We start from the raw sequence: 67,123 nt of genomic DNA, 5'->3' as shown, positions 1-67,123 counted from the left end.
AGGGAAAGTACATGCTAAAACTATCCCTCAGCTAATTCTCACACTTTGCTGTTGTAGTTGGACTTTGCTCTCTGCTGGTAACAGAAGTAACAGAAATACATTTTCCAATGTTCCAGGTTTTCCTGTTCGTTTTGTTTCTGACCAAAACCACTGCATACATAACACAAATGTTCATAACACAAATGTACATAACACAAATGTACATAACACAAATCAGAATGTACATAACACAAATCAGTGCATACATAACACAAATGTACATAACACAAATGTACATAACACAAATCAGAATGTACATAACACAAATCAGTGCATACATAACACAAATGTACATAACACAAATGTACATAACACAAATCACTGCGTACTCACGAGCGACAGTCTGAGTACAGACTACAGGCCGAGGTGAAAACAGTAGCATCCACCTTCAAATGAAGTCTGAATTCGGCCCATGTTCTAGATAACAGTGACAGAACCCACATGATGAAGTCTATCAGACGTGGTGTGAGGAGAGTGTGCAGTCTGTTAAAATAGACGTTTATTAGCATCTGGGGCTCCTTTTGTGGCCTGTAAAGAGCAACACTGTGAAAGCACAGATATCCTGGCATCATAAATACGGTCAGTATCTCTGATGTGTTTCCATTAGTGGATCATTTTTGCGTGCTTGATGAAAGAACACTTGTGCTGATGATTCTTCAACATTTGATGGATTGGTGGATTTCTTTATACAAAAGAATGCTGATGCTAATGCTAATGCTAATGCTAACTGGTCCCCATCAGTGCTGGTTCATTGTTAAGGACAGTGAGGTTGTCTGGGTGCGCCGTGGCGCTGCGGGCCGAGGGCCTTTGTTTTCCTTCATTCATCACTGTAACTTCAGTGACTGGAGCAACAGCAGGACTGAGGGCTGCCGTCCAATCACACTGGACCTTCTTACTTCCAACAGGCCATCAGTACAGGGGATTTGAATTGAGTGAATCTGATTGGTGCTTTGCTCTTGATAAGCTTGACTGGCAGTAGTAAACCCCACCTCCTGCAGCGCTTGTGTGTTTTTAATCTGTGACCACTAGATGGCGACAGCGATCCACAGTGCTGTAACAGTTAAACGGCTGCAGCTAGGCCTCAGACCAAATCTCAAAGGGAGACTCCCTGCTCCCTATGTAGTGCACGAGGTTTAAGTAGGAAAACGTCCAAATGGCCAAGTCCCTCAAAACTCACCTCAAGACTAAAAAAAACCCAAATTACATTAATTAATAAAAAAAAAAACTTAAGGAACTCTGCCAAGCTGTCTCTTTTAGGGTCACTTTGCCGATCCCAAGCCCGGATAAAGGAGGAGGGGTTGAGCGTGGGGTAGCAGTTTGATCAAATATGATATGCTAACATTTAGCTAACAACACAGCACAAAAATTATTGATGTAATGTGGGTCTAGACAAAGCTCCCTTTACCTTCTCCGAGTAAATGATCGCCCCCTCATCCAGCCCGACCTGCAGGAAGCTGCCACCTGCCAGTCCGACGACCAGTGACGGCCTATTTCCAAGGCAAAAAAAGAGGAATAAACAGACAAGGTTTGTTCCTTTGTAGTTCTAACATATTTATATAATTATGCACATTAGGAGATGACATCATTTAGCGACTTCTAGAGACTTTCAGGACAGCCAATAGCTACTTGCCTGACTGAGGAGTTGGCAACACTGGCAAGAACTACCCAGCAGCCTTGAGGCCTAAAACGGGCCACCCTGAGAGCACCCTCCAGTGCAGACACAGCAGGATTCTGTGGAACGGAGCAGATGGAGCAATTACTTCCCATTCCTACATAAGGAACAGCACATGGTCAGATGACTCCATGGAACAGTTCATCTCATGGAGCAGTGCCTGTGCAGAAGGGCCTGAACTGAAGCAGTGTGGTTGACCAGCTAAGACATGCTTGGGAAGCTGAGGACAGAAACACAACCATCCATTCATCTTCACACCTCACTGTGCTGTCAGCCTTCTGGCCTCGTGGTGAACCTTCTCGTCTCGTATTTCACTCAGGAACCGCGGGGGAAGAGTTTCTGGTTTAACGGATAATCCTGAAGCAGGTCTATTTGGGGGAACTCGGGTCTTTTCTCGTTGTCTCTTCTGGGAATTTGGCCTGGCGAGGTCGGGGTGTTAGCCGTGACTAACGGAACAGTGGAGATACACTGTAATGTGTATATGTAAGACATTACATGTCATTTCAACAGGATATGGACAAAAGTATTGGAACACCTGCTCATTCATTCATTTATGAAACATAAAAAACACTGAACTCTTCTATTATTATTTTTATTCAATGGATTCATATGAAAATGTATTTGCCTCTGTCTGAAACAAAAGCAGCTCCAAAAGAGTAAAGGAAAAACACTGGAGCGTTTTCTTTGAGTAAATCTGAACCATATCTGAAGAGTTGTTTTGTCCTGAGATCACAACACAGGGTATAAAAGTACGGCTTTGACACATGGTGGAGGTAGTTTCACCCACTGTTACTGACACCCCAAAGTGAACAGCGAGACACTCTCCTTCTCTTTGGGAGTCATTGGTCAAAAATAAAATGCAAACTCACACACTGTGATTTTGATTATATGACTTTTTGCATCCACACTGTTTTTGCATGACTTATATATAAAATGTATTAAATTATTGACATATTTATTTTTTTAATATTTTAGTCTTCAGAGTGGATGTTTATACTGGTTTTTGTACCATGTAGAACCGTGGTTCCGCAGGAATTAGATTTTGTTCCTCAACACCTGGCTGGAGAGAACAATGACAACAGGGCTTCTGTTGAGTTTAGTCATTAATACTTCACTGAGCAGGTGACCAAAGCATTGCAACAGTGCAATAATAATAATAATAATACTAATAATAATAATAATAAGTAATAGTAATTATAATGTCAACAACAACAACAACAATAATAATAGTAACTAGTAAAGTGATTTTTCTGAGGGAAACACAGAACAGCTAAAGTTGATTCCATTTCCAGGCAGTTACTATGTTGCTGTTGCTATGTGCTTGTTATTGTATTCCAGGTGGTTTCCATGGTGTTCCTAGCTGGTTGCTATGGTGTTGCCAAGTGGTTGCTATGATATCCCAGGTGGTTGCTATGGTGTTGCTAGGTGATTGAAAAAGTTCTGTTATGGTTTTGCTAGGTGGTTGCTATTGTATTGCTATAGTGTTTGCAATGGAATCCAAGTTGGTTGCTGTGGTGTTCCTAATCGGTTGCTATGGTGTTTCTAATTGGTCGCTATGGTATCCTGGGTGGGTGCAATGGTGGACACTAGATGGGTGCCACATTGTGGCACGGTGATTACCATGGTGTTTCAAGCGGTTGCCATGATGTTGCTTAATGGTTGCTAGGGTGTCCCAAATATTTGTGGTGGTATCCAATGCTGATATCTGGCTGTTTTGCATCCCATTAATTCCAATAAGAAATGAAATGTTGCCTCTGCATTTCACCCGTCTACACACACACACACACACACACACACACACACACACACACACACACACAGCAGTGGAGCTGCACTCAGCTGTGAATGTCAGGGAAGGAGAAGGAGCTGTTCCTTCACCCCCTCACTTCCGGTTGGTCTGGGGGATCAAACTAGCTGCCTCCTCTAACCTTTCAGCCACGGCATATAAATATATATTTAAATATGTTTATTTTTGTGACATCACAGAAATAATTTGGCCTGTTTTTGCTGTTTGGGCTCTTTAATGCACGTCCAGTTAAAACTATAAACACAACTGACTGAACTGGTTGAGTTGAGTTCTCTGTGAACAGGTGTGTGTGAGTGAGTGTGTGTGTGTGAGTGAGTGTGTGTGTGTGTGTGTGTGTGTGTGTGTGTGTGTGTGAGAGTGTCAGTGGGGGTGGGGTGTGTGTGTACAGGACAGCAGATGGCCCCAGTATCACAGTAACACTCGTGTCATGAGTGAAGAGACCCAGCTCATTCAAACCAGCTCGAAGCGAAGACTGAGTCTGAATCTGGCCGGCTGGCCGGCTGCTGACCTGCGGGCATGGAGGCCGACGATGTGTCCTCTGAAGTGGGAGCGCTGTGCACAGATCAGGTGTGTGTGTATGTGAGAGTGTTAGTGCTGGACAGTCAGCGGGCTGTACTGATCCATATCTGTCGGGACAGCAGGCATGTGTGAAAATGTGACTGCCTAATTCAGGCCTGTCCCAAATAGTGGCCTGTGCTCTAGAGCCCTGAAGGGTGAAAGGTTGAATAGTGTGTAAGTGGGACAGACTCATGCTTGTGTTATTATTCAAGCATAAGATCAAAAACAAATATATATATATATATAATAAAGAATATTATTAACTACTGCATATCTGCAGTTGCTGTACATTGCTTACACATGTTGATTCTAAATATAATAAATATACTTGCTAAAAACACGTAAGATCACACAGAGACGCTAATGGAAATTCGCATTATTGTTATGGTGAAGACAATTGCTTATATATATATTGTTTTTTTACATTCTAATTTCAAAAGTTAAGAATATTTTTGTTACAAGTTTACGCTAACACTAACACTTAGCTTGATGCTAAAAACACTTAAAATCACACCTAGATGCTAATAAAAATTAGCATTATTATTATGGTGGAGATTTCGTGAAGAAAAAAGTATTTTATATATAATATATATTTTAAATATATTAATAATCTGGCACAAATTATACGCTTCTTTTTTAAATAATAATTTCAAAAGTTAGAAAGAATATTTTACTTTTACTATTATTTTACTAACACTGTTAGCTTGATGCTAAAAACACTTAAAATCACACCTAGACGCTAATAGAAATGAGCATTATTGTTATGGTGGAGATTTTGTGAAAGAAACATCTGGCAAAATGTTGTGCTTCTTTTTTTAAAATGATAATTAAGAATAACTTAATTATTATTATTATTATTATTATTATTATTATTCATTACTTAAAGACTTATGTCTTTTTGGTTAGATGTGAGTTAGCAGGTTAGAAAAGTTTGTGATTTTACATCGTAATAGTGAAATATAAATATATATATATATATGGAATTGAACACACGGTTGAATCGTAAAAGACCTTAAGAAAAATGCACAACACTGGTAGCTTGATGCTAAAAACACCTAATGAAAATTAGCATTATTGTTATGGTGGAGATTTTGTGAGAGAAAACAGTTTATAATGTGAGGATATGTTTATGTGTGTGGTACTCTGCTGCTGTGTAATTATCTGACATAATTAAACTCGCTTTTGTGTTTTTACTGGTCCCAGCGGCACCATTAGCTGTCCTGCTAATTGCTAGCTAATTTTACTGAGTGATATTTGAGGAAACTTGTTTTATAGTTATTTACTTTGTGTTTTTATGGTTGGCAAGTTAACGAACACGTTATTAGCGTAGAGGTGGGAAATTCAGGTCTAGCGAGTGAAAGTCCGCTCCGGGGTTTTGCTCCGCTCCGGGGTTTTGCTCCGCTCCGGGGTTTTGCTCCGCTCCGGGGTTTCGCTCCAACTGCCTGGGCAGGTGAGCTGCAGCAGAGCGGCCCGCGCAGTTGGAGCGAAACCCCGGAGCGGATTTTCCTCTATGGAGGAGTTCTTGGTCACCAGGCTTCCAGTCCATTCTGCGTTAAATGTGTTCCCATTATATAATGTTAAAATGTCAAACAAACATGTTTATCATCAGAAATATTTAATATGTTTAATTAATTTAAAAAGAAAAATATATTTATTTAAATTAATCATTATTAAGTTCCCTGTAGTTAATATGGTGGGCAGGTTCTGCTTGCTGTCTGCTTCCTCAGTCCAAAGAGAACAAAACAAACTTTTTAAAGTCTAGAAAAAACAACAACAATATTTATTTAATTTTATTGTATAAAAATAAGATATGCTGGGAAAATGTGGCGGTACAGAGATAGAAATTTAGAGGCATACATTTTCTGAATTTAATAAATCATTATTTATATTAAACTGAGGGGACAATTTATTAACTTGAGGGAGCAAAATTAAAAATAGAGGGAATAGATTATTGAATTAAGAGAGTGCATGTTTTATTAAAATGAGGATTTTATTATTATTTATTAGAATTGGAATTTTTTTTATCGAGTGAATGATTTATTAAAATGAGGAAATATATATTTTTAATCGAGTGAACTTTTTTTTTAATGAGGATTTTTTTTATCGAGTGAATGATTTATTATAATTAGGGATTATTTGAGTGAACGATTCATTTGAATTAGGGAATATATATATTTTTTATCGAGTGCAGGGTTTTTATTTATTTATTTATTTTTAACCGAGTGAACGATTTATTATTATGTCCAAATATTATCATATTATATTATTAAAAATAGTAATTATTCTCACGGAGCTCGGTGAAACAGTGATAAGTATAATATGCAGCGTATGATTTGTGAATAATTATATATTTTAATAAAGGGGCGGGGCGCTGCCACTCAAACCTGGCGGGGGTGAGGGGCGGGGCTTCTGGTTTCATTCAAAGAGCGGAAAGCCGCTGAGCCGCGCGGTGCTAACGGTCCCGTCTGATGCTACAGTCAGCCCGCGGCTAAACCCCCCCTCCCACCCCCCTCACACACACACACACACACACACACACACACACACACACACACACACACACACACACACCGCCGCCGCAGCAGCATGGCGAGAGGAGAGGGAGCCGAGCAGCTTCCCCCCACTCTCCTACCCTCGGTCAAACACCTCACCCAGGACCAACTCAGAGCCGCCAAGGTAGGAGCGAGCGTGGAGTTTAGGGATAGGGGGGCTGATGGAGGGGCTGATGGAGGGGCTGGTGGTGGGGTTGGGGCTGACAGGGGGGCTGATAGGGGGGCTGGTGGTGGGCTGATGCCCCTCTGCCCTCTCTGTAGGTGCGGGACCTTGAGGAGGAAGCGAGTTTAGGGGGTTGGAGGTTTTTGGGGATAGTCCAGTCACCTCTGACGCGTTTTGTTGTTTGATGAAGGACAGTGGGCTTGAATAGCTCTGAAGTCTGGGAGTTTGGGTTATTTTGGGAGGCTTGTGTGAAGCCAACGTGGACGCTGTGCATGTGGCATCCGGCATTTAGCTCCGTGTGTGTGTGTGTGTGTGTGTGTGTGTGTGTGTGTGTGTGTGTGTGTGTGCGCGCGCGCGTGCGTGTGTTCAACCCCATTGTTAGTAAGTTTCTGGTTCTTCCAGGCTGCACCGTAGAGCTGAAATCTCTCCTAGTCTTTACTTTCTGTGGTTGTAGCCGGGCTGGTGGTGCTCATGGTGGTGGTGGTGGTGGTGGTGCTGCTGGTGGTGATGGGGGTCCCTCAGCCTGTGTTTAGGTAGGTTGCAGGCTGGTTCATCACAGCGGTGTGTCTGCTGGGGGGCTTCATGCAGGAGCTACAGAAGGTTCCCCAGGTTTAGATGACTCACAGGTGGTGTCGTGACTGCAGACTACAGGCTTCACTCAGGCACAGGCAGATCCAGCAGTGAAAGGAGCCACATCCTCAAAGTACTTCATATAGCACTAATGGCATGCCTTATAATTGTGTGTGTGTGTGTGTGTGTGTGTGTGTGTGTGTGTGGTCACTTTCTGACTGTTGGGGTCTTCTTTACCCCTCTTGAAGCTCCTCACAGAAAGTTCTTCACCTAATGGTGATGAAGACGCTGCCTGATGCCTGAGACACGGTTCTACCAGAGTTCTGAGAAGAGTTCAGCTCTAGAACCTGCTTTTAAAATCAGATCATTAAAATGGTGGAGGGATACATGCTGCAGGGTGTAGTGCGGCTACAGAAAGTAGTCCCTAAAGAGAACTGCATTAGTTCAGATTCTCCACTATTTTACCTTCATCATCATCATCATCATCATCATCATTCCATATAAAACTCAGAAGACTCGTGTAGCTGCACTGGTGGGTTTGGATAGGAGATAAATTATGGGCTGTATCTGTGTTGTAGTCATGGCGACATGGAGAATTTTGAGAAACTGGTGGATTTCCCCTTTAAAGTGTATCTTTGATCTGGTGCGTAATGAGGTGTGTGTGTGTTGGTCACACTGGCTTATGCTTTATTAAAGTAGTGGATTTGGTTGGGGTGGAGCTCTATGACCTCTAAGTGAAGTGTGTGGCTGCAGTATGATGGTTAGGGGGGTGTAGTTGGGCTGGTGTGTGATCAGTACGGGCTGGACTGTAATTAAGTCAGTCATGTTTAGCTGTAAAGTCCAGAGGAAGGTCACTTATTTCATTATTCATGATAAAGGCTCGGTTTCAGAGTCTGGCGAGCCGGTCAGAGCTCCTGCCCTTCGACGCACTCTCGGCGTATTTCGTCTGATTAGCTGGTCTTAATCGTTACAGGATTTGAGCTCTTACAGCTGCACAGTTGGAAAGAGTGAAGGAAGTGTGTCCAGGTGAAGTCTCCAGTAAGAGCCTTCTCTGCCGTCCGTCAGAATGAGTGCGTGGATCATATGATCATTATAGAGCATTATAGAGCGCCCCCTACGCTTCCTGTAGTGTATTACAGTCTGTCATAATGAGCGTGTGGACCATATGAACATTATAGAGCGCCCCCTACGCTTCCTGTAGTGTATTACAGTCTGTCATAATGAGCGTGTGGACCATATGAACATTATAGAGCGCCCCCTACGCTTCCTGTAGTGTATTACAGTCTGTCAGAATGAGCGTGTGGATCATATGATCATTATAGAGCATTATAGAGCGCCCCCTACGCTTCCTGTAGTGTATTACAGTCTGTCAGAATGAGTGTGTGGATCATATGAACATTATAGAGCACTATAGAGCGCCCCCTACGCTTCCTGTAGTGTATTACAGTCTGTCAGAATGAGCGTGTGGATCATATGAACATTATAGAGCATTATAGAGCGCCCCCTACGCTTCCTGTAGTGTATTACAGTCTGTCAGAATGAGCGTGTGGATCATATGATCATTATAGAGCATTATAGAGCGCCCCCTACGCTTCCTGTAGTGTATTACAGTCTGTCAGAATGAGCGTGTGGATCATATGATCATTATAGAGCATTATAGAGCGCCCCCTACGCTTCCTGTAGTGTATTACAGTCTGTCAGAATGAGTGTGTAGATCATATGAACATTATAGAGCATTATAGAGCGCCCCCTACGCTTCCTGTAGTGTATTACAGTCTGTCAGAATGAGTGTGTGGATCATATGAACATTATAGAGCACTATAGAGCGCCCCCCTACGCTTCCTGTAGTGTATTACAGTCTGTCAGAATGAGCGTGTGGATCATATGATCATTATAGAGCATTATAGAGCGCCCCCTACGCTTCCTGTAGTGTATTACAGTCTGTCAGAATGAGTGTGTAGATCATATGAACATAATAGAGCATTATAGAGCGCCCCCTACGCTTCCTGTAGTGTATTACAGTCTGTCAGAATGAGTGTGTGGATCATATGAACATTATAGAGCACTATAGAGCGCCCCCCTACTCTTCCTGTAGTGTATTACAGTCTGTCAGAGTGAGCGTGTGGATCATATGAACATTATAGAGCATTATAGAGCGCCCCCTACGCTTTCTGTAGTGTATTAGTCTGTCAGAGTGAGCGTGTGGATCATATGAACATTATAGAGCATTATAGAGCGCCTCCTGGTTACCCATTTCCTTAATTGATGATAATTGCAGCCTTTGTGTTTGGGCCTCTACCTTGTGATTTTGGTGTGGCTGCAGTATGATGGTTAGGGGGGTGTAGTTGGGCTGGTGTGTGATCAGTACGGGCTGGACTGTAATTAAGTCCATCACGTTTAGCTGTAAAGTCCAGAGGAAGGTCACTTACTTCATTATTCATGATAAAGGCTCGGTTTCAGAGTCAGAGGTCAGGGTGTCTCTTGAGCACGTCCAGCTGTTCTGCTCTGGTACAGGAGTCCAGCGCGGTCCAGGACTGGGTGGTGTGTTGAATAGGCGCTGCCTGCGGCCCTGTTTGGAAACGTCTACATTCTTCACCAGCTTTCAGACCTGAGAACAGTCCTGCCCTTAAGAGGCTTTGCCCGGCTCGCTGTCGCTGCTCTCGCGCTGGCGAGAGCCTGCCTGTGATTGGTGCGTGGGGAGGGTAAGTGTGTGCTCTGGATGGTGAAACGAAGCCTCTCCTCGCCTCACTGTGACTCGACACACCACAGCAAATCAGATGGAGATCAGCGGCCAATCAGAGCGGCCGTTGAGTCATGGTGCCACTGCATGAATGAACTGCAGTGACCTGGGATGGGGTCTCGCTCCATTGAGCGTGGGCTTCATGGCTGAGACGATTGTTTTACTTCCATCCAGCTGGAATTTAACACATTTAGCCACTGCACCTGTTGCTTGTCCCTGTAGAGAAGAAGTACTGCCAATAAAATAGGACTCTCTGGAGCAGATCATCATCATGACCCTATTGGCTCCATGCTGCCTAATGCCAGGCGTGGACTAGAGGGGTATAAAGCCCCCCAGCATTGAGGAGCTGTGGAGCAGTGGAAGAACTGTGTTCTGTGGAATGATGGTGGAGGAGCTCCATCCAGTACTTTTGGGATGAGTTGAGGATGATGAGGTGGGATGGTGATCATCATCCAAGATCCTGACCTCACTAACGCTCTTGTTGCTGAATGCAATCAAATCCTCACAGCAATGTATCTCCTCCAGAATCTAGTAGAAAGTCTTCTTCTCTGGACAGTAGAGACAGTTACTCCAACGGAAGCCAAGTGTGAAGGTCAAGGCCCGTAGTTTTAGTCTGGGTTTCCCGTTGGTTCTTCTTCAGTAGATGGAAGGAGGCCCACGGCTTTCGTTTCCATTACCCCAGATTTCGTAAATCAGTTGGCTGACCTTTTAGCCGAGAGACTCATGTCGCTGACGAACCCGGGAAGTCTACAGTCCCCTAAACCTTCTCAGAAAATGCACGCTCCGTCACGTCCCTCAACTCTCTGAAAACCGCACCCAGGTCTTCGTGAAGGTCCCGCAGGCCTGAGGATGTGGTGAGGAACGCAGTGTGACCGACCGAGAGCTTTAAAAGGAACACGACTGCTCAGCCTTTTTTAGACCTCGGTTTTGTTCGTTTGGTTCTAGCTCACGATCTTTCTGTCTTTCTGGGAACCCTCGACCACATCGACGCGCCTGTGCGACCTCACTGGAGACCTGGCCACGGTTCATACGTTTTCTGCTGAACTGTACCTTTAATCCGAGTCACAGGGGAGCTGGCTTTGAAGTAGAGCTGGGCAATAAGATGATATTTTATCGTATTGTGATGATGATGATAATAATAATAATAATCATCAATAGTCACTGTATCTGTATCGGCGCCAATACTGGCACTTACACATGGCATCGATATTGGCAATAGAGAGCACAGATACCATAAAGCTTACTGACGCCCTACTTTTATTTATTTATTTATTTATGTATGTAGTAAGACATAGAAAACTTTGGTTTGCAGTCTCCTACTGTGATGTTGGTCAGCACAGGCGTAGAAATGAATAAATTAATGAATAATTATTTTAATAGTTGCAGGGCTGAATTATTTGCCAGATGTTGAATGTTCTTTATTGTACTCCTATGCAAAACTCATTGGGACCCCTGAAATGACCCGTTTTGCCTGTGGCTCTGCTGCGCTGCCGTCTTCAGGAGTCGTCTGCAGGAGTTTTGGGCTGTTGGAGATGTGGCATCCTGGGTGGAGTGCACTCAGATTTCTATCTTAATCAAGCTCGTAAAGACGTCCAGCAGCTCAGAGAAGACTCTCCTGAATCCTGATACTGTAGACTGATCTTACATAAGCGTGACCTCCAGATGGAAAGGAGCGCTGCTCAGTTTGATCTGAACTGGGTGACTCTTCTTCTTTCAGCCTTTATTCTCGTCTTTTCAAGTTCACAGGTTTCTCATCCTCCTCGTGTTTCTGTCTGTTCCCCCCTCAGAAGCCGAAGGAGGAGAAGAAGAAGAAGCGCCTGTCCATCTGCAGCAAGTTATGTTATGCAATCGGAGGAGCGCCGTATCAGATAACTGGGAGCGCTCTTGGCTTCTTCTTGCAGATCTACTTGCTGGACGTGGCTCAGGTAAGATCACTCTCAGTTAAAAAGTGTACTACAGTCTGTCAGAATGAGCGTGTGGATCATATGAACATTATAGAGCATTATAGAGAGCCCCCTACGCTTCCTGTAGTGTATTACAGTCTGTCAGAATGAGCGTGTGGATCATATGAACATTATAGAGCATTATAGAGAGCCCCCTACGCTTCCTGTAGTGTATTACAGTCTGTCAGAATGAGCGTGTGGATCATATGAACATTATAGAGCATTATAGAGCGCCCTCTACGCTTCCTGTAGTGTATTACAGTCTGTCAGAATGAGCGTGTGGATCATATGAACATTATAGAGCATTATAGAGCGCCCTCTACGCTTCCTGTAGTGTATTACAGTCTGTCAGAATGAGCGTGTGGATCATATGAACATTATAGAGCATTATAGAGCGCCCCCTACGCTTCCTGTAGTGTATTACAGTCTGTCAGAATGAGCGTGTGGATCATATGAACATTATAGAGCATTATAGAGCGCCCCCTACGTTTCCTGTAGTGTATTACAGTCTGTCAGAATGAGCGTGTGGATCATATGAACATTATAGAGCATTATAGAGTGCCCCCTACGCTTCCTGTAGTGTATTACAGTCTGTTAGAATGAGCGTGTGGATCATATGAACATTATAGAGCGCCCTCTACACTTCCTGTAGTGTATTACAGGCAGGCAGAATGTAGTAGATTACCTGCGTTTTGCTTTTTTTCTCTCCCATAGTTGGTCATGATGAACTGGCTCCATTATCTTTACCTCTGCGGTGTGAAAGCAGCCTCGTTGTGCCTCCAGCACTTGCCAAATTCCATAACTTAGTGTTAGGTCCTCATTTGCATATGAGCTGCATCTCCAGTTTACATACGGATGATAAACTCCTCCCTCAGTGGAAGCTTCTCGTCTCTTTTTTTTGGGTCAGAACTGTTGGCTCTGCATTACAATATGAAAATCTCAGTTTCGAACCTCTGCTGACTGACTCGCGCACACCGACGCACAACCCACACACACACACACACTTGCACACAGCAGAAGCCTGGGAGAACAAGAACAATGGATAAAGATTCAACTGAGGTTTGGTAACCGTGTGTTGCTGTTACTGTACCAGCCTTCAGCCCTAATAACGCAGTCGCCCGTCCTCCGTCCGCCTCCCGCTGATCCACATTGTTGGGTAATTACAGCTCCGCTGTGCAGCGGGGTCAGTCCGGCCCAGCTGTAAATGATCAGGAAAGGGTCAATTGCGTGAAACACCCTAGTAAACCCCCCCCCCCCCCCACACACACACACACTCTCGCAGTGTGGGCTTATTTAAACCTATAATTATTTCTGTTCTTTACTTTCTGGTGTATTTATTAACAGCCAGTTTTACAGCCTGTTCCTCTGAAGCTGCAGGTGTTTCTCTGGATGTTTCAGTGGTCCTTTACCTGCTTAAAGGATCTAGGGATCTAAGGATCAAGGTTCCAGGTTACTGGTCACGGACTGGTCATGTACCAGTGATTGGTACGTTTTCAGACTTTAGACTTAGAGGTTTGATGTTTGATATTTTCTTGTTTTTCAGTTGAACCCGTTCTGCGCCTCTATAATCCTGTTCGTTGGGCGGATTTGGGACGCTATAACTGACCCCACTGTTGGATTCCTGGTCAGCAGGAGCCCATGGACGCGATGCGGACGCATGATGCCTTGGTAAGTACCACTTTAGTTAACCCATCCATCCATATATACACCCATCCATTTCCATCCATGTGTATCCATCCCTCCTCCTCCCTCCATAACATTTCCTGATGAATGGAACAATACAGATGATCCACAATTACAGTGTGTTCATTCTCCCTCTGAGAGATCATCAGAGTTGGGGATTTTACGTTCGCCTGCCTGACAATAGCATTTTAACATTTGTTTTTACGTTGTTTGTCTCCACCTTTACATCCTTGGTTCTCCAGTTTATTTTAGCACAGATACCTGGGTGTGGTATGGCGCACTTGGCAGTGGCACCACAAGCAACTTTAGGACTCTGCATTCACAGTCCAGCGGGGGGTAGCCTGCCCCACCTGTAGCTTCTCCCACTTTCAGAATGCATCAAAATGCTTGCGCTGTGTGGTGTGTGGTGGTTCCCCTTTAACATTGCGCAGTGTTCATCGGTGCAGAACCGGGGGCTGGGGAGGGGGGGGAGTTGATCATCAGGTCTGATGCAGTATTATTCCTCTTGGTCCCCTGTTTCCATCGTGACTTAGTCCCGTGGCCCTCCGCCCACATTCCTGTGGTCCGATGGGCTTCGCTCTGATTGCAGATAGAGGGAGAGGAAGTGGCTGGAAGGGAGTGGAATGATGGATGGAGGGAGGGAGGTATGGAGGGAGGTATGGAGGGAGGTAGGGAAGGGCGGGAAAGGGAGAAATTCCCATATGTGGTATTTGAATCTGAGATGCGAGAGGTAACCATGGAAACTGTGCGATAGCACTGAGTTGTGCTGCGTGCGCTGTACGAACAATAGCATCACTGGGCGTGGCACGAGATTTGCGATGTGGTTGGATACGAGTCTGAGTTAGAGAATATTAGCACACACACACACTGGCACAGATGTGTACACACACTCTTGCATTCAAATGGGCACACACCCAGTTTACTAAACAGCTACTTCCCTTTTTTGCACTGTTTGGGTTAGCCCTGCTGTTGGTTGTCAGCATGTCGTTAGCATGTAGGGGTCAGCCCTGCTGTTAGGAGAGATCTAAGACTGACTGGTCAGAAAATGCTTAAAGTCAGATATTTAGCAGGAAAAGATTGGACCTGGTCTGATTTTAACATGTAGCCTAACATTAGCCTGACTACACTGTAGCTAGCTGAGTATCACACATTTCCAACAGGACCAACAAGAGCATTAGTAAGGTCAGGATGTTGGATGATGATCACCCCACCTCATCATCCAACTTATCCCAACAGTACTGGATGGAGCTCCACCACCATCATTCCAGAGAACACAGCTCCTCCACTGCTCCACAGCTCCTCAATGCTGGGGGGCTTTATACCCCTCTAGCTCACACCTGGCATTAGGCAGCATGGAGCCAATAGGGTCATGATGTTGATCTGCTCCAGAGAGTCCTATTCTATTGGCAGCACTTCTTCTCTACAGGTTTTACTTGAGTAGAATGTGAAGAGGTCAGAAACCTCTACAGGTTTTTATTGGCTTATTCAGCATTCACACACACACACACACACACACACACACACACACACACACACAGCTCTGTGTTTTTTTTTTTATTAATATAACAGCTGCTGATCTCTAGCTCGCCTTGAGTGAGCGAGCAAGCGAGGGAGGGTAAGTGAGCGAGCGAGAGAGGAAGATATGAGATGTGGAAGCTACTATTAGTCACTGAGCTGTGTGTGGGGAGGGGGAGGGGTTGGTGCAGATCGAGCCTCTCGTTCTGATTGGTCCAGCCGACCACACCACCACACTCAGCCAATCAGAGGGAGCACGTGTGCACGAGTGACTGTTTGAAAAGAGCGCTCGCTTGGCAGAATCTGATGGGTTACTACAGGTCAGGTGTGTGTGTGTGTGTGTGTGTGTGTGTGTGTGTGTGTGTGTGTGTGTGTGTGTGTGTGTGTGTGTGTGTGTGTGTGTGGTGGTTTGCAGGTTGAGTGACTATGCTAAACATGGAGAGGGTTTTTACTGCGAGTAAGTTTGACCTCTAAAAGTTCCCCATCAGCCCGGTAGAGTCTGACCCCAACACTGCCCCTTAACCCCCCCCCCACCCACCTGCCTTAACTCTTTAATAAATAAATAATAAAGTGCATTTGTGTTTATTTATTTTTTTTATTGATTTTATTTATTTAAATGTCATTAATGAATTGTATTTATTAAATGTTATTTTTAAGTTGTTTTTCAGTTTGTTACTTAATGCTGTTATAATTTATTTATTTATATATGAGAAAGAGAGAGAATCTCACACACTGCGTTCTGTATATAAACCCTCGCGGTGCAGCAGTGGTGTGGACCATGTGGTATGTAGAGCAGTTGGAGACAATACACACACACTCTCACTCTCTCTCTCACACACTCTCTCTCTCTCTCTCTCTCTCTCTCTCTCTCTCTCTCCCGGTGGGAGTGTATTATTATAAATGCCGTATATGGAGTCCTCTCACCGCTCTTCCCTCTTCTCCTCTGAAGCAGGAAGAAAGCAGAACTGAGGCCTCGTTTATTCCCTCATGAACACGTGCTGTGAACCCCTGCTGCACTCATTAAACACACACACACACACACACACACACACACACACTGCCTCATAGCAACGTCATGGTGCTTTTCAGCTCCTCAGGTGTGTTCAGTCTGTGGGTTGACTGTGTTCGTGAGTTCAGAAGGAGATCACAAAATAATGAAGCTAGCAGCCCTTAGTTTGTCAAACTTCTACCCACACACCCACCTTCACACCCCCACCCACCCCCACCTTCCTTTACGTTACATCAAATGCAAATGTAGTTGATTGGAAAACACTTGTTTGCTGCTGGAGCTAAGAGGCTAATGTGGCTAGAGAGTGGAAGCCTATGTGCAGTAATCAGCACACGCTCCTCAAACCGTGTGGAGGTCATTTAAAATTAACTGTGTGTGTCTGTGTGTGTCTGTGTACAGGACTATACTATCGACTCCGTTAGCTGTGATCAGCTATTTTCTGATCTGGGTGGTCCCACCTGTGGAGAACGGGAAAGTGGTCTGGTACCTGATCTTCTACTGCCTCTTCCAGTCCCTGCAGACGGTCAGTCAAGCACACACACACGCTTCACCTGTCCCCCTGCTGCTGTGTCTGTTTGTATTATCTGACAGTGTGGGCAGATCTGCAGTACTGCTGGTGTGTTAGTAAGGTGTGTGTGTGTGTGTGTGTGTGTGTGAATCCTCTTGTTTGCAGTGTTTTCATGTGCCTTACTCCGCAATGACCATGTTCATCAGCTCTGAGCAGAAAGAGAGAGACTCTGCTACAGCGTATCGTAAGTTTATTACTTACTAACTTCCTTAATCATTAATGAATACTAAAGATACTTAAATTATTAAATACTTTATAAATCTAAATAAAATAAATAAATATGCAATTTGACCAAGGGTGTCCAAACTTTTGCATACGACAGTACTATTAATATATGCCCTCTCTCTCAGGTATGACTATAGAGGTTTTGGGAACGGTTATTGGAACGGCCATTCAGGGTCAGATAGTAGGCGGAGCTAATGCTCCATGTGTAAACTACACCTACTCTCTGAACGGCAGCATTATACAGATGAGCCCTAAAGTCAACGCCTCTCATATCTCACTGGACGATACGGTAAGAGTGGGCGGAACCTAAAGCTTACACACACACACACACACACACACACACACACACACACACACACACACACACACACTAGATGACCGTATGAACTGTCTTCATCTCTCGTCCACAGAAACAGGCCTATATGGTGGCCTCTGGTGTGATTAGCGCCATCTACGTGGTGTGTGCCATTGTGCTGTTCCTGGGTGTCCGAGAGCAGAAAGGTGAGTCTGTCTCTCTCTCCCCATTAGCATTATTTATCATCTTCATCTGCCGTACAGACACGCCCACTCTACCGGTAAGTAGAACCGGTGAGCTGTGGAATGGTGTTCTCTGGAAGGATGTGTCTCTCGCTGGGAGATGAATCTGGGCTCTTCGTGTCTTTCTAGATTTGACGTGTCTGAAAGGAGAGAGGCTGACGTTCTTGGAGGGTCTGCAGCTGCTGCAGAGGCACGGACCGTACGTTAAACTGGTCATGGGGTTCCTTTTCACCTCACTGGCCTTTATGGTGAGGAACACAGCAGCTCTCATCCTATCTAGTATGAAGCTCTAATAACATTAATATCCAGAATGAAGTTCTAATAGCATTAATATCCAGAATGAAGCTCTAATAGCATTAATATCCAGTATGAAGTTCTAATAACATTAATATCCAGAATGAAGTTCTAATAGCATTAATATCCAGAATGAAGCTCTAATAGCATTAATATCCAGAATGAAGCTCTAATACCATTAATATCCAGTATGAAGTTCTAATGGCATTAATATCCAGTATGAAGCTCTAATATCATTAGTATACAGTATGAAGCTCTAATGACATTAATATCCAGTATGAAGCTCTAATGACATTAATATCCAGAATGAAGTTCTAATAGCATTAATATCCAGAATGAAGCTCTAATGACATTAATATCCAGTATGAAGTTCTAGTGAAGCTGGTAGTTAAAAGTTAGTCTGGGTGCTAAAGTGTTAATAAGGCTTTTTGGTTGCGTACCAGTTTATATTCTGCTGATCCAGTATGAAGCTCTAATGACATTAATATCCAGTATGAAGGTCTAATAACGTTTAATATCCAGTATGAAGGTCTAATAACTTTAATATCCAGTATGAAGGTCTAATAACTTTAATATCCAGTATGAAGGTCTAATAACATTAATATCCAGTATGAAGGTCTAATGACATTTAATATCCAGAATGAAGCTCTAATGACATTTAATATCCAGTATGAAGCTCTAATGACATTTAATATCCAGTATGAAGCTCTAATGACATTAATATCCAGTATGAAGCTCTAATGAGCTGCACCAAGAGCCCTTCGAGCTTCAAGTACGGCTCGGCTCGACCCGCCATCCCTCAAAATCCGCGGAAGACAAGCGTCCAGGCTTTTTTCTGTCCTGGCACCAAAGTGGTGGAACGAGCTGCCCCTGGATGTCCGAACGGCCGAGTCGCTCGCTGTCTTCAAACGCAGACTGAAGACCCACCTCTTCAGAGAGTACTTGGACGAATAGTTCTATGGTCGCCTTATTGTCTTGTGTTTAGTAATGTCTAAAGCTTAGAGGTATCTTTTGTATTAGTCTATTCTAACTAGCTGAGGTTTTCTTGGGTAAATAGCAAAGCACTTTGTAAGTCTCTCTGGATAAGAGCGTCTGCTAAATGCCGTAAATGTAAATGTAAATGACATTAATATCCAGTACGAAGCTCTAATGACATTAATATCCAGTATGAAGCTCTAATGACATTAATATCCAGAATGAAGCTCTAATAGCATTAATATCCAGTATGAAGCTCTAATAGCATTAATATCCAGTATGAAGCTCTAATAACATTAATATCCAGTATGAAGTTCTAGTGAAGCTGGTAGTTGAAAGTTAGCCTGGTTGCTAAAGTGTTAATAAGGCTTTTTGGTTGCGTACCAGTTTATATTCTGCTGATCTGGGTTCTAGCCCTGCGGTCAGCTGATGGTGGGTTTAGAGAGACGGACCCGGACAGAGAGAGAGCGGACAGTCATGACTGAGATCAGGTTTAGGATCAAAGTGAGCGTTAGAACTGGTCTTAAATCCAAGCTGCTGTTTCGGCTGGGCGTCACATTGAGGTTAGGCATGCGGTGACTGCTCTTCCTCTTCCTGCTGTTTCATCTTCTTCCTCTGCGTTTTTCCCGCTCAGCTCTTGGAGGGAAACTTCGCTTTGTTCATCACCTACACGCTAGGGTTCCGCGACGACTTCCAGAACATCCTACTGGTTATAATGGTGAGTAAAATACGGGCTGGAGCAGGTCGGTGCTGCTGGCTTCATCAGAGCAGGTTCCATTGAGTCAGCAGTTGTCTGGGGCAGGGCTTGGTGTCTCCATGGCGATGAAAGGGCTCATTTTCGGGATGAGAGGAGATGTTAGTTCTGCATCGGAGACACAAGGTCGGTTCCCAGAGAGAGAACCCATAACTTTGAGCACCATTAGAGCTTAGAGCTCACACTACTGCACTTCAAGAACCTGGACCACATTCAGTCAAGTGCACAACACTGTCTGCCCTACGCCTTAGTGGATATACACTGAGGAGGCGGAGCTACAGCCTCTCATTAGGGTGAATATATATTAACACTAAATGTAAGTATTGTGATATACACTGAGGAGGCGGGGCTACAGTCTATTGTTAGGGTGAATATATATTAACACTAAATGTAAGTATTGTGATATACACTGAGGAGGCGGGGCTACAGTCTATCATTAGGGTGAATATATATTAATAACACTAAATGTAAGTATTGGGATATACACTGAGGAGGCGGGGCTACAGTCTATCATTAGGGTGAATATATATTAATAACACTAAATGTAGGTATTGAGATATACACTGAGGAGGCGGAGCTACAGCCTCTCATTAGGGTGAATATATATTAATAACACTAAATGTAAGTATTGAGATATACACTGAGGAGGCGGAGCTACAGCCTCTCATTAGGGTGAATATATATTAATAACACTAAATGTAAGTATTGAGATATACACTGAGGAGGCGGAGCTACAGCCTCTCATTAGGGTGAATATATATTAATAACACTAAATGTAAGTATTGAGATATACACTGAGGAGGCGGAGCTACAGCCTCTCATTAGGGTGAATATATATTAATAACACTAAATGTAAGTATTGAGATATACACTGAGGAGGCGGAGCTACAGCCTCTCATTAGGGTGAATATATATTAATAACACTAAATGTAAGTATTGGGATATACACTGAGGAGGCGGGGCTACAGTCTATCATTAGGGTGAATATATATTAACACTAAATGTAAGTATTGGGATATACACTGAGGAGGCGGGTCTACAGTCTATCATTAGGGTGAATATATATTAATAACACTTAATGTAGGTATTGGGATATACACTGAGGAGGCGGGGCTACAGTCTATCATTAGGGTGAATATATATTAATAACACTAAATGTAGGTATTGGGATATACACTGAGGAGGCGGAGCTACAGTCTTTCAAGGTGTTTCTCGTGTGTGTCTCTGCAGCTCTCTGGTACTCTCACCATTCCTCTGTGGCAGATGTTCCTCACCCGATTTGGCAAGAAGACTGCAGTCTACATCGGCATCTCGGTAAGTGCCCATGAGTGTGTGCTGGTTTTGCTAAAGGTTAATCTGTAATGTTTGGACTGATTTTGTGTGTGTGTGTGTGTGTGTGTGTGTGTGTGTGTGTGTGTGTGTGTGTGTGTGTGTGTGTGTGTGTGTGTGTGTGTGTGTGTTTACAGTGGGCAGTTCCCTTCATGATCCTGGTGGTGTGTGTTAAGAGTAATCTAATCTTGTCCTACGTCGTTGCCCTGGCAGCGGGCATCAGTGTGGCAGCAGCCTTTCTTCTGCCATGGTAAGAATTTGTGTTTTATAGTACATATCATTGTTGTCGCACAGAAACCTCCTATCTCCAAAACATCAGCTGTACAGGAACTTTCAGTGGAAGTCAATATACAGGGGGAATCTATCGCAGGTCTAGATTATGTCTGCTCTGTCTCCCCCTACAGCACAGAGAGGTTATTACATGTAGAGTGTTCACAGTAAGAAGTATTTTTGTTTATTTAAAATAACCAGGTATTTGGTTTGTTTTTGTTTGTTAGGTCGATGCTCCCCGACGTGGTGGATGATTTTAAAGTGAAAAACCCAAATTCTCAGGGGCACGAGGCCATTTTCTACTCTTTCTATGTTTTCTTTACCAAGTTTGCATCTGGAATCTCACTCGGAGTCTCAACGCTCTGTTTACAGTGAGTCTGTCTGCTTGCATTACACACACACACACACCCCACCAATTAGCACTGAGGTTATGATGCTAACGTAGAAGCTCTGGAAATATGTACAGCAGGTAGTACTGTGCTAATATGATTCTGTCGCTCATCACACACCCTCTCCTCAGGCCGTGTGGAGGTGTTGAGTAAACTCTAATAGTCTAATAGTCTGGATCCAGTGCTCACGCCTCGGGCGTCTCTCTCTTTTAGCTTTGCGGGCTACATGACGCGAGGCTGTGTCCAGCCGGACTCGGTTCATTTAACACTGAAGATGCTGGTGTCGGCCGCCCCGGTCAGCCTCATCATCCTCGGCCTGCTCATCTTCAAATCCTACCCCATCAACGAGAAGCGGAGACAGAAGAACTGGAGCCAGTTACAGGCCCTGCTACAGTAAGATATACACCCTAAACACACACACACACACACACACACACACACACACACACACACACACACACACACACACACACACAGTACACACTATGGCTGTCACTGTTATTAGTAATTGGGTAATCTAACAGTTATTATTAGTTTAATATACAGTATTAATTGAATAATTAGGGAAATAATTAGTAAAAAAAACCATGCATAGCTGCACTGATCCCTGGCCAATTTATCAGAAACCCCTTCCATGATGCTCATGATGCATTGGGCTCATGATGCGCTGTATTTGCTGGTTCTAGTCCGGTTTTATTGAGGCTCAGGTGTAGTTACCACTCTGTCCACTAGAGGTCATTCTTTGACAGCTTTTGACAGTCTCAGCAATGCACACAGAAGTAGAGGTATGCAAACCTGTATAATGAGGCTATAATGTAGGTGTTCCTATTAAAGTGGACAGTGATTTTACTGACCAATGCTCATTCTTCGTTTACAGGGACAGCAGTGAACATGACTCTGATTCTTCGGACTCGCGAAGTTCAGTCTAAAGTAATAAACGGACACCACCAGAACACAGACTGCCATTACTACTGTGGCCTGTAGAGGTCAGTAACAGGGACACAGCCACTGCCATCACTGCGGTTTAATGCCTTCTACTGACCTTTCCTCAGCATGACCTCGTTAGCCAGCGTATCTGTCTCATGTTTGCACTACTGCCCAGGCTGCTACGCCCACTGCGGCCTCACTGCGGCCTCACTGCGGGACGCTGTTCTCTTGTGTGGTGTTGCTGCCACCTGCGTATTTTTAGGCCAAAATAAGAAGCAGAACGACTGAAACCGATGCCTGTGTTTCTGGATGAAAAGAAAAATGAAGGAGGAAAAAAAAACAAAGCGACCAACTTTGATATTTATGTTGAGTCTTATTTGCCTTCAGCAGATGAACTTATTTATTGTTTGTTCTGAATGAATGGGTCGTATGGAAGTGTTTTTGTCGTTGTTGAGTGAGATTATGATTGCTTTGCACCAAAGGATTATTTATTTTTGCTTTTTTGCAAAGCTTTCCAAAGTACGGTGGTCTGATCTGTGATCTGATCTTTGAGCTGGACTGTGACTTAAGTTCTGTTTGTCTTGTTTTACCTCTCTTTCGTGGCCTTTCAGTTCAGAGCGGGTGTCTCACACCTCTCCTGATATGTTTACTAACTGCTCAGTAAAACTGAATTGAGCTGTAAAATGAAGAGAGTTGCAGATGGAGATTAAAGGAAAGTGTCTGACTGAGGTCGCTTTTTCTGGATGGCTGTACGGTCGTCCTTAAAGGAGAATTCTGTGAACCTGGCAAACCTCTCTCCTTAATTAAACACTTAGAACAGACTGAGTCAGAGTGGGGGTTTGTGGAGTTTTGTGAGGTTCGGTGTGAAATGCTCTGTTCTAGATAACCTCCCCCAGTCAGAGCTGGAGTTCTACAGTGGAGGTTCTAGATAAGCTCCCCCAGTCAGAGCTGGAGTTCTACATTGGAGGTTCTAGATAAGCTCCCCCAGTCAGAGCTGGAGGTCTACAGTAGAGGTTTTAGATAAGCTCCCCCAGTCAGAGCTGTGGTTCTACAGTGGAGGTTCTAGATAAGCTCCCCCAGTCAGAGCTGTGGTTCTACAGTGGAGGTGAGGGGAAGCAGACGTCTGAAGCTCTAATAAAAGCTCCTCACAGAAAGTTCTTCACCTAATGGTGATGAAGACGCTGCCTGATGCCTGAGACACTGTTCTACCAGAGTTCTGAGAAGAGTTGGGCTCTAGAACCTGCTTTTAAAATCAGATCATTAAAATGGTGGAGGGATACATGCTGCAGGGTGTAGTGCAGCTACAGAAAGTAGTCCCTAAAGAGAACTGCATTAGTTCAGATTCTCCACTATTTTACCATCATCATTTCATATAAAACTCTTATATGGAGTTTAGCTGCACTGGTGGGTTTCGATAAGAGATAAATTATGGGCTGTATCTGTGTTGTAGTCATGGCGACTGACGCCTGCTTCCATTCACCTCCACTGTACAGAGATCAGAGTGGGTCAGTTTCTCTACAGTGAAGCTCAGTTTCACACCGAACCCCCGTTCTGGATGTACTCTTCTCACAGTCTGAGTTATGCAGAGAATTTAGAAAATTTAGTGAAACACTTCCCCTTCCCCATCCGGAAACCACATAAACATTTCTAAATGTTTGTACTGATGGTAAATCACCCTGTTTGTTTGTTGTAATAACACATGACCTGTGTGTGTGTGTGGTGTGGGTTTTTTTTTTTTTTTTTTTTTTTTTTTTTTTTTTTTTTTTTTCCCTTTTTTGTGGGGTGGGGGGGGGGGGGGGGCGCTCATCAAGGACAATAATAATGAACTCTGTGAATGAGGCACTGTCATTAAGTTTGCCTGTGAATTTTTTGGAAGAATGGAGATCTGCACCTGAAAAGAACTTGAATAACAAACTTGATTTTCTACTTTATTTAACTTATTTCTGGTGAGTTTGCTCAGACAGGCACAGGGGGGTCCTATTTAAGCCTATTTATTAACAACAGTGGGCCTTGTGTAACTATTAAGCTTGTGAAGCTGCTGGTGTTGCTAAGTTGTCATTGTTGTGCACATATTGAGCAGTTCTGGTTTTGTCCAGGTGGCCGCCCGCATGGTTGTGTGTTTGATGTGGTTTTTGTGGCATTCGAGGTAAATGGGCTTCATCTCCAGCTTTCTCTCACTTGTAAAGATCTCACTGTAATGGAGCGCTCTGGTGTGTGTCTAGCCCATGTATGCTGGCACTGGCATATATCTAAAGACGTCATCAGCAGAAAGGGCTCTATATAGCACTGGAAAATATGATGTGACCTTGCAATAACAATGGAATCCTTTTTGGAGCACTCTCCACCAATCAGAAGGCACAACAGTGCACCAGGATTTTGTTTCAGCATGTTTCCCTGAACAAGGAATCATTGTAGCAGTCAACCACAAACTACACTGCAAGCAGAAAGAGTCTTGAACAGCCTGAAAAGCCTCTTTAAAGCTACACTTAATGGACAAAAATATTGGGACACCTGCTTCCAAAATTTAAAATAGTTTCTCCTGCTTCTGTTGGAGTAGCTGTATCTACTGTCCAGAGAAGAAGACTTTCTACTAGATTCTGGAGGAGGAGCATTGCTGTGAGGATTTCATTGCATTCAGCCACAAGAGCTTTAGTGTGGTCAGGCTGTTGGACGCTGAAGACGACAATGATTATGATGATTATAATCACCACCCCACCTCATTGTCCCCAACTCGTCCCATCCAAAAGTACTGGATGGAGCTCCTCCACCATCATTCCAGAGAACACAGCTCTTCCACTGCTCCACAGCTCCTCAATGCTGGGGGGCTTTATACCCCTCTAGCCCACACCTGGCATTATTGGGCAGCATGGAGCCAATAGGGTCATGGTGTTGATCAGCTCCAGAATGGGGTCCTATTCTATTGGCAGTACTTCTCTACAGGGACTAGACAAGCTGTGTGTGTGCATTTGCACGTCTGTCAGCACTGAGTCTACAGTCTGCAGGGTCTAGTGTATCTACACATGGTTTTCCATCAATCTAAAGGCACAGTCCTTTAACCAGGTCTGGTGCCGCTGGTCCCTCAACTGGATGGAAATGAGGCCTGTTTGTAACCGTGTTCACTTTCTTCTCTCTCAGCTTGTTGACCTCAAGCCTGATCTCCACAATCCTCTAGGATTGCTGTAGTCCTCCTCAAAGATGAGATGAGGATTAAAGATGAACTGAAGCTTATCTGCAGCTTAAAAAAAGCAAGACCCCAAGCTTTAAGCTAACAAAATAAACCCCCCCCCCCAAATGTAGGCGGGGCCTGTGCCTATCTTAAGTCTTTATTTATTTGAGCTCGGGAGCTAAAAACAGAAGCATCTGCCTGGACATGAAGACTTCAACCCCACCACTCAGTTTGAGGAGAGCGTGAGGGTTTAGGTGTGCAGTTAGCATAATGCTAACTGGTTGGACATAAGGTTCTATTACTTGTTAGTGAGGTTGGCAGTTGAGGATGGGGGGGCATTGAGGATGTTGTGAATAATTGTGATATATGCTTTAAGTGTCTCAGAGCTTTGATTGTGTACGTGAGCACCCAGCGCTTATATATATATATATAATCATTATACACCAACCAGCCATAACATTAAAACCACCATCAGCTGAAGTGAACAACACTGGTGATCCAGATCCAGTACCTCATCTTCAAGGGGTGGGTCTACATATTAGGCAGCCAATGAACAGTCAGGTCTTGAAAGTGCTGAAGCAGGAAAAATGGAAAGCGTCAGAATCTGAGACAAACTATGATGTTTTAGACAATGACTGGGTCAGAACATCTCCAGAACCTCAGGCAGGTCTTGTGGGGTGTTCATGGTAAGCAGTGGTCAGTACCTACCTTGGCTTGGAGTGATTCTGATGGCGGTCCCACCTCACAACTGGCAGGACTTCTTTAAGGATCTGCTGCTAGACTTGGTGCCGGATGCCACAGGACGCTTTCGGAGGTTTTGTGGAGCCCATGCCTCGGTGGGTCAGATCTACACAATATTAGGCAGGTGGTTTTAATGATATGGCTGATCGGCGTATGTCATACGTACGTACAAACGAAAACAATCAGATACAGGGGCTGTGTGAGACGTCTGCAGCGCAGCTCCTCTGCGTGACTGTAAATACTGTACATGAATGTTTACTGTAAATACTGTCCGACTGCTTGGCTGAAAGGTCTGTGTGATTTAATGAATAAATATTAATTGTTCATTAATTTGGTGTTTCATTATTTTTTTTGTGACTCAGCAACCACCTAAAATACCCTAGTAACCACCCTATCCACCACAAAGAAAACCCTTAGAAACATCATAGCATCTGAAATACTATAGCAACTGCATAGCTACGCCCTAGCCCCCACCTGAATACCATATTAACTGTGGCCACATATTTGCAACAACATGGAAATGACCTGACATACCATAGCAACCACCATAACATCCATCTTGAACACCTTAGCCATGCCATGCCCTCCTAGCCTCCACCAACCTGGGAACCACTGGAATTACCTCAGCAACCACCTTTTCAACAACCAAGATAGATCTAGCTTAGAGAAACGATGGTAACCACCTAGAACCAGTTTAAGGAACTTTCAGGGCGGGGAGCTCCAGGCTTGGGTGGCAGGGGGCAGTACTGTGATTTCCATAATCAAATGCAGCCGATTACCACCTGATCAACTGCCATGTTCAGTAGCTGTGGGGTTTCCCCACCACCAGCCTGGCTCCATTTCACACGCACTTGTGAGCACACTTGTTGTGACCCAGCTGTGTGCTTTACTACAGTGACCCATCTTAAAACTGAACCCGCTGAAGTTCTGCTGGGCTGTGCTGATAACCTGCTTGGAGAAACTGGATGCCGTGAGCATTCGTACATCAGCACAATGCTGGTTAGATGCTTCTGAACAAGGTGTTGCTGCTCGCTTTGAGGGTAGAGTAGGTCAAGCAAGGGTCTGAAGGTCGGAAGGCCTTCTTGGTAGGTTGATGATGATGATGATCTGACCCGATGCTCTCAATCTGGTTCAGCAGAGCTTGGGTCAGATCTTCCTGCTATGCTACACCAGGTGTATTTGGTGGTGAACCCAGCTGTTCTCTAGCTGTTCTTAGGATTTCCCTATCAGACAGTGCTGGGAGGGTGAGGGCTAGCGGGAATAGAAGCCTTGCTTTAGCTCAGGGGAAAGACGTTAAGCAGCAGAAACTGAAAGAGAAAGCAGGGAGATCAGATGTGAGAATATTTTAGAAATGTACCAACTGTGGTACAGGGGTATGACCCTCCTGCCTCATTTACGTCTTCTTCGGGTCCACAGCCATGACCTGGAGAGAGGGTTTAGGGCCCAACAGCGACAGCTGAGCACATCTGGATATCAAACCCACCACCCTGCCAGCAACAGCCCAGAGCTCCAACCACTGAGTTACCACTGCTGGTTTAAACCTGACGGAAGGGAGTGGAGGTGAGGGGATCGGTTGCTTCCAAGGAGTTTCTCAAAAATGCGTGGAATGGGTCAGAGTTCTCGGGAAGAAAGTTCTTGAGAACGGAGAACAGGCGTGTTGTTGTTCCACAGAGCCCCAATATTCTGTGTCACGCTCAGATTTGACACATTTCCTGCGGTGGATAAACCTGTTCTGAACCCGTAAGGTTCTGCCCTGTGAACACTGTTCTGATCACTGGATCCTCGGAATCACGAGGTTGTTTGACCATACGCCCTCTTCTTCACAGCCATGTTCTCTTCTTCACAGCCATGTTCTCTTCTTCCCAGGCATGTCCATTTTGTTGACCGTATCTTTAATAGTATTAATAATGTATTTTTAAAACATTGGTTCATCTGGACCATCCTGGAAGATGTCAAGTAAGAACGCTCAAGAACACATCCTGAAAGACAGGTGTGCCAGGTGTGCTGATGTTTCAGGCCTGCATGATCCACTCAGGTAAATCTGATCTGAGTAGATACTGTTTACTGAGTAAAGGTGAGTTGTCCAGTCCAGTCTAGACTGCTGTATGAACATAGCTGGAACAGCAGACTAAGCTACACTGTATGGACAAAAGTATTGGGACGCTATTCACGCTCATGTCCTTTTTCACCGCCATATCCTCTTCAACCTCTTCTGGTTGCGGTGTGTCAGAGGAGACATGTATCTGTCCTTACCCTTCCAGTGTTAGGAGCTTTAGATGTGATGGGGGTATCAGTACTATGGAGTGAGTTGCTGGCTATCTGAGTCAATATGTGAATCGTTGGTCAGGCGGTCTGATAGAAGTGGGTAAAACTGGGTAAACTATGTTTAGGATGATTGAATATCCACTAGGCCCCACCATCACCAGTCCTGGTGCTGTCTGAAGAAGCAGAGCTGAAGAGTCGACCCACTACTCTTGAGCATCGCTTCGATGCAGGATGCAGGATCATCTTGGAAGTTGATGGTCACTGACTCAAACTCATAACTGATCATAAACACAAGCCCAGATTGTTGAGTCACGGTTTCTCTCTCACTCATGCTTGATCTTCTCCTCAATGAACTTTGCTTCCCTTTGCGCCCATCAAAAATGAAAGGAGGTTTGTTTGACTTAGTGTGAAACCTGTATGAGATCAGATCAGATCAGATCTCGCTTGTGGAACCTTTAAACAGCAAAACGGCAGAATGAAGCTGCCGCTTAACCCATCCATGGTAGTGAACACACACCTCTGGCTGCCCTCTCAGGAGCTTGTTAGGGGCTAGACACCTTGTTGAAAGGCCCCCAGCTGTGAATGGACCCTATGCAGCTTGCATACCGTCTGAACCAGCCCACTTACTATCCAGTCAACACTGCCTTCCACACAGCCCACACACCCCAATGAGGTCAGAACGCTGTTTGTCGACTAGTCTCTAGACTCTGGCGTGGTCGGTCTATTCAGCGCTGGGCCATCATCTTCTCACAGTGGAGGGATGGACTTTTTTATTCCAGATGTGAAGCGAGAGTGGAGCTGGACTTTCTCCTCATTCTCTCCCAGATGAAAGAGCTGGGTATCAGATGGAGGGCAGTGTTGGTGGTCTACTGGTTTTGTTAGGGGTCGTTTTCTGTCGAACTCTAGCTTTGGAAACCCCCTGTTTGCACTTTTTCCGTCCTCATTCAGGAGAACTGTCTTCCATCTTATCTCCTCTGACTGGAAAAGGGGGGCGGTCTTTGTCTTTTGCACAGAACTGAATGAAGCAACTAGAGAACTGATCTGATCTCAATGATTTGTAATCAGATCGTCCTCACAGCAATGTTCCAATGCAGAGTGTAAGGCCTGTTCAGAAGAGCAGTGAAGGGTCAGAGCCTGCTCTGGTACAGGGTGCGATGCTGGGAGCCAGCCAGATGATTCAGTTCTCTGAAGATGAATGAAGATGATGATGAAGATGATGATGATGAGGAGGTGAAAGAGATCAGAATCAGACTGATTATCAGACGAGCGTTACTGTTTACGAAACACAGATGTGCCCAGGGTAATTCCCACCTTGTGCTCACTGGTTCCAGGTAGAGACTCTCCGAACTCAGCGCAGCCGGACACTATACAGTCTAAAGCAAATGTTAGGGCACCCCTGTTGAAATGAGACATTTTGTTGATGTTCTGAGTTTACAAAAGTAACATTTAAAGTTAGGCGGAGTAAATAAACAGTAACAATGTGCAGGAGTGAGTCTCTTACACTCACACCATCAACTAAACATGGAAGGTGAGCATGGGGTGCCCAAACTTTTGCATAAACGGTGTGACTTTAAAATGAAAGATGAACAAAACAATTTGAAAGTAGCCACATATTTGGGTCTTATGAGCCCATGTTGGGCTATGCTGGGTCAGTTTCATGAATTTTTTAATGAAATAATAATTCTTATTATAATTATTCATGTGTATCTTATTATTGTTATTATTATTATTATTATTATTATTATTGTCAAGAACAGGAGCAACAACACAAATAAATCATACAAAACAAAGCAAAAATGAAATAAACAGAGTAAACCAGGAAAACAGAATTAGAAGCGTTAGCATCAGCAATAGCAATAGCAAGCTAACTTAGCAGACAGAGTCTTTAACTAGCTTAGGGTGAACAAATGTTTTTTTCCCCCCAAAATAAAGGAAACTGGGGAGTGTTAAATATCTCTAAAATATCTATTATTTTAGTTATTATTAGTTATAGATATTATTTATATTATTATAATTGTATTATCTCCTTTTAATAAACCTTTTAATTTTTATATATTTTATATATATATATATATATATATATATATATATATATATACACACATATATATACTCCTGATTTTATAGAATTATATAATTATATGTATATATATATATAATATTAATTATACAGAAATAATATATATTAATATTGATGGGACAGTATACAGCCTTAACCTCCAGAAGAATGCGCTGTGTAGGACTGATGTTGGTCTCCTTGCTGGTCAGAATCTGGGCCCCAGTCTGCAGCTGGTAAGCACTGTGCATGCTGTCTGGACTTGGAGGATCAGGATGACGATCTGTTTCCCGATCTGTAAAAAGGGGGAACACTGGAAGTGTGACCGTGTCAGTGCTGTAGAGCATGGTGAACATGGTGTCAGCTTGCCCCAGTCTCATATTGCCACACTGTGAAACCCATTAGCTCACCGAATACAAAGGAAATTTATCCCCCTCAGTAACTGCAAACAGAGTATGTCCATGAGCGTGACGATCTGTTCCCCCTTTATTCAGTTCTCTTCATCTTAACTTGGAACAGAAAGTAGAAGAATTCCATTCATGCTTGGACATGTTACGTAGCTGTAGCATTCAGAGCTGGCCTGCACAAACGCCTTTCAGCTGTCAGGCATTGTTCTAGAACACATCTGTTTCTGGCTGGGCGGCCTGTTTGAGCTGGCCCAATATTTCATATTCCTGGAATAAAATGTGAGACAGGAAATCATCTTCTCATCAGAAAACCACAAGCTAATGACCACACCAACGAAACCGCCAGTTAGCCAAACTTCCAGTTAACCAAACTTCCAGTTAGCCACAGTTCCAGTTAACCAAACTTCCAGTTAGCCACAGTTCCACTTAGCCAAACTTCCAGTTAGCCACAGTTTTGGCTATATAATGCTGTGAATACCTTCCGAGTGGGGCTTGTTTTCTGAGAGGTAGGCCGACACACCCGACCTGTGAGCATATTTTAGCATATTTTCCGCTAGTTATAGCTCTCTGCAGTTTCCTCAGAATCGTTCTCCAGTCTTTGCTGAAAGTCTGAGGAGCAAATCAGTAAAAGAACAACCAGATAGACTTCTGGAGACACGAGAGACCATCATTAGCATTAGCATTAACATTATTAGCACTAGCATGCAAACTTTTCTATCAGCTAGCTAATGCAAACGGAGGTCAATGAAAAACAATTCTATTTACTAATAACTCGCTAATCTGTTCTCAATTAAATATTAGAAAATAGACACCGGCGTATTCTAGGTTTTCTTCTTTATTAAGTATTTTTGAACAACAAAAAGAGATCTATCATCTATCAACCTGACCAACTTGACCAAGCTGGTCATACTGATTGACTAGCCTGGTCAAGCTGGTTGCTAAGCCAGTGATTGCAGAAAAGGATGGACTGCGCAACGTCTCCCAGAAGTGAATCCAGCAAAGGTCTAGTGCCTCTTCTGGCTGGTTGCAGTATGATGTGTAGTTCCGCCCAACCTCGTATGTTTGGGCAAACCCACTCAGAGCCCGTGCCCACCAACACGTCCCATGTGAGCCCCACATGAGCATGCTGAAAGAGCACTGGACAGGACGCCTCAGAGTATTGTGGAGTCCAGGCCTCGACAGGTTAGAGCTTTCTGGGGACCTACAGTACTCAGGAGGTCATGTCAGGTCATGAATTTTGCTTTTTTTGTTATTCAAAGTTTTGTTATTCAACCCTACTGATCCATCTAGGTTGTGTTTTGTGTGTTTTACTGTTGGTTGGTTTGAGTTTTATGGTGTAATTTGGTGTGAATTGTCTGTCTTGGCCAGGCGTCCCTGGGAAAAGAGATCATTGTGTCTCCACAGGACCGACCTGGTTAAATAAGAGGTAAATAAATAAATAAATAAATAAATAGCTAGACAGATTACTGAAGGGCATTTTGGTAAATGAGGTGTTGGCCCACAGGGATCAGCCCAAAACCACACTGGCTGGGTAATTTTCGGTATGCCGTTCCCTGCAGGTAGACGGGGAAGGTGAAGTCAGTAAGCCAGGCCACATTAAGTCATAAGAAAAAAACCCACGTGCAATTAGTGTAATTATCAGTCTGATCTAACTTCTGTTATCCCTGCTTTAAGAATCAAGCTCAAGGCCAGATTATGCTGGTAGCAGGTTTAGCAGCTGGGCAGCTGGTCTTTGATTGGGTCAATGTGGTTATAAAGCTGCTCATCCAGACAAAAAATGACCCTACATTGAAAAACTGCTGGTTTACCAGCTTAGCTCTTGAGCAACACAGAGCATGCTTTTATCTGAGTTTGATGGACTAGCTGGTCAATCAGTGGTCATACTGGTTGACAAGCCTGGTCATGCTGGTGGACAGTTTGTATAGAAATATTAACTTTATTCCAACTTTATACTTCAACCATTTTAGAATCATCTACAGCGAACATCTCTTTATTGGTAAGTTGCACAAATGTTATGTTGTTCCAAATTAAGCCAAATTAAGCTAATTGTGATTAGCTTATGACTTATCTTACAGGATCTACAAGGACAATCGATAAATTACTATAGGATACCGTCAGAGGTCTTGTGGATCTGCTTTGGTGATATGAGGAGGGCCCATAGTATTCGGGTCAGGTAAGTATTTCTGTTAATTCGATGAATCATGACATGTGGACCAGTGTCAGTCATAACTCCCTGCAGTAGGTGATTGCCTAGTGTGTCAGCTTGCCCCATTCTCATATTACCTCACTGAATGTGGACACTCTGGAATTACTTAATTCCCCTGCTGGTTGACTGTTTCTCCAGTCACAGGTGAAGTCAATCAGCCAGGCTGCAGTAAGTCAGAAGTGCATAAAACAATAAGGAGAAAAAGCCCAAGTGCATTGTTTCAGATTTCATTTTAATTTTGAAGATCTATTAAATAAACAAATCTTTACATTGAATCTTCCTAAAGAATCAAAGAATCATATAAGTGATTCAGTAACTGTGGTTCTGAGCAGATGCTCAGGATTGCAGTAACACTGAGATTTACTCAACAGACAGTCTTTAACCACAACAGTGAAGTAAACCAGCAAGACTTTCTATTTCACACTTTCGAAGAGTCACCAAGACCTCAAGAGGATGTGACTCGTTTCAGTGACGTGACCAACTGGAAATCATATTAATGCAGAATCTTTTTTTCAGCCCCTTGAGGTCATAGATACTGGTCATGTTAAATCCATGCTGGAGTTTTTATAGGAGTCATTTTTGACTCGTAGTTTCACTGAAACAAAGGGAGAAACTGTGGAGCTTCGATCCAGGCCTCAGTGCGTGAGAAGAATTTGTATTCTGATCTAGATGTGATGAACAGTTCGTGTTGCGTGTTCAGCAGGAGGAATTTTCCTTTTCCACCTCGTTTACACGTTCACAGAGACTGCAGACCAAGTGATCTGTGTTATAATAGTAACAGGCATGAACTGACCAGTGCTATATTTGGGGTCTTAATTTATTACATCATGACAGATTCACCTCCTCATTTAAAGACAAACAGTAAAAATATCAAATATAAATATCAGTGAAATAAATTAGTTAGGAAGTAAAAAAGGTTCCGTATAACAAAAATAATACAGTCCGGTATTCAGCTGCACATGAAATATAGATCACTTAAAAAGAAATGTTGAATTTTAGAAATATAGAAATCTGTACACCCTGTGTATAAAAGTAAGGCACATGTTAGACAGATGGGCTATGCAGCGACTTGTTTAGCCTGTGCTTCTCTCAGGCTCTGATCAGACTGACAGCCCAAATCGGATTTGGATTTTTCGAATTTGCTGTATCCAGATTGATTTCTGAGGTGGTTTGAAATGCAATTACAATCAGATACAATCAAATCGGATTTCCTTCATGTGCCAGATAACGGCCACATGAAATCCAGAGCGACCTCCATCTCTCCTGCTTCTGTGTATGAAAGCGGCCTGCTGTCTGATCACTTGCGGACAGTCCTCCCACCAGATCTGATCTGAGAAATAAATCTGATTTGCCTGCAGTCTGACCACTGAGCCCTGGTGCTGCTTAGCTGTTACCACTGAGGAAGGCTTGCTTTGCTGTGACCGTTAGCATGTCTCACCTGGAGACCTTAAACAGGACCTGCCCGCAGGTCAGAATCTCTACTATAAGTACAATCCATAAGTCTTACTATACACACACACAATATGGACAAATGTATTGGGAAACCCACTCAATCACTGTTTCTTCTGAAATCACGGATATTAAAAAGAGTTTCTCCTGCTTTTGATGGAGTAACTGTCTCTACTGTCCAAAGAAGACTTTCTACTAGATTTTGGAGGAGGAGCATTGCTGTGAGGATCTGACTGCATTCAGCAGGATGTTGGGTGATCATTACCCCACCTCATCCCCAACTCCCCAAATCATCCCAACAGTACTGGATGGAGCTCTACCATCCATCATTCCACAGCTCAATGCTGGGGAACTTTATAACCCTCTAGCTCACACCTGGCATTATTAGGCAGCAAGGAACCAATAGGCTCATGACCAAAGAGTCCTATTCTATCGGCAGTACTTCTTCCCTACAGGAAGTGTGTGTGTGTGCATTTGCACATCTGTGTCAGCAACAGGTGCAACTTAAAGTAGCTGAATACATTCATTAGAAGAGGTGTCCACAAACATTTGGACAAGAGTAAAGTAAAAGCTTTAATGGAGTGTCTGTGCTGTACTGGTATGGGTCTACACCAGCGGTCTCCAACCCTGCTCTTTGGAAGTCCTTGATTGGCTAAATGGAATGAAATGTGGTCAAATGCTACAGTGATGGCAATGGGACATTACCTCCTCTGGTCTAAACTGGACCTGACTCATGCCAGGCTCTTTTTTTTTTTACACTGTGCGGAATGAAGCAGTCACCATCTCCACGCGGTGATGAGAACACTGTCACATCACCCAGAACACACAGCTTCCTATCAGCAGGGTGAATTTGCACAGGCGTGACCGTTAGTCCTTAAAGTGTTCAGAGGTTCTGAGTGTTCTGACGTCCTTGTTGAGGCATTCTTACAGTTCTTCCGTCGTCTGAGGATAACGGTTACGATCACCACTACAGTGAAGGCAACAATCAACACCACTCCAAGAACAACAAATCCTGCTTGTAGATCATCTCTGGCTGGTTCTCCGTTTTCTATAAATCAAAGAAATGGAAATGGATCAGAATCTTAATCTTCAGAAAGACAAATATAAGGGGTTTATTGGAGCTGGTCCTAAAGAACTACCACCCCTCATAACCAGGTGCGCTGGAGGGATGGTAGATCTCTAGGACCTGGACTGATGTGTCTCTGAAGAACTTCCCATTAGTTCTTTAGAGACACAGTGAGATCCATTAGTGTAGCAGCCATTAGTGTTGCGGATTTGGTGATCAGACTGCACTGATTTTACTTTACTTGTTCACATGAAAGAAAGCGAAGTGTGATCGGATTATGATGGGACCACTTTCGGAGATGGTCAGAGTTGGATCTCAACTAGATTTAATACATTTTTTCCACAGTGCAGTGAAATCGGATCTGGTCTGATCACACTGGGGACGTATTTTACGGCTAACGAGGAGGCAGCGATTAGAGAACCTGTACGTTCTGCAGAGGTTCTTTAAGGTGTAAAACCAACTAACATGGGTTTAAAGCTCACCTGAGAACAGGTCGATGTTCCTCCGGATCTCTTGGCCCAGATCCTCATTCTTCAGGATGAACGTGATGGACGAGTTGGTGCCTCGTGTCAGGTTCAGCTTGCTGTTGACGCTGTACAGCTTGGTGTGTTCGTCCTGCTTCAGCTGAGTTTGTGTTCCCTCCGTCACGTCCTCCATGTTTTCCATCAGCCACTGCAGCGATGGGGAGGGGTAACCTCCCTGAGAGGTCAGCAGCAGGTCCACCTGCCCGTTACTCAGTAAGCTGATATGCAGACGGGGCTCCGGGTAGAAGGCTAGAGAAAAGACCACAACATTAGAACGTCTGGTTGAAGCTCCATGTGCCACTTTATTAGAAACACCCTGCTACCATGTGCTTCCACTCACTGGCCACTTTATTAGAAACACCCTACTACCTTGTGTTTCCACTCACTGGCCACTTTATTAGAAACACCCTGCTACCATGTGCTTCCACTCACTGGCCACTTTATTAGAAACACCCTGCTACTGAGTGGAAGCACATTGTAATAATAAAAAATTACATTGTAATAAAGTGGCCAGTGAGTGGTAAGCTAATAGGGTGTTTCTAATAAAGTGGCCAGTGAGTGGAAGCACGCTAGATTATTATTCACCATCATTACCTGCCACCTTCAGCCTGAAGCTCTTCTTCTGGCTGCCGATCTGAGTGCTGACCGAGCAGGTGTACTCCCCCTCATCCTCCAGTGTGACCCGGTCCAGCCTGAGCGAGGCGTTTCCCTTCGCCATCTCCTCGTGGTACAGGCTGGTGCGCTTGGCATAGTGTGGGCTCTGGCGGTCCAGCTGGTCATGGTTGTGGTAGAAGCTGTGGACTACCTCAAGGCCGCGCTGCCAGGTGATTACCGTGCTGCCCCGGTCCCAGGAGCTGCCCGCAGGAAAACTACAGGACAGAACCACGGGCCGCCCGTACACCCCAACCTGAGCATCGCTGGGCACGGAGATTTCAAACTCAGCTACAGGAGAGAGAGAGAGAGAGAGAGAGAGAGAGGGGTCTTTAGGAGTGGAGTAATGGGTGTCACTGCTGTTTGGAATGGCGAAGAAGGGAGACACAAGAGGAGAGAGGATCGAACAGATGAACTATCGCTCAAAAATCGAATTCTAATGAAGGCACAGAGCTACTGTAGCTGTGATGCTGAGTCTGAGACCATAAAAAGGAGACCTGTCTATACATGTAACCTGTCTATAGCTAGGTCTGATGTTAGCCGTGTGTAAAGTAGTCTACATGTTGCCACCCCTCACAAATTCCTGCCCCCCTTTCCCATCACTCCATTAATATTTACATTAAATCATTTACAGAGCTTCACTGATCACTCAGGAAACACCCTTAGCTAGTTTATAGAGGCTAGAATCCCTCTAATCTGAGACTCTACTAAATCCAGAAGTCAGTCTGGAGACCCCAGTCCTCCACACTCTCTACACTCTACACTGAGTCCTCTCAGAAGAGGAGGGTCTTCAGTCTGAGTTTCAAACCCCGTAAAGCCTGGAAAGCCCAGCAGCAGCTGAGAGGAGCAGAGAGGAGCTGAGAGGAGCAGTGAAGAGCAGAGAGGAGCTGAGAGGAGCAGAGAGGAGCTGAGAGGAGCTAAGAGGAGCAGAGAGGAGCAGAGAGGAGCTGTAACTTACTGTAAGAGGAGACTCCAGAGAGGAGAAGAAGCAGGAGGCTGAACAGCGAGATATCCACCATAGCACGACTGAGTAGCTGAGTACACACTCTGTACTCACACACACTCTGTACTCACACACACTCTCTCTCTCACACACTTTCTGCCTCTCAGCAGCGGGAGGGCACTGTTACATACAGAAACTCCAGTGACGCAATTAGAAGTGGGCGTGACAGTCGCGAGACAGGTCGTGTTACAGAACCGGTGTCAGAATCTATAAATAAAATCGACACATAAAAATACTATTATTCTTACTATTATTTTAAAATAGTTACATTAGTAACAGTCACATTAAATATCGGAATATAGTATAATTTCAGTAAATATTCCTGAAGATTTGTCACGTTTCAGTAATTATAACATTTTCAGATTTTCACTGAAACATATTTCTTTTTGTGACTCAGTCTAAAGGATCAGATTTCAATTTACCCACATATAAAAATGCATGTTTAATGAATATACATAAGTGTGTGTAGATTATTACATTAATAAATATTACAATGTATTTCATATCTGTGAGCACGAAATTCATCAAATAGTTAAATAAAAAAAACAATTACTATTACGTTCTTTAACGTTTGATTTTTATGTAAAAAATATGATCAATTTTAATGAGCCACACTTCATATTTAATTATGAACACTCACGAGTGTGTGTAGATGTCCTGCATGAACCCACACACTGTGGATTATTAGTTATTAGTGAATATAACTAACTATTTTTGTCTGTGAGCGAGTAGAACATCTAACAGCTATATTATAATTATAATTATATAATATATAATATTATTAATAATGACTAATCTAATAAAATGATGATTTATGCCATGTGTTGACCACTGGTGGTCATGTGTGTGTTTCTGGCGATGTCCATGGTAAAGGTAGATTGGTAGGCGGTATACATACATTACAGCAGCATAAAGACAGTGGAAATAATAACAATAATAACAATAATAATAATAACAACAATAATAATAATAAAACATATTAAAAAGCCTAATTTCGTTTAAAATCGTTTAATAGATGAATCTGTAACCAGGTCGCTTTTATATAAACTAAATTAATAAATCTAGAATAACAGAAACTCGCAGAAATAGGAAAAAAGGCGTGGCGACCAAAACCAGTGACGTCATCAGGTCACACGCATCAGTTTTGTTTACTCTTTGTTACTCGGCAACCCAGAACCCCAACAAACCCAGAACCCCAACAAACCCAGAACCCCAACAAACCCAGAACCTCCGTCTCTGTAAACCCGCGCAGTCTTTCTTTAGAAATGGCAGAACCCGCGTTCCAATAAAGAACCGAACCGAACCGAACTTCCAACAGCAGGTTAACAAACCAAGAAACCGGGGTTCCAGGAGCGTTCATTTATTAAAATAATAAACAGATTAGTATTAATATAATAAATAAATATTATAATATTAATATAATAAGGAATAAGTTCGACTGCAAGTTTTAAAACACGCGCGCAATAAAGTCCAGCACAGTGCTGTGCAATGTGGAGCAGGAGGTCGGAAAGACGGAGCTAATAAACGATATAAATATTAATAAATGCTGAATATTTAGCGCTGCTGCTGTTGTTGTTGTTGTTGTTGTTGTTCACGCGGTGGTTCCTCGCGCGGTGTTCCCCTGCAGTGGCTCGAGCTGCTAGCTAGCGTCCCTGTTAGCTGTTGTGCTAACGCCAGCGCCGGTGAGGCAGAGCAGTCCGTGTTTGGCTGCTTTAATCGCCTCTAATCTGATGTTTGTGTGTTTTTTAGTAAGAATATCATCCTGAAACGTCGTGAATCCTCTGGAGCCGAACCGGAAACGCTCAGGAGGAACCCAGGTAAGGTAAACACCGAGGACTGGCCCCTTCTGCCAGCCAGCAGCTCCTCTGTGAGGCCGCTCCTCCTGCTCTCTGCCTGCTTTCAGTTTCACCTGACCACCTCTCACCACCCCCATGTGATTCCACCACAGAGAGGACTCTGACTAACGCTGATTAACGCTGACTTAAACCGACTGACCTCTTACAGAAGACCAGAGAAGGACAAGAAAAGAAATGGGGTCGAATTGCAGAGAGAAGTCAAAGCAGAAACCTGTTTATTTTAATTTTATTTAAAATATTTTCAGCCTAATTTAGTAACTTCTATTTCCCAACCCACCACACACACGATGCTACCAACTACTGGGGGGTGAAGACTAGCATGGCCTTCTTCTGAGACGTGAAGAAACTCAAACTGCTGCTAACACACCACCGCTGGAGCTCAGCACGCTTGGAGGAGAACGCTAACTGCTCATTCTGTTACATCAGCTAACAGTGGACCCGCCGGCTAGCATTGCCCACGCTGAGTGATGGGGGCAGAGGGAGGACCGTTCTACCCACCAAGAGAGAAAGAACTCCCGGACACTGACGGATGGCTGTGGCATCACCGGGGACCTCCTGATGACCAGGCCTCCTGAAGTCGAGAGAATGCTGAGAGAGGTGCAGCCGTGCAAAGAATCTAAGCTACGTTTACACACACACACACACACACACACACACACACACATACGTCATTTAATAGTGCTGATGTCTTCACTGTTCTCCATAAGTGGTGGGAACAGCAACACCCTGCTCAGAGAAGGTGTGTTTCATCAGGAGTGCTGTGTGAAGGAATCTGATCAGGTATGTAATAAGCATGGTGGGATGTGGTGAAATTGCACTGGCCTGGAACACTTCCCTTGCTTTCACATAAGGGCGTCTTTCCCATCAGTCTAAATGAATTGGTTCTTTGAGGAACAATATGAGGATATTTTATCGTATGGTGATGAATGTAGTTATGGTGATAAATGTACAGTAAGCTGTTCTGATCATATGCAGGAGACTGTTAGTGTTAATAAACACTGATCAGCTGCAGGGTTCATTACTAACAGTGTGATTAGACTGAAGGGTTCATTAGATGAAGAGCAGCAGATGTTGAGTATAAATCACTGTGTTCAGCACAGGAGAGGATCTGAACAGTAGTTTATAAGATGTTTTCAGTCTGTGTATCATGAGAAATATCGTGTATCACAAAAAAAAGTCTTTAAATATCGTGATATAATATTTTTACTGTATCGCCCAGTCCTACTATTGAGCTGATCTTGTGTTGAGGTGACCCAGCAAGCTCCCAATGAGCCAACAGGGAACTCCATTTAATATAATAATGATGATAATAATAATAATAACAATAATAATAATGATCTAAACATTATTCATTATTCTCTCATTCTTTTTTATTGTGGAACTGATTGTTTATGAAGGATCATAGCAGTATCCATCACTTTACAGTCAGACCTTAGAACATCAGAGTTGTTCATACAGGTAAATAAATATTCACATTAGTGTTCACACATACTAACATAAATAAATAAATAATTAGGGGATGTGTGGAAATCAGAGGACTGATCATTCACCCTTGTCTATGACCCATATGTTTAGTGAAGCACTTTGACCTTCATCTGTGTTGCTAAGCGATGTCCCAGAGCTAAGTTACAGTGGGGAAAAACGGATTTAGTCAGTCACCAGTTGTGCAAGTTCTCCCACTTAAAGAGATGAGAGAGGCTGTAATTGACATCATAGGTAGACTCAACTATGAGAGACAAACTGAGAAAAACATTTCAGAGAATCACATTGTCTGATTTTTAAAGAATTTATTTGTAAATAATGGTGGAAAATAAGTATTTGATCAATAACAAAAGTTAATCTCAATACTTTGTTATATATCCTTTGTTGGCAATGACAGAGGTCAGACGTTTTCTGTAAGGCTTCACAAGGTTGGCTCACACCGTTGCTGGTATGTTGGCCCATTCCTCCATGCAGATCTCCTCTAGAGCAGTGATGTTTTGGGGCTGTCGGCGGCAACACGGACTTTCAACTCCCTCCAAAGGTTTCCTATGGGGTTGAGATCTGGAGACTGGCTAGGCCACACCAGGACCTTGAAATGCTTCTTACGAAGCCACTCCTTTGTTGCCCTGGCAGTGTGCTTGGGATCATTGTCATGCTGAAAGACCCAGCCACGTTTCATCTTCAATGCCCTTGCTGATGGAAGGAGGTTTGCACTCAAAATCTCACAATACATGACCCCATTCATTCTTTCATGTACACGGACCAGTCGTCCTAGTCCCTTTGCAGAGAAACAGCCCCAAAGCATGATGTTGCCTCCCCCATGCTTCACAGTTGGTATGGTGTTCTTTGGATGCAACTCAGCATTCATTCTCCTCCAAACACAGCGAGTTGTGTTTGTACCAAACAGTTCTACGACCCCACGGGCTGAGATCTTGCGTGGAGCCCCGATGGAGGGAGATTAGCAGTGGTCTTGTAGGTCTCCCATTTTCTGATTATTGCTCCACAGTAGATTTCTTCACACCAAGCTGCTGCCTATTGTAGACTCAGTCTTCCCAGCCTGGTGCAGGTCTACAGGTCTGTTTCTAGTGTCCTTCCACAGCTCTTTGGTCTTCACCATAGTGGAGTTTGGAGTGGGACTGTTTGAGGTTGTGGGCAGGTGTCTTTTATACTGTTAACCAGTTCAAACAGGTGCCATTAATACAGGTAATGAGTGGAGGACAGAGAAGCCTCTTAAAGAAGAAGTTACAGGTCTGTGACAGACAGAAATCTTGCTTGTTTGTAGGCGACCAAATACTTATTTTCCACCATTATTTACAAATCAATTCTTTAAAATTCAGACAGTGTGATTCTCTGAAATGTTTTTCTCAGTTTGTCTCTCATAGTTGAGTCTACCTATGATGTCAATTACAGCCTCTCTCATTTTTTAAGTGGGAGAACTTGCACAACTGGTGACTGACTAAATACTTTTCCCCCACTGTACTAGTAGTAGTAGATTATAAAGCTGTTATAAAAGAGACGTCACTCTTTTTCCACAGGCTGGACGGGTTTGGCTGCTGCTGTTTAGTTTATCTTGGTGTCAGGGCGTGGCGACGTGACCGCATTCTCAACTCTATCAGCATTATTCATAGGACGCTACTCCTACAGCTATCAACACCTTTCCAGCTCTGATACAGCGATGCATTAGCAACCAACAGCTATACCATTGCAACACCTTAGCAACCACCTAGCAACACTTTACCAATTGCCTGTCAACACCTTTGGAACCAACAGCTTTACCATTGCAACACCTTAGCAACTACCTAGCATCACCTTACCAACCAACAGCTATACCATAGCATCACCTTAGCAATCACCTAGCAATGCATGAGTAACCAATAGCTATACCATAGCAACACCCTAGTAACCACCTAGCAACGCTTCAGCATCTGTCTACCAACATCTTAGCAATCACCTTACTATGCCTTATCAACCAACAGCTATACCATTGCAACACCTTAGCAACCATCTGGCAAACCCACCGCTAAACCATAGTAACACTTGAGCAACCACCTAGCAATTACTTTGCAACCAATAGCTATATCATAGTAACACCCTAGTAACCACCTAGCAATGCATTAGTAACCAACAGCTATACCATAGCAACACCCTAGCAACCACCTAGCAACGCTTTAGCATCTGTCTACCAACATCTTAGCAATCACCTTACTATGCCTTATCAACCAACAGCTATACCATTGCAACACCTTAGCAACCATCTGGCAAACCCACAGCTATATCATAGTAACACCCTAGCAACCACCTAGCAATGCATTAGTAACCAACAGCTATACCATAGCAACACCCTAGCAACCACCTAGCAACGCTTTAGCATCTGTCTACCAACACCTTAGCAACCACCTAGCAGTGCCTTAGCAACCACCTAGCAACCACAGTTATACCATAGCAACCACCTAGCAACCCCACGGCTATACCATAGCAATACCTTAGCAACCACCTAGCAACACCACTGCTGAGTTGCAATCGCTGTTTCTGCAGGAACTGCACGCTCGAGTTATACATTCACATTTAGGGAATATAGAGTCATGCAGTGCTACATCATAGACCACAGCTGTATCTGACCGTCCCGCACATATGTTGAAGTTATACAGGCCTGTATCACTTCAGGATTTGGGGGGCGGGTTGACCACTCCAAAATAAAGATGCCCCCCTCCCCCTCCATTATAAGGATACAACATTTTGAAAGCAGTAAGCGCTAAACTGTGTCCCCTCTGCTCTGAGCTTCCCTACAGTAACTGCTTACTGCTCAGAATTACTGAGGTCACATTTTCTCTAATCTGATGGTTGATGTGAACGTTACCCGAAGCCGCTGACTCGTACCTGCACGAGTTCATGCGCTGCACTGCTCCACGACTTGCTGATTAGATAAGTGCATTAATATGCAAGTGTACAGGTGTAAAGGTATTCCTAATAAAGTGCTTGCTCAGCATATTTCTGTTTTCTATAGTCTGAAATATTAGTTTATATACTCTCTGATACACTGAAAACGGTTCCTCGAGGTGCCTTTACCGAGGAACCTTTGAAGAGCCCTGTCTGATTATGGTGTATGACTGAATTGTAGACGTATCCTTGACCCGTGCTAACATTTTGACTTTGTTTACTCATAAGTGACCCTTTGCTTGTTTGTTTGTTTTGTTTGGACACAGATGTGGACGAGATGTTTACCAGGCAGTCCCACTGATGAGCTCCCACCAGGACCCCCAGCTGAAGAAAACGACAGTAGCACTCTGTGGTCCATCTATGTGGGAAGGGTTGAGCAACAACAGTGCGAGGTCAGCGTGACACTGAACAGCGCTTAAGGCTAATGTGGGTTCTTCTCCAGCCTGCTGAAAGAGAAAGAGGAAGGGAAGCTTCCCACAAATGCTTTTCCTGTTGTCGTTTTCTGTTCTGGTCGAGATTCAAGAGTTTGACATGCATTCAGTAAACAGGCAGCTTCACTGTACGGTCACATTCTTTGCTGGTCCTCCACTCACACACACTTTTCTTTTAGGACACATGTAGGACTGTAGAACATCAGTTAGAGACTGCACACATCATTGAAACTGAAGATATACGAGAAAACTGTGGACGTGTACAGAGGTAGACAGAAATGGGTAGTAGTGTAGTAACCCTGTGAACTCTGCTTTGTGGCATAGTGCAGAGAGCACAGTCTCAAAGTTCACTGTGCATTATTACTAACAGTAGCACGACAGCAGCAGTGACTGTAAGTGTGTGTATAGTTGAGTAGAGGTCAGTAATGAAGTGTGTGTGTGTGTGTTGGCCAGAGTTCAATGGAAAGGAGGGATGGAAAGTGAGAGTGTGGGAAGTCTTGGGGTGTGTGCTGTCCCTGATTATGTAAGAGCCCTCCTAAAGGCCCCAGTGTGGTAGTGTGTCCTGTAGTGAGTGGAGGGCTGCTCCTGAGAAGCTGGGGGTTATTCTGTTACCCCCAACACTGACCAGAATGACCGTTAGACTGACTGAAGCTGCTTTGCATACAAAGCAATGAGACGGTGGGAGGTAAAATGTGCAGCTCTGATTTAATAATTTTTTGGTTAATTTTAATTTAATGGCTTTTTCAAGTTTTTAGTAAAAATACAAAGACGCAGAAGCAGTAAAGACACCGTCTAATGTTTCTGTATAGTACTGAAGAAAGGGTCCTTTGACTGGAACACTTTACGGTGCTACAGGGGACCATCTTAGAAAGTGCAAAGAACTTCCTAAAACAAGACTAAGGAAAGTGTAACTTCTCTAAAGTTGCAGACTGCAGCTATCAGCGTTCTGATAGAGAACAATAGAGAGACTGCTCTCCCTGTTACTGTCAGTGGAGCATCAGCATGATTCTGAAACTGCTGATTTTAAAGTGAAAATACTTAAAAATAACAATAATAATAATAATAATAATAATAATAAACTATATATATGTAACTATATATATATTATATTATATATATAGTTACATATATATATATATATATATAGAGAGAGAGAGAGAGAGAGAGATGGTGCTGGAGATATATACTCTATGGAATGTATAGAATGCTCTGTAGTATATGTAGTTCAGGTAAAGGGCTTATATATACTTCATAAATGGGTCTTTGGGATTTTTTTTAAATTCTTTTTTTTATTATATAGTAGAAGAATTTCATTGAACGTCTGTGTGAACAGATCAAAAGGAAGACGCTGCTCTTTAATCCTATAAACCAGGGTAGGATAGAGTTAGCATCTAATCACTGACTTAACTGCCCTAACTTTAACCTACATCGCTCAGTGCCACCAACGGGTCACTGGTGATTGGTCACTAGTGACTCCACGGTCCTACAAATGACATTTGGAAAGCAACAAGAACCGGTTAGAACCGGTGTTCAGCCAACACAGGCTATATTTATGCATCACATGACACAATATACAAGTCCAGATGTTTCTGGACACTGCTTCTAATGAATGCACTCAGCTACTTTAGGTTGTACCCATCGCTGACACAGATGTGCAAATGCACACACACAGCTTGTCTAGGCCCTATATTAAAGTACTGCCAATAGAATAGGACTTCCTTGAAATAAGTTTGGGGAGTTATGGATGAGGTGGGGTGGTGATCCTTCCTGACCTCCCTAATGCTCTTGTTGCTAAATTCAATCAAATTCTCTCAGCAATGCTTGTCCAGAATACTTGTGAAACACGTGATAATATACAGAAACAGTGAATGAGCAGGTGTCCAAATACTTGTGTCCATTTAGTGTAGCATCTATTGACTGAGTTTTGACCTACTAAAGTGCTCAGTGTCATTCGTGGGCGTCTTGAGGTCAGTAGTGGCAGGCAGCGAGTTCACTGACGCGGTTGTACAAATGACATTTGAACATGCAACAGGAGCCGGAAAGAACCGGTGTTTAGCCAACATCAGCTTAATGTACACGTCACAAGACTAAAAATATCTCACTGTGTTAAAAAAAATGCAGATGACCAGAAATGCCCCGTCATTTTAATGAGGGGCGTACATCTGTCTGAGGAAGGCCCCTTAACCTGAGTTAAATATATTAGCTAGAGCTAGCCTGGTCTTATCCTGAGTTAAATATATTAGCTAGAGCTAGCCTGGTCTTATCCTGAGTTAAATATATTAGCTAGAGCTAGCCTGGTCTTATCCTGAGTTAAATCTGTTAGCTAGAGCTAGCCTGGTCTTATCCTGAGTTAAATCTGTTAGCTAGAGCTAGCCTGGTCTTATCCTGAGTTAAATCTGTTAGCTAGAGCTAGCCTGTTTTTATCCTGAGTTAAATATATTAGCTAGAGCTAGCCTGGTCTTATCCTGAGTTAAATATATTAGCTAGAGCTAGCCTGGTCTTATCCTGGGTTAAATATATTAGCTAGAGCTAGCCTGGTCTTATCCTGAGTTAAATATATTAGCTAGAGCTAGCCTGGTCTTATCCTGAGTTAAATCTGTTAGCTAGAGCTAGCCTGGTTTTATCCTGAGTTAAATCTGTTAGCTAGAGCTAAATATGTTAGCTAGAGCTAGCCTGTTTTTATCCTGAGTTAAATATATTAGCTAGAGCTAGCCTGTTTTTATCCTGAGTTAAATATATTAGCTAGAGCTAGCCTGGTTTTATCTTGAGTTAAATATATTAGCTAGAGCTAGCCTGGTCTTATCCTGAGTTAAATATATTAGCTAGAGCTAGCCTGGTCTTATCCTGGGTTAAATATATTAGCTAGAGCTAGCCTGGTCTTATCCTGAGTTAAATATATTAGCTAGAGCTAGCCTGGTTTTATCCTGAGTTAAATATATTAGCTAGAGCTAGCCTGGTCTTATCCTGGGTTAAATATATTAGCTAGAGCTAGCCTGGTCTTATCCTGAGTTAAATATATTAGCTAGAGCTAGCCTGGTCTTATCCTGAGTTAAATATATTAGCTAGAGCTAGCCTGGTCTTATCCTGGGTTAAATATATTAGCTAGAGCTAGCCTGGTCTTATCCTGAGTTAAATATATTAGCTAGAGCTAGCCTGGTCTTATCCTGAGTTAAATCTGTTAGCTAGAGCTAGCCTGGTTTTATCCTGAGTTAAATCTGTTAGCTAGAGCTAAATATGTTAGCTAGAGCTAGCCTGTTTTTATCCTGAGTTAAATATATTAGCTAGAGCTAGCCTGGTTTTATCTTGAGTTAAATATATTAGCTAGAGCTAGCCTGGTTTTATCCTGAGTTAAATATATTAGCTAGAGCTAGCCTGGTTTTATCCTGAGTTAAATCTGTTAGCTAGAGCTAGCCTGGTCTTATCCTGAGTTAAATATATTAGCTAGAGCTAGCCTGGTTTTATCCTGAGTTAAATCTGTTAGCTAGAGCTAGCCTGGTCTTATCCTGAGTTAAATATATTAGCTAGAGCTAGCTTGGTCTTATCTTGAGTTAAATATATTAGCTAGAGCTAGCCTGGTCTTATCCTGAGTTAAATCTGTTAGCTAGAGCTAGCCTGGTCTTATCCTGAGTTAAATCTGTTAGCTAGAGCTAGCTATAAAGGGTTCTCACATCAGTGCTAGAACATTTTGTAGATGGTTGATGCTTTTAAAAATGGTCCAATCAGAAACGGTTCCGCTATTGTAATGACTTAAAGAACCCTTTTTGAGTGAGACATCGAACCCTTTTGCTCCTTGCTCCTACATACAGGGGTTCTAATGAAGGGTTTAATGGGAATGACTCTATATAGAGCCGTGCCTGGTCAAAGGGTTCTCATAGTGGTGGAACAGCGTTCCTCTGAAACGGCTAAATCCATGTTATAACATCACATATTCACTTAGGAAATATACACAATACACTCGAACTGCCCCCTGATTTCCGGTGAGGCAGACTGTGTCAATGTGAAACTATTTCCTGGAGAAAAGATCAGGACGTTTCAGAGCAGCCAGGGTTTCATCGTAATCAGTCTTGCAGGACCAGTCAGACCCGCATTCCACTGCGATGAATCCAACTGATTGAAAAGCAGGAACAGCCTGATGAGCCATAAATGGAAAACTCGATAAGTCTCACTCACATGAGGTAATGAAGAGTGATTGATAAGAAATTAACCAAACTTTATATATTTATAGTATTTTATATTTATATAAAACATATAGATAATATTTAGAGCACTGGGGTGTTGATGACAGGTTGTGGGTTCAATACTTGTGTTTGCTAAGCTGCCCCTGAGCAAGGCCCTTATCTCTCTATGCTTACCGGGTGCCACTCCAGGCATGTGTACTCACTGTCTCACTGGTGTGTGTGTGTGTGTGTGTGTGTTGACTGCACGGTGAGATCAGATTCCACTCCAGACACTAATAGTGACAAATCTGTTGGGGCAGATTTCAGGGTTTCACCAAAATGTGTTAATGATCATTAAAAACACACAGTCAGTCAGATGGGTTCAAATTTTGCAACATTTGGCTAATTTGGACCCATGATATTATGTGTGTGTGTGTGTGTGTGTGAGAGAGAGAGAGAGAGAGCAGCTGACTGTGTCAGATGGATTCCATGGGGAAGTGTGTGATGTTTTCGTTGTCTAAAACCAAAAGCAAGGTCAGATATCACTCCGTCTGCTCAGTCCAGACCTTCTCCAGACTTGTTTCCCAGAAGGCCTCAGATGCACCTTGTAGGCCTGCAAGCCACATGGAAGAGCTCCAGGTTGTGGTATAGTGAAAGTGATAGTGAAATGATATTTGCGAGGTAATTCTGAAATTAACAGGATTCCATTAAGAACATTAATCACTATCCAATGTACAATAAAAGGACAAAAGTATTGGGACACTTGCTCAATCCCTGTTTCTTCTGAAATCAAGGATATTAAAAAGAGTTGATCCTGCTTTTGTTGGAGTAACTCTCTCTACTGTCCAGAGAAGAAGACTTTCTACTAGAGAATTGCTGTGAGGATTTGACTGCATTCAGTGACAAGAGCATCCATTAGTGAGGTCAGGATAATGCTCACCATCCCACCTCATCATCCCCAACTTCCCAACTCATCCCAATCAAAAGTACTGGATGGAGCTGCACCACCATCATTCCAGAGAACACAGTTCTTCCACTGCTCCACAGCTCCTCAATGCCCACGCCTGCCTAATGCCAGGTGTGGGCTAGAGGGGTATAAAGCCCCCCAGGCTTTGGTGCCAATAGGTTCATGATGTTGATCTGCTCCAGAGAGTCCTATTCTATTGGCAGTACTTTTTCTATACAGGGACTAGATAAGCTGTGTGTGTGCATCTGTGTCAGCAATGAATGTAACTAAAAGTAGCCGAATGCATTTGTTAGAAGGGGTGTCCACAAACATTTGGACATGTAGTGTTAAAGAGCATAAATCCAGACAGATCTCAGATACTTTTCATTGCTGCTCCCCTCGTTTCCTCCGCTTCCTCATATCTCAGGGTTTTCTCACCTCTTATTAGGCTTGATTAATTTTCCTGGTTCTGTCTCCACCTGCTCCACCTGTCAGCATTTCCCTCTCTGATCAGCATTACGCCTCCTGGGCTTCCTGTGGTTTTTCCAGCCTGTGTACAGTACTGTACAGTGGAATTTACACAGGCGTTTAAAGTGAAGCCAAAATGAGAAAATACCTCTGACGCCCTCTAGTGGCAGTGCAGCACTAACCCCAGCTACCCACCCACCCACTCACGTGCACTACACGCTCACTTTTCTATATTCTAATGACGTCATATCTATTTTTATTAAATACACCTCATGTTCTCTGATACTGGGTTTGGTGGACTTCCTCTCACTGGCCACTTTATTAGAAACACCTACCCTGTAATTCCACTCACTGGCCACTTTATTAGAAACACCTACCCTGTAATTCCACTCGCTGGCCACTTTATTAGAAACACCTAGCCTCTAATTGCACTCACTGGCCACTTTATTAGAAACACCTACCCTGTACCTCCACTCGCTGGCCACTTTATTAGAAACACCTACCCTGTACCTCCACTCGCTGGCCACTTTAGTAGAAACACCTACCCTGTACCTCCACTCGCTGGCCACTTTATTAGACACACCTACTTTGTGCTTCCACTCACTGGCCACTTTATTAGAAACACCTACTTTGTGCTTCCTCTCACTGGCCACTTTATTAGACACACCTACTTTGTGCTTCCTCTCACTGGCCACTTTATTAGAAACACCTACCCTCTAATTGCACTCACTGGCCACTTTATTAGAAACACCTACCTTCTAATTGCACTCACTGGCCACTTTATTAGAAACACCTACCCTCTAATTGCACTCACTGGCCACTTTATTAGAAACACCTACCCTCTAATTGCAGTCACTGGCCACTTTATTAGAGACACCTACCCTGTACCTCCACTCGCTGGCCACTTTATTAGACACACCTACTTTGTGCTTCCTCTCACTGGCCACTTTATTAGAAACACCTACTTTGTGCTTCCACTCACTGGCCACTTTATTAGACACACCTACTTTGTGCTTCCTCTCACTGGCCACTTTATTAGAAACACCTACCCTCTAATTGCACTCACTGGCCACTTTATTAGAAACACCTACCTTCTAATTGCAGTCACTGGCCACTTTATTAGAAACACCTACTCTCTAATTGCACTCACTGGCCACTTTATTAGAAACACCTACCCTCTAATTGCACTCACTGGCCACTTTATTAGAAACACCTACCTTCTAATTGCACTCACTGGCCACTTTATTAGAAACACCTATGTTGTGCTTCAGCTTACTGGCCACTTCATAGAGAACTGGCTCCACCTAGTGGCACTAACTGGTCATTTCAGATAAATATTGGTTCTGAGTTATTACAGTTTATACATAGTAACACACACACATTCACATACACACACTCCTGAGATCTTTCCAGGATCAACTGAGCTATCTGGACCCTAAAGTCTTTCCAGACCTGTAAGATTGAGGCTTTACTGATTGGCCCGCCCACCCTTACTGAATTATGCAGTGGTTATGCAGTGAATAGAGTGTGCACATTTGATAAAGCGCAGTTCCATCGTTGCGCAGTTTTCTTGTGTACTGTTGGCATGTGAATCAGTTAGCGCGTGCCATTCGAAGCTCCACGGTTCAAGCAGTCCATTGACTGGCATGGTGATCCACCGACCACAGGAACTACCCTTAGAGACTAACTTTCACTGTAAGACTGCAGCACTGTTGACTGGTAGTTTGTAATGAGAGACCTGCCCACCCTTACTGAGGGTTATGCAGTGTGTGTGGAGTGTGTGTGTGGGTGTGATGGTGAGTGATGGGAGCTGATGATCATATCTTAGTAGATTTATTAATGATGATTATTATCAGCTCCTGATTGATGGGATCTGCTAGTGTTGATCATATTGATCATATTGATCATCAATAGCTTTAAAATGAGTGTTTGGTTCAGGGAATGGTTGTGTGATTATACCCACCAGATGGCGCTACTGTTACAGCAATGACCTGTAATAACCATAATGACCTGTAATACCTTCCTTTATTGAGAGTATAAAAACAATACGCAGGACATGCACACCATCACACATCACACACACAATCATACATACATTCACTATCATACACACTGTATATTACACGTCCTGTAGAGATAAAGATTCTGTAGACGTTCTACCAAACTTGTCTATAGAGATAAAGTGCAGAGTGACTTAGGGGTCAGACTGGGAGTGTCCATGTGAGTCTATTTGGGTTCTAGGTGTGGTGCCTGAGTGCAGTTCTATCAGTGAGGCCTGGAGATTGAACCTGCTCTTCATGCCTCAGTGTGGTCAGCCCGTCTGCATCAGTGTGAACAGACTGTGTGGATGAAGTCTCTCAGGATCTTCCTCCTCAGACAAGGTTCTACACTCATCCTCCTGCCCTCCCTGGATAACCCCCACTGCAGGGTCCCGGACTGTCTCAGGGATGGGTTCAAGTGTTAGCCTCCTGATTCTCCTGTGCAGCAGTAGAGGGCTGGGTGCTGATCTTTGGGTCTGCAGAAGGTGGTGAGGCGAAATCCAGAACCACATCCAGAGATGCTCTTCTGATTGACAGTCGAGGAACCTCATGATCAGCCACTGTGTTGTGTTCTTCAGGTCCAGCAGGAGCTTCAGCTTCGCGCAGACTGGACTTTTCTGACCTGAGATAAAGCATCTGGAACAGGATCATCAGATTTCTTCTGGCCTCTGGAGGCTGCTACTCCTCTTTGTTGGTCAGTTTAAAGGCTTTGGTGTCCTTTACAGAGCCGTGTGTGACGGAGGTGGTGGAGGTGTAATGGTCTGTGGAACAGGGGTTCCTGTGAGCATGGTCTCTCGCTCATTAAAAGAACAGCCTAGAGCGACTGGCACTGTGGTGGCACTCACGTTCCAGCTGGTCTTGGCTGCGTGACAAAGAAACAGATTAAAATAAGTATGAAGATAAAATAAGATAAGTGTAACAGCCTGCCGTCCAATCAGGTGCTCACTTGTTGGAGTTTCTGCAGGTGTTCAGTGTTCTAGATATACTGACGGTACCCATTATGATCAGCGTGATTTGACAACAGTAGCACACGCACTCTGTAACGCTTCGTCTGATGAAGAACCATCATTTTCCTCTTGTTTCCTCTTGCCCTGCTCACTTACTCACGGACTCATTTCTCATTTCACCCATTTCCCACAATGCAGTTCCCCACTGGTTTGTATTGATTCAGTTCACCTGTGTATACGCTGTATGGACAGAAGTATTGGGACACCTGCTCAGTCAGTGTCTCTTCTGAAACCAAGGGTATTAAGAGTTGATCCTGATTTAGTTGGAGTAACTGTCTCTACTGTCCAGAGAAGAAGACTTTCTACTAGATTATGGAGCAGCATTGTTGAGGATTTGATTGCATTCGGTGACAAGCACGCTACTAAGGCATTTGCACATCATTGTCAGAAACTCGAGCAGAGAGGGGCAGTGAAGAGCTAGAGGAGCAGAAAGGAGCTGAAGGCGCTGGAGGAGCAGAGAGGAGCAGTGAGGAGCAGTGAGGAGCAGTGAGGAGCAGAGAGGAGCTGAAGGCGCTGGAGGAGCAGTGAGGAGCAGAGAGGAGCAGTGAGGAGCAGAGAGGAGCTGAAGGCGCTGGAGGAGCAGAGAGGAGCAGAGAGGAGCAGAGAGGAGCAGTGAGGAGCAGTGAGGGCACTGTTACATACAGAAACTCCAGTGACGCAATTAGAAGTGGGCGTGACAGTCGCGAGACAGGTCGTGTTACAGAACCGGTGTCAGAATCTATAAATAAAATCGACACATAAAAATACTATTATTCTTACTATTATTTTAAAATAGTTACATTAGTAACAGTAACATTAAATATCGGAATATAGTATAATTTCAGTAAATATTCCTGAAGATTTGTCATGTTTCAGTAATTATAACATTTTCAGATTTTCACTAAAACAAATGTGACTCAGTCTAAAGGATCAGATTTCAATTTACCCACATATAAAAATGCATGTTTAATGAATATACATAAGTGTGTGTAGATTATTACATTAATAAATATTACAATGTATTTCCTATCTGTGAGCACAAAATTAATCAAATAGTTGAAAAGAACAATTACTTCAGTATTTTAACAATTTTAATAAGCCACACTTCATATTTGATTATGAACATTCGTGAGTGTGTGTAGATGTCCTGCATGAACATGATTATTAGTTATTAGTGAATAAAACTAACTATTTTTGTCTGTGAGTGAGTCGTACATCTAACAGCTATAAGCAGAATAATTAACTAATATAATTATTTTGCAGCGAGAGTTGGCGTGCCGAGACGAGTCCCTTGGGCTGGACGAGCTCATGGCACTCGCCATTCGGTTCGACCAGCTCTTAGGTCACCCTGCCTCCACCAGGCCCTGGGGTGCTGGGGAGCCAGTGGCTGGTGGAAAGGGGACGGCCTATACCGTAGCTCCCAGTCATGCCACATTCCCTAGCCATGCTAGGACCCTCAGCTGAAAAAAAGGACAGTAGCACTCTGTGGTCCATCTATGTGGGAAGGGTTGAGCAACAACAGTGCGAGGTCAGCGTGACACTGAACAGCGCTTAAGGCTAATGTGGGTTCTTCTCCAGCCTGCTGAAAGAGAAAGAGGAAGGGAAGCTTCCCACAAATGCTTTTCCTGTTGTCGTTTTCTGTTCTGGTCGAGATTCAAGAGTTTGACATGCATTCAGTAAACAGGCAGCTTCACTGTACGGTCACATTCTTTGCTGGTCCTCCACTCACACACACTTTGCTACATGCTTTACTACACGCTTTAGCTACTTTAAGCTGCACTCAGTGCTGACACAGATGTGCAAATGCACACAAACAGCCTGTCTAGTCCCTGTATTGAAGTACTGCCAATAGAATAGGACTCTCTGGAATAAGTTTAGGGAGTTATGGATGAGGTGGGGTGGTGATTATCCAACATCCTGACCTCCTTAACGCTCTTGTCGCTTAATTCAATCAAATTCTCACAGCAATGCTTCTCCATAATCTATTTGAAAGTCTTCTTCTCTGGACAGTAGAGACAGTTACTCCAACAAAAGCGGGATCAGCTCTTTAATACCCTTGATTTCAGAAGAAACAGTGAATGAGCAGGTGTCTAAATACTTGTGTCCATTTAGTGTAGCATCTATTGACTGTTTTAACAGAGTTTTGCCCTAATAAAGTGCCCAAACCACATGGAAGAGCTCCAGGTTGGGGTGTAGTTAAAGCACCAGCCCATGAAATGATATTTGCGAGGCAATTCTGAAATAGCGCTGAACGATTTGGGGAAATGATGTTTGATCTAATATTGATCGAGTATTGCCTGTGATTATTTTTTTAATGACCTAAATTCCAAACCTGTGTAAGTGGTTCACGCATCTCTCAAATATCATAATTACCCTACATGAGAAGATCCTCAGGGTTCACAGATGAGAGGCAGTTTTAGATGATTATTGGTGTATTAATTATTTTTAAATGTCAACAATAATGAACAAGATCAGTAATGCAAGATCAGTGATCACACAAGCTGAGGAGTAACATCAGTAATAATGAGCCTTCGCCAGCTTTCTTTATGTGGCGCAAAGACATATTTCTCTGGATCCCTCTGCTCTCCATGAGCCTCTTTCTGTTTCTTCTAAAATTTTTATGTTTAATGCTTCTTCTCATCAGTTTTTAACCCCCTGAGCGAGGCTTACAGTGTCGTATCTGTACCAGTTCGTTGATATTTTCAGTGTGATTCCAGAGAACTCCTAGTGGCCCTCAAATCTACACCATGGAGAAAGCAGAACATGAGAGAGAATGAAGTTCAGATTTAGGAGCTCTGCTGAGTGTGAGAAATGGCCTTCATTATTTCTGATTGTCACTGGGACACAAACTCACTTACTCATAGGATCCTTTGTGGAGAAGCCTCCACCTTAATCTGTATGGGAGACAGTATGTAACTGTAAGCTGATGATGATGATGATGAAAATAATAATGATATTGTATGATATATAATGAATGATATTTTACCCATTTCAGATAATAATAATAATAATCTTTTTATTATTTATTTATTTATTTATTTATTAACTAAGGTTAGAATAACTCTCTGTCTTTTTACTTTAATTGAATCTTTTGATTTGACTTACAGTCGTAACTGAAGGTAATTCACCTCACATGTTTTATGAATATTTCAGTCTTGCATTCCTTAGTTTACTGTTATTAATCTGCAAAAACTGTGACAGTGACAGTGCTCTCTTATGCAGTACTCAGATAACAACACTGATAACAGTAACTTGCTCTTATAATACTAATAATAAATCACGTTTTTCAATTAGACCAGCGTAAAAATCCACTTTAATTAAATATCCGGGTCGTTTCAGTCGTTTCAGCACAGTGTTGTTCTCAGAATGGCTCATTCATGAGATTTGCAAAACGACAATGTGGTGTGGTCCCTGTCATCACCTAGTTTTACATGTACAAGGCAATGTAAAAGTCACTTAAAAGAAAGTGGTGTAGAAACATACTGTGTTTAGATTTGTCTACATTTAACCAGGTTCAGCACCCAGGACCACAGGAACGCTGCTGTCCACATATTACTGGGTGGTGATCCGTTCTCAGCGCTGCAGTGACACTGACATGCTGGTGTTGATGGTAGTGTGTGTGTGGTGCTGGTACCAGTGGATCAGGCACAGACACAGTGTTTCTGGGCTTTTTACACACACCAGTGGCACTGCTAGGGTGTGAGTGGGTCACTATCCAGAAACTGACCCCTGATGAAGAAACTGGAGGTCAGCTAACCCACACTACAGTCTCTACAGTCACACAACAGTCACTGCACACCAGCAAGGTGGCGCTACACGGGTGGAGTTTCTGATTAGTGGTAGAAGATGAAGGACTTGTGTTTAATGATCACTGATCTCATGCTTCCATTTTCATCTTTGTGCTTGTAGATTGTTGGTGGACAAAAGGGCAAACAGCAGGGTGTTCAGGGGATGCTGCAGTTCTGCTGCTGTACAGGTAAATTACATACCGTATCTCAAAAGGAAGGAAACTTTCATAAACATATTAATTGAAAAGGTGTGGCACACGCAGATGCTGATCCAACCGTAGACCCAAGCTGCGGCTGAGAGGGGGTTTATTAGGCCATGTTTCCTTGGGTCTAAAATTGGATCACCGTCTGCCAGACCTTTTCAGCGTAAATGTCTATTGGTGTCTCCTTGCTGTTGAGACACCCTGTATTATAAGTCATACTGACATTATTTTGATAGACATCCAGACTTTAGAGAATGTAACAATTTAATACAGAGTTGAATTTATTGAAAGCTGAAGGGATAATCACAGCTGATATTGTGGAATTGGAAACACCTAATTTATAAAGCATGGATTGGCAAAAGGAGGGAAACTGCATCTTATGAGGTTATGTTGGGAAAATGTAAATTTATTTAAATAAATAAATTAATAGAGGGGAAAATAAAAAACTAAGGGATCATTTTTAAAACCATATGCAATCTAACTGAATATGCAACTTTGACCTTTAATTATTATATTATTATTATTATTATTACACATGTTTATCCTTCTTTCTTTTTGCATTGAATGGCTACTATGCACAATTACAAATATAGTTATTATTTAAAATATATATATATATATATGTATATATATATATATATATATATATATATATGTAGAAAATAGAACAATGCTAAATCAGGATCAGTATATACAGAAATAACAAAAACAATAATTCAAATAAAATGAAATAACCTTTCTCCACGTTAGTCGTATTTCACAGTAGATTGATTCTACACCAGATCTCCCACACTGACAGAGTGGAAGCAGGTTCTTTAGACATTGGTGCTAATTTTCCATTGATTCTACTTAACTGGAGTCCACCGGTGGTAAATTCAACTGATTGGACCTGATTGGGGATCATCACCACCACCTGCCTATATAAGGTCCCACAGCAGATGGTGCATGTCAGAGCAAACTCCAAGTCATGGGGTCAGAGAAGGTCAAAGGCAAACACAGGAGTGTGACTAGGCATAGATCTGGCGCCGGGGCAGCACAGGTCGGTGTGCAGAGCAGGAGCTGTACGCTTTACTAATCTGATATTAAAGAGTTGGATGGCTGAGTCACAGAGAGCTGTGTGTGTTGTGATGTGTGTATGTGCGAGGACGTGAAGGCTCGCTCTCAAATCAGGAAACCGGATTAACAAACGCTCATGTGCTCTGGAGCCACAACCAAGCTTTATTCTTAAACATACCATCGGCTCCATAAGTATTTGGACATGTGAAACAGTATGCAAACTGAATGCTAAACAGTAATGCTAATTCTATCACGTACAGCCTCACTTCAGTAGGTTCCACAATCTAGCACCTAAAAAAACAGCACATTTTTATTTATTATCATTTTTATTTTCATATAGAAAACAATAAAACAGCATTTTTACTTTTTACACTTTTTAAAGATACAGTTCACTCATCTGTGAAGCGGTGGTGGAGTCAGGGCCGTCCTTCTGATCCACCGAGGCGAAATTGAAAGGCTCGCTCCGAGATCTTCTTCTGATGTGCTTTTTATGTGCGCTGTGATTGACAGCTGTGTTCTGCTGCTTGGGTTTGGGAAGTCCAGCTGGAGCTTCAGCTGGGCTCAGACTGGACTTGCCTGACCTGAGGTAAATCATGTGTAACAGTAACTGAGGGTCCGCTGGGTTTCTTCTACTGTTGAAACTAAGAGGGCGGTCTCTGGAGGCTGCTGCTCGTCCTGCTGGTCCGTTCTAAAGGCTCCGGCTTCGTTGTTCTGGGTGGAGGTATGTTCACACACGGAGAAAGGGTTGTAGCTTTCATTGGGGATAATGTAATGGACGTCTTCTTGGCTGTGGCGGGAGCTGTGGATGGCGTCCAGGCCTCAGTGCCAGGTGATCATGCTGCTGTTTGGAGCACACACACACACACACACGACACCAGCAGGTCAGTATACGAGTAAAGCACTTTTCTGAGAGGATCGTGGAGATCGTCCCTGCCTAAAGAACACTGACCAACTGACCAGTTAATGACAAACAGAGCAATTAGTGCTGTTTAATGAGACAAGGTGAAGCAGATTCTGTATAGAAATCCCTGCACTAATTTAATCTTGTGAAGCATTTCCTCTCAGCATCTATAGAAACACATTTCATTTGCTTACTGAGCAGTTTTTTGGGCAGAGGATTCAGCATCAGGCAATGTCCCAGCAGTCACAGCGCCACCAGGTCAGTAGACAGACAGTACTGCTTGTTGAGCTGCTCTGTAGACATGAGAGAAGATAAGATCATCCTTTATTCACAGCGTCACTGCAGCGTAGGGATAGCAAGTAGATCAGTTAGCAGGACAATACAATATATTTATACAATATAAATAATCTTATAAACAATATTATTTACAGATTATTGCACATGAATGGGAAATATGATGCATTGTGCTGTTTACTTGGTGTCTGCAGTTTAAGTGTGTGTGTGTGTGTGTGTGTGTGTGTGTGCTTCTTTAAAATTGTATTAAATTGTTTACTGTTATTAATGAGTTTCTTTTAGGAATAAACCAACAAAAAATGAGAAGAGCTGGGAAATGTTACTCACCGAGAGAGAGAGCGAGAGCGAGAGAGAGAGAGAGAGGAGTTGTTCACCAGACTATGAGAACTATGGTATGATGTCTTTATATGCTGTGCTGAGCCACTCCTACATACCTGCAGACCTGCACAACAGACCTGTCCTGCTGCATGCTGTACGTTCCACCTGGAATGCAAAATCTTTGTGCACCTTGGTCTAAATATCTGTTAGTGTGATTAGTTCAGTGAGGAAAAGATAATCTCATCTCCCAAAGACATGAAGATGACTTCTTTCACACTCACAATAACAGGGAAAAAAACCCAAGCTAAAGTTTGGGCTGGGAAAAGCACAAGATTTTTAAGACAGTCTTCATGACACACAGTGTTTTATCATTATCTAATGTTTTGCCATCCAGACGCAATTCCTCATCAGTAGCAGCAGATTCTTAAAAACCTGCTGTCCCAGACTGAGGGAGAGGGAGTATTACTCCTCTGAACTTCATCTAATTAAAAGCACTGATTACTCTCTGTAATGAAAAGTGAAGTTCTTGACGATACTCAAGTCTTACAGTTCACATTTGGGGGATTTTCACCTGTTCTTCCTGCAGACGGTTCTAGATCTGGGAGGTTCTGGGAAGTTCTGGGAGGTTCTCTGGTTAGCGTCTTGCTTCTCTGCTCTTTTTTCAGGTCTATCCACAGATGTTTGGGGGTGTTTAGTTTGGGGGACTGTGAGGGCCAGGGCAGGACCTTCAGCTTGCTCCTCTAGAAGGACCCCGTTGTGGATGTTGAGGTGCGTTTAGGATCATGACCCTGCTGTATAAGCCCCTCCCCTTTTTTCATCTTCAGCTGTTTTACAGATGGTGAGACGTTTCAGATGTTTGCTTCCAGAATCCGTTTTTCTCCTCCAGCAGTAAAATGTTCTCAGTGCCTCTGGCTGCAGCACCAAACCAAAGCGTGACCCCTCCACCCCCGTGTTTAACAGTTGGAGAGGGGTTCTTCTCTTGAGGTTCTGCACCAGGTTTTCTACAAACAGACCTTTGAATGTTGCGGCTAACTTTTCTTGGCTCGGGGCTTAACTTCATCGGCCCATAGAGCTTCTTTTACATTTATTACAAAGCTTTGTAAAATAATAGAATTATCAGAATTACCTACATGATTAAACACTAGATAAATGAAAGAATAATAAAAATAGCTATAGTAAGCAATTATGTGAATTATGTGTGATTTTGAAAAGCCTTTAACTAAAACAGACTCCACTCCCAGTGGAGAACACAGCTCTGATATTGATGCTGTTTAGGACAGAGAATAGAGACCGTAGAATAAGGAAGAGCTGCACAGTGGGTCGAACCGCAGAGCTGACTCTCCTCCTTGTGGTCTAACAGTAGTTTCCACATGTTTGCAAAACCTTCCAAAACAAATGACGTCAAATATTGTATTCGCCTTTTCTGCTGGGCATTATCTTCTGTCTGTCTGAATGATCTCTGTAGGAATGCAGACTAGCCGACCACAACCCAAAAGAACAAAGACCTAAGAACAAAGACTCGAATCTCCTCTCTGTTCTTATGCAAATTCTTATTCACTTGGTTGGGTTTTACTTCCATAGACTGGCGGTTTGCCCTTCCTCAGAGGTTCAGAAAGCTAAAAACTAAAAGTGTTCTTTTAAGTGAGGCCTGTGATTAACTGCTGACCTTAGTGTTGTGGAGATTTTACATGGTTCTTATTTATTTATTATTATTATTGTTTTGTAGAATTTCCCCCTTTTTCTTCCAGTTTGGTTCTGTCAGTTAACACACCTGAGCACTAGCGGTGCTCCCGGCACTAAGAGGGTAAGGACTTAATCTCCTCTGATACATGTGAAACCAGTCAGCACCTCTGCATCACTGCTGCTGACGTGGCATTGCCAAGCAGCCGGCACGCTCAGAGGACAGCGCCGGGTCCCCAGACACACCACGCCAGCTAACAGACGCCTGTATTTCTCTCTCAGTTTGATAGTGTTCTTTGGTTCTTTAAAGGGTGTTAAATCAAATCTATTTATGATTTATGAGATTTATGGAATAAGGGAGATTCTTGTGAACAGACACCTGCCCCTGTCAACAACACTACAGAAACATCCTTACAGGTACAGACAGACAGACAGACAGAGGCTGTAGTAGTAGTCATGGTGACGAAGTTACTAACCTTTAAAGCATGTTGTTGATTCAGTGCATTGAAGTAGTGCTGCTTTACTTCCTTCAGCTAAGGAATCGCATAAGACCACTGACCAGACCTGACCTGACCTGACCTGACCTGACCTGACCTGTCCTGACTGAGCTGTGGATTAGACTACTGTCCCATTTACATTAACCAACAGGTCCAGTGTTTTATTCTTCTCCCATTTCTACATGCTCCTCCAGCCAGACCACAGACCCTGAATCAGCTCATTCTATCAGGTCACTCTATGTGTTTGTGGTGACCAGGACGTCTTCTGCTACGCTATTTGTGCCTGAACTTCCATACATTTCCATTAAAGTTGGTGCTCTATTAAAGGCAGATCTGCCCCTGTTATTTAACCAAGGGCATTTTCACCAGCTATTCCCTCATTTCAGAGCGTTTTCTGGAGCTGGGTTTATTTTCCTTCCATTCATCCATTTCACACTGAATATTTTCTCTCTCAAACAGAACAGACTAAGATTCTGATTTCATGAATAGAGACGACGACACAGTTCATTTAATAAAACACAGATCTCAGATACACCAGTAATTCAGAAAATGTCACGAGAAATGTTCTACAGCTGGTTTCATTTTTGTTACGACCTCTTATCTCCTCACACTGTATCTACAGACAGCTAATCTTTGCTGTAGAGAGAGTAGAGATGGAATGTAGAGCTTCTCTTCACTGACTGGCATGTCAAGTCAAGTCAAGTCAAGTCAAGTCAAGTGGGTTTATTGTCATTTCAACTACATACAGAGTACACAGTGAAACGAAACAACGTTCCTCCAGGACCATGGTGCAACATAGACAGTGCATACAAAACACAAGTGCAACACAAACAAACAAGTGCGGACAGACAACACAGTACAGACAGAGGATAATAAATAATGACTGTAGTGTGCAAGTTGTGCAATGTGCGATAAATAGAGTCCAGTGAGGTCGTAAAGTTATTAGTGCAAATGCTTGTGCAAAAAAATGCTTCCCATGTTATCTGGGGTAAATGGTTGGAAAGAGAGAGAGAGGGAGAGTGTACATGTACCAGAAAGATATCAGTTCAGAAGCTGAGTTGTGTTGAGGAGTCTGATGGCTTGGGGGAAGAAGCTGTTGCAGAGTCTGGTCGTGTTGGACCGGATGCTGCGGTACCTTCTTCCTGATGGCAGGAGGGAGAACAGTCTGTGTGAAGGATGGGTGGAGTCATCCACAATGCTGGTTGCTTTGCGGATGCAGCGGGCAGTGTAAATGTCCATGATGGAAGGGGAGAGAGACTCCGATGATCCTCTCAGCTGTCCTCACAATGCGTTGGAGGGACTTGCGGTCAGAGGCTGTGCAGGTCCCAAACCAGGCAGTGATGCAGCTGCTTAGGATGCTCTCTATGGTTCCCCTATAGAAGAGGGTGAGGATGGGTGGAGGGAGACGGGCCTTTCTCAGCTTCCGGAGGAAGTAGAGACTCACTCTCCTCCAGCATAGAAAACAAAGGTCAAGCATGCAGGACGAAGACATCCCCCATCACAGTCCACTGTCTTGCTGCAGTCCACCCTCAGCTACTCAGTCTTACTGACGTCGAGGTGGAGATCGACATCCTGACATCCTGCCATCAGTTCTCCAGGTATCTGATCTCCCCCAGACAGGCTCTCATCACTGTCAGAGATCAGATCTAGGGTGGTGGTAGAGCTAGAAGTGGCCCTGCAGTCACAACAGTACATAGAGTACAGCAGGGGGCTCAGGACAGAACCTGCTGAGGGTGAGGGTGGGTGAGGCGTGTGCCTAGGAAAACGTCAGAAGAGCCAATCACATCAGCTGCAGAACCTCAAGAGGAGTAAAGAACACCCCAACAGTCAGAAAATGACCACACACACACACATACACACACACACACACACACACACACACACACAGGTTAGATCTTCAGGGGAGGAGAGCATGGAGGAAACCCTTACTGACAGAAAACCATCAGGGTGAGTTTACAGTCTATCAGAGAACATGATGATCTCACATCTCTGAGTCAGAGAGCTTCATCTGAGCTCAGCAGTTTGGTCTTTCCTGAAGATTCTGCAACTTGCTCTCTGACCACTAGATGGAGGCACAGCAGCTCCAGTCAGGAGAGGCAGAGAGAGCAGCAGCAGAATCAGGTGAGCTTCTCCCAAACTCTGCTCTTCTGAAGAGCTTCTAGCTTAGCTCAGTAAAAATGGCTCTACTTGGAGAAAACTAGTAAAGGCTGGAGTTAAAGAGCCTTACTGACCTGTTTTAGCTGGACCTGTGGGTGTGCTGATCCTCCTGCTGAAGAGTCTTTCACACACTGCTTTCACTCATTTAGAGAGGATCAGCTTCAGCTGGGAGACTGGAGCTCCACACTGAACTGAGAGCTGGTGTTTAAAGCTCAGGGTGGAGCTGCTGGGTTGGGTTCTTCATTAATAAACTGCTGAATTTAAACTACAGTAACGATACAGCCCCCCTCACCTCCTCCTCACATTAACTCCGATAAAAAATTACTTTACTGGTGGCGAACGGCGGTAGTGCGGGACCTCTGGTGGCGAACGGCGGTAGTGCGGGACCTCTGGTGGCGATCGCCGGTAGTGCGGGACCTCTGGTGGCGATCGCCGGTAGTGCGGGACCTCTGGTGGCGAACGGCGGTAGTGCGGGACCTCTGGTGGCGATCGCCGGTAGTGCGGGACCTCTGGTGGCGATCGCCGGTAGTGCGGGACCTCTGGTGGCGATCGCCGGTAGTGCGGGACCTCTGGTGGCGAACGGCGGTAGTGCGGGTCCTCTGGTGGCGAACGGCGGTAGTGCGGGACATCTAGTGGCGACCGCCGGTAGTGCGGGACCTCTGGTGGCGATCGCCGGTAGTGCGGGACCTCTGGTGGCGAACGGCGGTAGTGCGGGACCTCTGGTGGCGAACGGCGGTAGTGCGGGTCCTCTGGTGGCGAACGGCGGTAGTGCGGGACATCTAGTGGCGACCGCCGGTAGTGCGGGACATCTAGTGGCGATAGTCGGTAGTGCGGGACCTCTGGTGGCGGCCGCCGGTAGTGCGGGACCTCTGGTGGCGATCGCCGGTAGTGCGGGACCTCTGGTGGCGAACGGCGGTAGTGCGGGACCTCTGGTGGCGATCGCCAGTAGTGCGGGACCTCTGGTGGCGATCGCCGGTAGTGCGGGACCTCTGGTGGCGAACGGCGGTAGTGCGGGTCCTCTGGTGGCGAACGGCGGTAGTGCGGGACATCTAGTGGCGACCGCCGGTAGTGCGGGACATCTAGTGGCGATAGTCGGTAGTGCGGGACCTCTGGTGGCGGCCGCCGGTAGTGCGGGACCTCTGGTGGCGAACGGCGGTAGTGCGGGACCTCTGGTGGCGATCGCCGGTAGTGCGGGACCTGACATCTAGTGGCGAACGGCGGTAGTGCGGGACATCTAGTGGCGACCGCCGGTAGTGCGGGACATCTAGTGGCGATAGTCGGTAGTGCGGGACCTCTGGTGGCGGCCGCCGGTAGTGCGGGACCTCTGGTGGCGAACGGCGGTAGTGCGGGACCTCTGGTGGCGATCGCCGGTAGTGCGGGACCTCTGGTGGCGACCGCCGGTAGTGCGGGACATCTAGTGGCGAACGGCGGTAGTGCGGGTCCTCTGGTGGTGATCGCCGGTAGTGCGGGTCCTCTGGTGGTGATCGCCGGTAGTGCGGGTCCTCTGGTGGCGACCGCCGGTAGTGCGGGACCTCTGGTGGCGAACGGCGGTAGTGCGGGTCCTCTGGTGGCGAACGGCGGTAGTGCGGGACATCTAGTGGCGACCGCCGGTAGTGCGGGACCTCTGGTGGCGACCGCCGGTAGTGCGGGACATCTAGTGGCGAACGGCGGTAGTGCGGGACATCTAGTGGCGACCGCCGGTAGTGCGGGACATCTAGTGGCGGTAGTCGGTAGTGCGGGTCCTCTGGTGGCGAACGGCGGTAGTGCGGGACATCTAGTGGCGACCGCCGGTAGTGCGGGACATCTAGTGGCGATAGTCGGTAGTGCGGGACCTCTGGTGGCGATCGCCGGTAGTGCGGGACCTCTGGTGGCGACCGCCGGTAGTGCGGGACATCTAGTGGCGAACGGCGGTAGTGCGGGACATCTAGTGGCGACCGCCGGTAGTGCGGGACATCTAGTGGCGGTAGTCGGTAGTGCGGGACCTCTGGTGGCGGCCGCCGGTAGTGCGGGACCTCTGGTGGCGAACGGCGGTAGTGCGGGACCTCTGGTGGCGATCGCCGGTAGTGCGGGACCTCTGGTGGCGACCGCTGGTAGTGCGGGACATCTAGTGGCGAACGGCGGTAGTGCGGGTCCTCTGGTGGTGATCGCCGGTAGTGCGGGTCCTCTGGTGGTGATCGCTGGTAGTGCGGGTCCTCTGGTGGCGATCGACGGTAGTGCGGGTCCTTTACGCCGGCAGTGCGGGTCCTCTAGTGGCAATCGCCGGTAGTGCGGGGCCTCTGGTGGTGAACGCCGGTAGTGAAGGCTTCAGCTTGCTCCTCTAGAGGGACCCCGTTGTGGATGTTGAGGTGTATTTAGGATCATGACCCTGCTGTATAAGCCCCTCCCCTTTTTTCATCTTCAGCTGTTTTACAGATGGTGAGACGTTTCAGATGTTTGCTTCCAGAATCTGTTTTTCTCCTCCAGCAGTAAAATGTTCTCAGTGCCTCTGGCTGCAGCACCAAACCAAAGCGTGACCCCTCCACCCCCATGTTTAACAGTTGGAGAGGGGTTCTTCTCTTGAGGTTCTGCACCAGGTTTTCTACAAACAGACCTTTGAATGTTGCGGCTAACTTTTCTTGGCTCGGGGCTTAACTTCATCGGCCCATAGAGCTTCTTTTACATTTATTACAAAGCTTTGTAAAATAATAGAATTATCAGAATTACCTACATGATTAAACACTAGATAAATGAAAGAATAATAAAAATAGCTATAGTAAGCAATTATGTGAATTATGTGTGATTTTGAAAAGCCTTTAACTAAAACAGACTCCACTCCCAGTGGAGAACACAGCTCTGATAGTAATGCTGTTTAGGACAGAGAATAGAGACCGTAGA

General features: G+C 44.1%; 2 protein-coding genes across 3 annotated transcripts; one reads left to right on the top strand and one right to left on the bottom strand.

Annotated features, from left to right (window-relative positions):
• The first annotated feature begins 6,583 nt into the window (after positions 1–6,583).
• On the top strand, positions 6,584–24,239 carry mfsd2aa (MFSD2 lysolipid transporter A, lysophospholipid a). Of its 2 annotated transcripts, XM_072677257.1 has the most exons (14): positions 6,584–6,752; positions 11,889–12,026; positions 13,588–13,712; positions 16,651–16,774; positions 16,925–17,003; positions 17,170–17,333; positions 17,455–17,545; positions 17,711–17,829; positions 19,485–19,568; positions 20,835–20,918; positions 21,071–21,183; positions 21,431–21,574; positions 21,806–21,985; positions 22,470–24,239. In XM_072677257.1, exons 1-14 carry the CDS (start codon positions 6,663–6,665, stop codon positions 22,519–22,521), a joined length of 1,587 nt encoding a protein of 528 aa, XP_072533358.1. In that variant the 5' UTR covers positions 6,584–6,662; the 3' UTR covers positions 22,522–24,239. The 2 variants fall into 2 exon arrangements, with proteins under 2 accessions (XP_072533358.1, XP_072533359.1); XM_072677258.1 differs by lacking the exons at positions 6,584–6,752; positions 11,889–12,026 and adding an exon at positions 13,059–13,103.
• Positions 24,240–33,575: 9,336 nt separating this feature from the next.
• On the bottom strand, positions 33,576–39,963 carry LOC140554354 (HERV-H LTR-associating protein 2). The gene is made up of 4 exons (XM_072677256.1): positions 38,009–39,963; positions 36,994–37,341; positions 36,358–36,648; positions 33,576–35,857 (listed from the first exon to the last, which is right to left on the bottom strand). The coding sequence occupies exons 1-4, from the start codon at positions 38,067–38,069 to the stop codon at positions 35,646–35,648; spliced, it is 912 nt and encodes a 303-aa protein (XP_072533357.1). The 5' UTR covers positions 38,070–39,963; the 3' UTR covers positions 33,576–35,645.
• Positions 39,964–67,123: the final 27,160 nt, after the last annotated feature.

Source organism: Salminus brasiliensis, chromosome 4, assembly GCF_030463535.1.
Source record: "Salminus brasiliensis chromosome 4, fSalBra1.hap2, whole genome shotgun sequence".
Classification (NCBI taxonomy): domain Eukaryota; kingdom Metazoa; phylum Chordata; class Actinopteri; order Characiformes; family Bryconidae; genus Salminus; species Salminus brasiliensis.
This window is presented reverse-complemented; position numbering and strand designations above follow the sequence as displayed.

Excerpts from the sequence above, each read along its gene's own strand:
- mfsd2aa (XM_072677257.1), top strand. The coding sequence starts at position 6,663 with ATGGCGAGAGGAGAGGGAGCCGAGCAGCTTCCCCCCACTCTCCTACCC. Across the intron at positions 21,575-21,805 it reads GTCTCAACGCTCTGTTTACA|CTTTGCGGGCTACATGACGC; the intron begins GTGAGTCTGTCT and ends TCTCTCTTTTAG. Across the intron at positions 21,986-22,469 it reads CAGTTACAGGCCCTGCTACA|GGACAGCAGTGAACATGACT; the intron begins GTAAGATATACA and ends CTTCGTTTACAG.
- LOC140554354 (XM_072677256.1), bottom strand. The coding sequence starts at position 38,069 with ATGGTGGATATCTCGCTGTTCAGCCTCCTGCTTCTTCTCCTCTCTGGA. Across the intron at positions 36,649-36,993 it reads CTTCAGGCTGAAGGTGGCAG|CCTTCTACCCGGAGCCCCGT; the intron begins GTAATGATGGTG and ends TCTTTTCTCTAG. Across the intron at positions 35,858-36,357 it reads GAACATCGACCTGTTCTCAG|AAAACGGAGAACCAGCCAGA; the intron begins GTGAGCTTTAAA and ends TTTGATTTATAG.